This window comes from Panthera leo, unplaced genomic scaffold (genome assembly GCF_018350215.1).
Source record: "Panthera leo isolate Ple1 unplaced genomic scaffold, P.leo_Ple1_pat1.1 Un_scaffold_64, whole genome shotgun sequence".
Taxonomy (NCBI): domain Eukaryota; kingdom Metazoa; phylum Chordata; class Mammalia; order Carnivora; family Felidae; genus Panthera; species Panthera leo.
Genome location: NW_024962248.1, coordinates 16,005 through 88,093, shown reverse-complemented (window position 1 = coordinate 88,093; position 72,089 = coordinate 16,005). Strand labels below are relative to the sequence as shown.

Here is a 72,089-nt window from a genome sequence, read left to right as displayed (position 1 = left end):
CCAGTTCTATCTGTGACAAACCAAGTGACCACAGGCAGTCTTCCCCTATAAACAAGGGAGAATGACACCTGCTTCTTGGGATGCAGGCTGATAGCATCTCTTGACCCTGTTCATGCCTGAAGTTCTCTCCTTCTCTTTCTTCCATTCCATAGAACCAAAGATATGACCAATATTTCCTGCCACTTTGAAGCTGTCTTCTCCACCCCATTCCCAGAGATGTTTCTCTCCAAGGAGAGATTTCAGAGTGGGATCTAGTTTCCTTAGCATTTTTCCTCCTTGCTGTCCACAAGGATACACACTTGAGCCCTTTTATTTTTCATAAATGTACTCCTAGTCACCACTTAACAGAAATGGAGTGAAGTAAACAAAAATCGCAAGCATTTATTCAACATTTATTGATACATACCCATATGGTTTCCAGTGATGTTCCCCACAATAGAGAACAAGATGAGGCCCGTGCCTTGTTTGTAAGTTAATGGGGAACACAGACAAATACACAAGCTACAGGGTACACTGTTCTGGGATCTACCCAGAGATGGCAACTGAACTCCTAGGAAATGTGCTCTCTGCTTTTATCTTTCCATTGGCTCCAAATGGAGTTTTCCTCAATCCTGGACCCTCCTTCAGCATCTAGGCCAGCAAATACCATCAGGGAAGAACATTACATACTAGCTAATGTCTCCTCGGGAACACACACTCCCTGTTCTGAGGCCTGCTGTCCCATAAATGAGAGATGACCTCACGAAGATGCATTAATTTATGAAAAGCCTTTTGAACATGGTTACCAGCCCACAATGAAAATGTTCTAAAAGCAACTACTAGTTTCTTTTTTTAAATTGAGGTGTAAATTGGCATATAACATATTAGTTTCAGGTGTACAGCATAATTATTTGATATTTGTATGCATTGCAAAGGAATCACCACAATATGTCTTGTTGACATTCGTCACCATACATAGCCACAATTTTTTTTCTTGTGATGAGAACTTGTGAGATCTACTCTCTTAGCAACTTTCAAAGATGTAGAACAGTATTATTTTTGTTTGTTTGTTTCAGGTTTTTATTTAAATTCTAGTTAGTTAACATATAGCATAATACTGGTTTCAGGAGTAGAATTTAGTGATTCATCACTTACATAAAACACCCAGTGCTCATCACAAGTGCCTCCTTAGTGCCCATCATCCATGTAGCCCATCCCCCCAGCCACCTCCCTTTCATCAACCTTCAGTTTGCTTTCTATCATTAAGAGTCTCATATGGTTTGTAGTACAGTATTATTAACTGCATTCACCATGCTGTGCACTACATTTCCATTACTTATTTAGTTTAAAACAGAAAGCTTGTACCTTTAGACCCCCTTTACCCATCTTATCCACTCCTCACACCTCACCTTTAGCAACCACAAATCTGTTTTCTATATCTATACTCCTGATGGTTTTTTTTCCTTTTGTTTTTGTTTTAGATTCTACATATAACTGAGATCCTATGGTATTTGTCTTTCATTGTCTGACTTATTCCACAAACATAATGCCTTCAAGGTCCACCTATGTTGTCACAAATAGCAGGATTTCCCTCTTTTTAGGGCTATATTATATATATATATATATATATATATATATATATATATATAACATTTTCTTTTTTCCATGTCTTGGTTATTGTAAATAATGCTGCAGTGAACATGGTGGTGAAACCATGGTTTAGGTTTTGTTTTGTTTTGTTTTGTTTCATGGTTTAGGTTTTGTTTTGTTTTGTTTTGTTTCTGTCTCCTTGGGCACTGAAGCTTTTCTTTTTGGGCCATGGCTGGTGAAGGGGCCCCATCTCGTTTAGGAATGAAGTTACAACACTGGCTTTATGTTACTGTAGACTGCGGGAACACATTTGTTCATGGGACTTGGATGTCCCCATCTCATCTGACCCTAACCCCCCTTGGACTGCAGGTATGGCCTCTAAACTTCTTCATCAGGAAATAAACCCTTTTCGTTCCATAAGTAAATACCAGGTTTCAATTTCAGAAAACCCAAAATAAATATAAGATACCATTTTAGATTCACAACATTGCATTTAAATGATTTAGAGTAGATTTTGGGGAGAGAAAAAGGAATCACAGCCCTAGAAGTCTGAAATCCAGAGGAAATAGACACTTAGGCTAACCCCATATATTTTTCTCCCACTCTCTTTCCAAACAAATTACAGGTCTTTGAAAGACAATAATTTAAAAAATGTATCTGCATGTTTATTCTGTCTTTTCCTTAAGCCCCTACCCCTCAACCTGCCACATTATCTTCTCCTTCTCCTGCATGTATCTCTTATCTGTGCAATCTGGTACATATCAGTTACTCCAGACACATCAATGCATTTAGTGATTATCATGATGATGATTATTTATATGAATAGTCCTTTCATATCTTTTTTTACCTCTTTTTGCAATTGGTGGGGCTGACTAAATGTTATATGCAGTAAACATTTAAAGTGATGTTGCTAGAGCTTCTTTGTCCTAGCCAAATAACCAGGAAGCTTTCCAAGAATGTGGGTTATAATTGGAAATGGAGGAAGAGGAGGAGAAGAAGGAGGAAATGGAAGAGGAAGAGGAGACACTGAAACCTCTGAGCCAGTCCCTGGCTATGCTATGGTGGATAAAGGAGCGCTGGGTCAACCCAACATCACATCCATTTGGTTACAAAGTTTCAGTTTCCAGAACTGTCATCACTCTTGCTGGTCAGGAAGAACTTTTGGCCAACACCCCCACTGTCTGTGACTACACAGGGATGGCACCAGCATGACAGCACCTTGAGGCCAAGTGTCTGCAAACAGTGTCATCACCAAAAGGTTCATACAGACTATTTCAGAGGGCAAAGAGAAGAGACTTTACTCAGTAAATCACTTACTACTCCCATGGCCTCACATCACATCTAAAACATAAATCATTAGAGAAATGTCTGATTTCTGTCATCCAAAATTTGATAATTACCTGCTCAAATGGGATTGCAATGTCAGAAACCCCAGTTTTGGTCACATTTTGAGACTCTCTGAGGACACCCCTCTCATAAAGGTTGCAAACCATGCTAATGCAGGTAGCTAAGTCATAGCAGCTCCAGTACCCCCAACGTGTCAGGCAGAAGTCACTTTATAGACTGCAATAGTAAACCTGAACTCTCAGACCACCTCAAGATCACAACTACATAAAGAGTTGTCGTAAGATGAAGAATGGCACATAACAATCAAAATTCCTCCCGTGTGGACATCTGTGACCTGAGACATGGAACCAAGAATACTTCACACACACACACACACACACACACACACACACACACACACAAACATACCCCTCATGTCCTATCTCTATCTCTGTCAACTATATCTATATTTATCTCTAACTCTATATCTATAATTTATATCATCTCTCTCTCTATCTATCTATCTATTTATCATCTAGCTAGCTAGCTATCATCTATCATTTGTATCTAGCTAGCTAGCTATCATCTAGCTATCATCTATCTATTATCTATTTATCATCTATCTATCTGTCTATCTATCATCTATCTACATACCTAAAGAGCTTGGTTTTATGGACTTTAAAAGTCAGATAGCCCCAGGGTTCAGTCCTAGGATTTCCACTCCCTAATTTGTTAAGGATTTTACCATGTACCATCATTATGGGACAAATAACAGGAAAGAACAAAATTTTGCCCAGATCTTGATTCAATGTTTCATTTCACATTTTGCTACTATATGTTATACAGCATTGAACAAAATAGTCCCTGCAAATCAAGATTCTACAACAAATTAATGAAGAAATAAAGACAAATAAATAAGAATTATGGTAAAATATTCCTGATATACTTAGATACATGATAATTGCAAATCCCCTTGAATTTCTGCCTTTGGTCTTTATTTCTGAGTGAAAGGTTCAGTCTACATCATTCTTCCATAACTTTGCTGAATCGGATAAATTAGAGTAGATTCATATGGTGGAATTCTTAAGATAATTTAAAAGGATGTTTTTGCAAATGGCAAGATTTCATTCATTTTGATAGCTGAGTAATATTCCATTGTATATCTATACCACATCTTTATCCATTCAACAGCCAATGGACATTGGGATCTGTCTAAAATTTTGCTATTGCTGATAATGCTGCTACCAACATCAGGGTGCATGAACCCCTTTGAATCAGTAGTTTTGTATCCTTTGGGTCAACACTTAGTAGTGCAATTGCTGGCAACAACACAGTTGGAGCTAGAGTGTATTATGCTAAGCAAAATAAGTCAGTCAGAGAAACACGAATACCATATGATTTCACTCATATTTGGAATTTAATAAACAAAACGGATGAACATTGGAAAAAAGAGAGGCAAACCAGGAAATAGACTTTTAACTACAGAAAATAAACTTAGGGTTACCAGAGGGAAGTTGGGACGGAGGATGGGCTACATAGGTGATGGACATTAAGGAGGGCACTTGTTGTGATGAGCACTGGGTGTTATATGTAAGTGATGAATCGCTAAATTGTACACCTGAAATATCATGCTATATATTAGCTAACTGTACATTACACTGTATATTAAATAAAAACTTGGGCGGGGAGGATGTTTGGAGGATGTTTTTTAAGTTGATTTAATATTATCAAAGCATTCAAATCACAATTTTAAAAGACATATGTAGAGCATAATGAGATTTTCATATATATTCAAGAAAAGATAGAACACACACATAACCATTTGTTAAGAGCAATATTACCTCTGGATAGAGTAATTACAGAGGAGTTTTACTTTTTTGTTTTTCTTTTCAAAAGATTCTCCAAAGACTTTTACTGAATAAAGTATCTTAAAATGTTACTGTAAAAAAAGTGACAAAAAAACATGTCTCTCCATTGCTCAGGGAGAAAATACTCTTTTCCTTTTCTGCATCTGAGGTTCTGCACCAGCATTTCTGGCCTGGCACCAAATCTGAGGCTGTTGTTTTATTGTTACTCCCCCACATTTGATTGCATTCCAATTATAATCTATCCTGAAGAAAAATCCCAGTGAGATTCTCATTCCAGAATTGACATACACACAAGAGCCACAGTTCAACTAAACGTGGGGAATCATACTCACTTATTTAAAATATAAGGGAGGAGTCTGCCCAATATCCAAGAGTCAGATAAAAAGAAATGCTAAAATGGTCCAGTCTACGGTTAACCAGGAAAAAGTGAATGGTAGTGAGAGAGATAACAAGGATAATAGAACCTGGCAATAATAACAATATCCTCCCCTGGAGGTGCCTGGGTGGTCCAGTCAGTTAAGCATCTGACTCTTGATCTTGGCTCAGATCGTGATCTCATGGTTCATGATGAGTTCAAGCCCCTCATTGGGCCCTGTGCCGATGGCACAGAGCCTGCTTGGGATTCTGTCTCTCCTTCTCTCTGCCCTGCCCCCACTTGTGTGCTCTCTCTCTCTCTCTCTCTCTCTCAAAAAAAAAAAAAAAAATGAAAAAATATAAAAGTAATAATACCTTCCTGCAACTGATGAGAAAAAAAGTGCAGTGGAATAAGTCAGACACCTCTCACAAAAGTCTCTCCAAGTACATGGGTTGTTGGATCCCTCCACAAAGGTGATAAAAGAGCACCAGGAAATCTGGGTAAACACTGTGAAAACTCAGAGATAAAGCTGTGTGAACGTCAGCATGATGGACGGGGAGGAGGAGGAGGTGACGGTTGCCTGGACAGAAAGAGCTGGCAGAATTTTAAGAGGATAAGTTTGAGAAAGTTAAATGACGTATAAAACTCTTAGAAAACTCTGACCTACCAAAACTCAAGATTTTCTAGAGCTAAATATCGTATATAGTCAATTGGTTTTGACAAAGCTGTCAAGACCGTTCAGTAGGGAAACTGATGGTGTTCTCAACAATGGTGCTGGAAGAGGGGGACACCCACATGCAACAGAATGAAGTGCCCCACATCCTATATGGAAATTAACTCAAAACGCAGAGACCTAAATGGAAGAGATACAACTATAAATCTCTTAGAAGAAAGCACAGGGGGAAAGCTTCATGACACTGGGTTTGGCAATGATTATTTGGATACAATGCTAAATACACAGGCAACAAAAGAAAAAATAGATACCTTGAACTTCATTGAAATGAAAAACTTTTATGCGTCAAAGGACACTGCAGAGGAAGTGAAAAAACAACCCACGGAATGAGAGAAAATATTTGCGAAACATATGCTATAAGAGATTAATATCCAGAATATATAAAAACTTCTAAAACAAACCAAACACCCAATTAATAAATAAGCAAAGGGCTTAAACAGGTATGTCTCCAAAGAAGATGTACAAATGGCCAATAAACACATGAAAAAATGTTCATCATCACTAATCATCAGAGAAATGCCACTCAAGACCCCAGTGAGGAATCCTGGGAAGATGGCGGCGTAGGAGGACGCTGGGCTCACCGCGCGTCCTGCTGATCACTTAGATTCCACCTGCACCTGCCTAAATAACCCAGAAAACCGCCAGAAGACTAGCAGAACGGAGTCTCCGGAGCCAAGCACAGACTAGAGGCCCACGGAAGCCGGTAGGAAGGGCGGAGAGGCGATGTGCGCTCCACGGACTGGCGGGAGGGAGCCGGGGCAGAGGGGCGGCCCTCTGGCCAAGCAGAGCCCCCCGAGTCTGGCTGGCAAAAGTGGAGGGGCCAGACGGAGTGTGTTCTTGTTGCATCCACACGACTCCTGAAACAGAATGCTACAGGCACCAGTGACAGTCACAACAAAGTTTATTACAATGAGAGGCAAGGCCGACCGATCGGGACCAACACTCTTGATAAGAGTGCGGCCCCGAACAGCCGGGGTACAGAGTTTTTATAACCGATCACATCGTTTTATCATCACCTGGGAACAGAACAAAGAAACAATTTCCAGATGAGTTAGAAACAGTTGCCTAATGAGGTGTTTACTTTAGACTTTCTGCCTCTAAGTTGCAACCAGTGGATCTCCTTGACCCTGCCTCTGATGCTCTTTTCTTTGAACTTTTGCTTCCTTAATTGGTGAAGCCTAATTTACAAGAGTATGAGGCGTAATTTATAAGAGTAAAGCAAGGCTGTTATCTCTTAACCTTCAATGTCAACACAAAGCTGTTATTTTTCAAGCTAAGCATTAGCCCTACACTACAATTTAACCCTTACATTCTGACAGCAAGTGGGACTTGACATCTGGAAGGGTGTAAGCTAACAGCTCTGCTCGGAGAAAGGGAGGGCTGGAGGACAACGGGAGGGAGAGTTGTTGAGCCCCGGACGACAGAGCTCAGCTTGGCGGGGAACAAAGGCGCTCGCCAGCGCCATCTCCCTCGCCCATCCCCCAGCCAAAATCCCAAAGGGAACCAGTTCCTGCCAGGGAACTTGCTTGCACCGCACAAACACCCAACGCTGTGCTTCTGCAGATCTGTCCCTCCAGCGGGTCTGACTCCCCGCCTGGTGCTGCAGGGCCCCTCCGAAGCGGATCTCCGAAGGAAAAGCGAGCTGAGCCTGCTCCTCCCACCCCTGTGCACCTGGCCGATCCGCCCCAGCTAATACGCCAGATCCCCAGCACAACAAGCCTGGCAGTGTGCAAGTAGCCCAGACGGGCCACGCCACCCCACAGTGAATCCCACCGGCCCCTAGGAGAGGGGAAGAGAAGGCACACACCAGTCTGACTGTGGCCCCAGCGGTGGGCTGGGGGCAGACATCAGGTCTGACTGCGGCCCCACCCACCAACGCAAGTTATTCACGACAGCACAGGGGAAGTGCCACGCAGTGCCGCACCACTCCAGGGACTATCCAAAATGACGAAACGGAAGAATTCCCCTTAGAAAAATGTCCAGGAAATAACAACAGCTAACGAACTGATCAAAAATGATTTAAACAATATAACAGAAAGTGAATTTAGAATAATAGTCATAAAATTAATCGCTCGGCCTGAAAACAGTATAAAGGACAGCAGAGAATCTCTTGCTACAGAGATCAAGGGACTAAGGAACAGCCAGGAGGAGCTAAAAAATGCGATCAATGAACTGCAAAAGAAAATGGAGACAACTACGGCTCGGATTGAAGAGGCAGAGGAGAGAATAGGTGAACTAGATGATAAAATTACAGAAAAAGAAGAAGCTGAGAAAAAGAGAGATAAAATAATCCAGGAGTATGAGGGGAAAATTAGAGAACTAAGTGATGCACTAAAGAGAAATAATATACGCATATTGGTATTCCAGAGGAGGAAGAGAGAGGGAAAGGTGCTGAAGGTGTACTTGAAGAAATAATAGCTGAGAACTTCCCGGATCTGGGGAAGGAAAAAGGCATTGAAATCCAAGAGGCACAGAGAACTCCCTTCAGACAGAACTTGAATCGATCTTCTGCACGACATATCATAGTGAAACTGGCAAAATACAAGGATAAAGAGAAAATTCTGAAAGCAGCAAGGGATAAATGTGCCCTCACATATAAAGGGAGACCTATAAGACTCCTGACTGATCTCTCTACTGTAACTTGGCAGGCCAGAAAGGAATGGCAGGAGATCTTCCATGTGATGACCAGAAAAAAATATGCAGCCGAGAATCCTTTATCCAGCAAGTCTGTCATTTAGAATAGAAGGAGAGATAAAGGTCTTCCCAAACACACAAAAACTGAAGGAATTCGTCACCACTAAACCAGCCCTACAAGACATCCTAAGGGGGATCCTGTGAGACAAAGTACCAGAGACATCGCTACAAGCATGAAACCTACAGACATCACAATGACTCTAAACCCATATCTTTCTATAACACTGAATGTAAATGGACTAAATGCTCCAACCAAAAGACATAGGGTATCAGAATGGACAAAAAAACAAGACCCATCTATTTGCTGTCTACAAGAGACTCATTTTAGACCTTGAGGACACCTTCAGATTGAGAGTGAGGGGATGGAGAACTATTAATCATGCCACTGGAAGTCAAAAGAAAGCTGGAGTAGCCATACCTATATCAGACAAACTAGACTTTAAATTAAAGGCTGTAACAAGAGATGAAGAAGGTCATTATATAATAATCACAGGGTCTATCCATCAGGAAGAGCTAACAATTATAAATGTCTATGTGCCGAATACAGGAGCCCCCAAATATATAAAACAATTACTCACAAACTTAAGCAACATTACTGATAAGAATGTGGTAATTGCAGGGGACTTTAACACTCCACTTACAGAAATGGATAGATCATCTAGACACATGGTCAATAAAGAAACAAGGGCCCTGAATGATACATTGGATCAGATGGACTTGACAGATATATTTAGAACTCTGCATCCCAAAGCAACAGAATATACTTTCTTCTCGAGTGCACATGGAACATTCTCCAAGATAGATCACATACTGGGTCACAAAACAGCCCTTCATAAGTATACAAGAATTGAAATCATACCATGCATACTTTCAGACCACAATGCTATGAAGCTTGAAATCAACCACAGGAAAAAGTCTGGAAAACCTCCCAAAGCATGGAGGTTAAAGAACACCCTACTAACGAATGAATGGGTCGACCAGGCAATTAGAGAAGAAATTAAAAAAATATATGGAAACAAATGAAAATGAAAATACAACAATCCAAACGCTTTGGGATGCAGCAAAGGCAGTCCTGAGAGGAAAATACATTGCAATCCAGGCCTATCTCAAGAAACAAGAAAAATCCCAAATACAAAATCTAACAGCACACCTAAAGGAAATAGAAGCAGAACAGCAAAGGCAGCCTAAACCCAGCAGAAGAAGAGAAATAATAAAGATCAGAGCAGAAATAAACAATATAGAATCTAAAAAAACTGTAGAGCAGATCAACGAAACCAAGAGTTGGTTTTTTGAAAAAATAAACAAAATTGACAAACCTCTAGCCAGGCTTCTTAAAAAGAAAAGGGAGAAGACCCAAACAGATAAAATCATGAATGAAAATGGAATGATTACAACCAATCCCTCAGAGATACAAGCAATTATCAGGGAATACTAGGAAAAACTATATGCCAACAAACTGGGCAACCTGGAAGAAATGGACAAATTCCTAAACACCCACACTCTTCCAAAACTCAATCAGGAGGAAATAGAAAGCTTGAACAGACCCATAACCAGTGAAGAAATTGAATCAGTCATCAAAAATCTCCCAACAAATAAGAGTCCAGGACCAGATGCCTTCCCAGGGGAGTTCTACCAGACGTTTAAAGCAGAGATAATACCGATCCTTCTCAAGCTATTCCAAAAAAATAGAAAGGGAAGGAAAACTTCCAGACTCATTCTATGAAGCCAGTATTACTTTGATTCCTAAACCAGACAGAGACCCAGTAAAAAAAGAGAACTACAGGCCAATATCCCTGATGAATATGGATGCAAAAATTCTCAATAAGATACTAGCAAATCGAATTCAACAGCATACAAAAAGAATTATTCACCATGATCAAGTGGGATTCATTCCTGGGATGCAGGGCTGGTTCAACATTCGCAAATCATCAGTGTGATACATCACATTAATAAAAGAAAAGATAAGAACCATATGATCCTGTCAATCGATGCAGAAAAGGCATTTTACAAAATCGAGCACACTTTCTTAATAAAAACCCTCGAGAAAGTCGGGATAGAAGGAACATACTTAAAGATCATAAAAGCCATTTATGAAAAGCCCACAGCTAACATCATCCAAAACGGGGAAAAACTGAGAGCTATTTCCCTGAGATCAGGAACACGACAGGGATGTCCACTCTCACCGCTGTTGTTTAACATAGTGTTGGAAGTTCTAGCATCAGCAATCAGACAACAAAAGGAAATCAAAGGCATCAAAATTGGCAAAGATGAAGTCAAGCTTTCGCTTTTTGCAGATGACATGATACTATACATGGAAAATCCGATAGACTCCACCAGAAGTCTGCTAGAACTGATACATGAATTCAGCAAAGTTGCAGGATACAAAATCAATGTACAGAAATCAGTTGCATTCTTATATACTAATAAAGAAGCAACAGAAAGACAAATAAAGAAACTGATCCCATTCACAATTGCACCAAGAAGCATAACATACCTAGGAATAAATCTAACCAAAGATGTAAAAGATCTGTATGCTGAAAACTATAGAAAGCTTATGAAGGAAACTGAAGAAGACATAAAGAAATGGAAAAACATTCCGTGCTCATGGATCGGAAGAATAAATATTGTCAAAATGTCAATACTACCCAAAGCTATCTACACATTCAATGCAATCCCAATCAAAATTGCACCAGCATTCTTCTTGAAACTAGAACAAGCAATCCTAAAATTCATATGGAACCACAAAAGGCCCCGAATAGCCAAAGTAATTTTGAAGAAGAAGACCAAAGCAGGAGGCATCACAATCCCAGACTTTAGCCTCTACCACAAAGCTGTGATCATCAAGACAGCATGGTATTGGCACAAAAACAGACACATAGACCAATGGAATAGAATAGAAACCCCAGAACGAGACCCACAAACGTATGGCCAACTCATCTTTGACAAAGCAGGAAAGAACATCCAATGGAAAAAAGACAGTCTCTTTAACAAAGGGTGCTGGGAGAACTGGACAGCAACATGCAGAAGATTGAAACTAGACCACTTTCTCACACCATTCACAAAAATAAACTCAAAATGGATAAAGGACCTGAGTGTGAGACAGGAAACCATCAAAATCCTAGAGGAGAAAGCAGGAAAAGACCTCTCTGACCTCAGCCGTAGCAATCTCTTACTTGACACATCCCCAAAGGCAAGGGAATTAAAAGCAAAAATGAACTACTGGGACCTTATGAAGATAAAAAGCTTCTGCACAGCAAAGCAAACAACCAACAAAACTAAAAGGCAACCAATGGAATGGGAAAAGATATTTGCAACTGACATATCGGACAAAGGGCTAGTATCCAAAATCTATAAAGGGCTCACCAAACTCCACACCCGAAAGACAAATAACCCAGTGAAGAAATGGGCAGAAAACATGAATAGACACTTCTCTAAAGAAGACATCCAGATGGCCAACAGGCACATGAAAAGATGCTCAACGTCGCTCCTCATCAGGGAAATACAAATCAAAACCACACTCAGATATCACCTCATGCCAGTCAGAGTGGCCAAAATGAACAAATCAGGAGACTATAGATGCTGGAGAGGATGTGGAGAAACAGGAACCCTCTTGCACTGTTGGTGGGAATGCAAATTGGTGCAGCCACTCTGGAAAACAGTGTGGAGGTTCCTCAAAAAATTAAAAATAGACCTACCCTATGACCCAGCAATAGCACTGCTAGGAATTTACCCAAGGAATACAGGAGTACTGATGCATAGGGGCACTTGTACCCCAATGTTTATAGCAGCACTCTCAACAATAGCCAAATGATGGAAAGAGCGTAAATGTCCATCAACTGATGAATGGATAAAGAAATTGTGGTTTATATACACAATGGAGTACTACGTGGCAATGAGAAAGAATGAAATATGGCCCTTTGTAGCAACATGGATGGAACTGGAGAGTGTGATGCTAAGTGAAATAAGCCATACAGAGAAAGACAGATACCATATGTTTTCACTCTTATGTGGATCCTGAGAAACTTAACGGAAACCCATGGGGGAGGGGAAGAAAAAAAAAAAAAGAGGTTACAGTGGAAGAGAGCCAAAGCATAAGAGACTCTTAGAAACTGAGAACAAACTGAGGTTTGATGGGGGGTGGGAGGGCGGGGAGGGTGGGTGATGGGTATTGAGGAGGGCACCTTTTGGGATGAGCACTGGGTGTTGTATGGAAACCAATTTGATAATAAACTTCATATATAGAAAATAATTTAAAAAAATTAAAAATAAATAAATAAATAAAAAGAAGGACCCCAGTGAGACACCAATGTACACTCAATAGGATGGCAATTACCAAACCAAATAAAACAAACAGAAAGTAACAAGTGTTGGTGATGATGTGGAGAATTAAATCCATTTTGCATTCCTGGTAGAACTGTATAATAGTGCAACTACTGTGGGAAACAGTTTGGTGGTCCCTCAAAAAGTTAAGCAGAACTACCATATGATCTGGCAATTATACTTTTAGATATATAGCCAGATGAAAGCAAGGACTGAAATAGACATTTGTACACCAATGTTTATAGCATGTTATTCACAATAGCCAAATGGTGGAAACAACACAAGTGTTCACCAACAAATGAGTGGATAAACAAAATGTGATATATCCATACCATGGAATATTATTCAGCCATGAAAAGGAATGAAGTCCTGATACATGCTACGTGGATGAACCCTGGAAACATTATGCTAAGTGAAACAAGTCAGACACAAAGGGATATTGTATGGTTCCACTTATATGAGGTACCTAGAAGAGTCCAATTCATAGAGACAGGAAGCAGAGTAGAGGTTACCAAAGGCTAGAGGGAGGGAGGAATGGGGAATTATTATGTGATGGGTACAGGAGTTTCTGTTTGAGATGATGTAAAAGATCTAGAAATGGATAGTGGCAATATTTTGCATAATATTGCGAATGTACTTAATGCCACTGAATCGTACACTTAACATCATTTTCTAAAAGGGAAAATTTTATGTTATATATATTTTACCAGAATGGAAAAGCTTATTATTTTAAAAGCTGAGTAGGGAAGGAAAAGATGTCTAGAACATTAAGAATTTTCCATTAATGATTTTTATTCCAGAAGCTTACTCAGGTTTCACAGGTTTTGGTTAGCCAGAATTTTAAAATAAAAATTAATTGGTTGTTAAAAAAAAAAAATCTTCCTCTAGCAGTAATACAAATCTTGATTATCTATAATTATTAAATGAATTGAAATTATAATTTAAAATATTTTAAGTTATGTTGTCAATCAAAACAGGCCCGCAATGAAGCCCCCAATTATATTTTTATCAAGTTCTCCAAGTTTTCAATAAATGTTTTTCTCCAACAATGTCAACTTCTACACATAAATAAGAAAAAAAAAAACATTTTCTGGGGTGCCTGGGCGGCTCAGTTGATTGGCATCCAACTTCAGCTCAGGTCATGATCTCACAGTTTGTGGGTTCGAGCCCCACGTCAGGATTTGGCTGACAGCACCAAGCCTGATTCAGATTCTGTATTCCACTCTCTCTGTCCCTTCCCTTCCTCTCAAAAATAAATAAACATTAAAAGTGTTTTCTAAAAAGAGAAAAAATTTTTCTAATAAAAATTTGGTAAAAAATCATAAGTTATTGCACAGATAAAGAAACACTTATGGCTGATATATATACAGTGATGCTCAAACACATAGTAACTAGGGTAATATAAATCAAGATCACAATGAAACACTATTTTGTATTATTTGATTGGCAAAAGTTAAGAAATCCAATAGTGCCAAATATTGAAGACAATATGGATTAATTGGATCTGTTTGGATTGTTAATGGAATGTGAAATAGTACAATTACTTGGGAAAATAAGACAATAAGGCAAAATGTAATACCCGCACATATTATAACCAACAATTCTATTCCTCAGGGTATATAAAGAGAAATATTTGTATATATGTACCAGGATACATATATAGGAATGCTCATAGCAGCTTTGATTGTAAGAGCCAAAACTGGAAACAACTTAAATTTTATTGATAAGGGAATGGGTAGTAAAATGTGGTTTAGTGAAATGATGGAAATCATATAGCACAAAAAATGAATATAGGTATGTGGTATGATAAATCCTGGCAATATAGTATTCGTGAAAGAAAGCATGACCCAGAAAGCTACATATAAGAAAATACTCATTTATTTTATGTTCAAGAACCATTAACATAATAATAAAACTCTGAAATGAAAAGCTATGAAACAATAAACATAAACTTCAGGAAGAGTGGGGGATAGGCTGATACTTAGGTGAATATAACTTATTGTCAGTTCTAGTTCTTGGTGGGTACATAAGACTCGAAAATATTTTTACATAAAATATCAGTTAGTCCTATGTGGACCAACAATTGCAATGTGTCTTGAACCAAGGGTTACGGTTGATCCAGTTCTGTGGAATTGATGTCCATGTGGGGGAGTGATGAATATTTAGATACATCCAGGGACCTTACTTCAATTGCCTTTCACCCTTGTTTTCAGATTGCATACTCACCCCCCCCCCCATAAGTCCTAAAAGCAGCAGATGTAAATTGAATTGGATTGGAAGGGAAGAAGAATAATCAGGATGTGAAAGGGTAACCAAGTTTAAGAACCTTCTTTATTTTTTTATAAGGCTTTCTATGTTATTTTATTTTATATTTTATTTTATTTTTATATATTTTATTTTATATGTATATATATAATTTTATTTTGTGATTTTAAATTCCAATATAGTTAACATGCAATGTTATATTAATTTCAGGTATACAATACACTGATCCAACAATTCCACACTTCACCCAGTGCTCATCACAAGTGCACTCCTTAATCATCTATTTAACCCATCCCCTCACCCCCTTCCCACTCGCAAACATCAGTCTGTTCTCTCTAGTAAAGAGTCTGTTTCTTGGTTTCTCTCTCTCTCTTTGTCTCTCTCTCTCTCTCTGTTTTTCTTTGCTCATTTTTTTTGTTTTGTTTTGTTTCTCAAGTTTGAAATATGAATGAAATCATATGGTATTTGTCTTTCTCTGACTGACTTATTTCACTTAACATTATACTTTCTAGTTCCATCCATGTCGTTGAGAGTGACAAGATTTCATTCTTTTTTACGGCTGAATAATATTTTATTGCACACCTTCTTTGCCCATTCATCAATCAATGGACACTTGGACTGCTTCCATATCTTGGGTATTGTAAATAACGCTGCTACAAAGATAGGCGTGCATGTATTCCTTTGAATCAGTGTTTTTGTATGTTGGGGGGTAAATATCCAGTAGTGCGATTATTGGATCATAAGGTAGTTCTATTTTAAATTTTTGAGGAGCCTTCATACTGTTTTCTACAGTGACTGCATCAGTTTGCATTCCCACTAGCAGTGCAAGAGGGTTCCTTTTTCTCCACATCCTCACCAACACTTGTTGTTTCTCGTGTTTTTATTTTAGCTATTCTGACAGGTGTGAGGTGATATCTCATTTGTAGTTTTGATTTACATTTCCCTGATGATGAGTGATGTTGAGTATCTTCTCATGTCTGTTGGCCGTCTGGATGTCATCTTTGGAGAAATGTCTGTTCATGTCTTCTGCCCATTTTTTAATTAGATAATTTGTTTCTTGGATGTTGAGTTGTACACGTTCTTTACATATTTTGGATAATAACCCTTTATTAGATATGTTGTTGATATTGCAAATATCTTCTCCCATTCCGTAGGTTGTCTTTTAGTTTTATTGATTGTTTCCTTCACTGTGCAAAAGGTTTTTATTTTGATATAGTCCCAATAGTTTGTTTTTGCTTTTATTTCCCTTGCCACAGGAGATATATCTAGAAAAAATGTTCCTATGCAGATATCAGAGAAATTGCTGCCTCTGTTGTCTTCCAGGATTTTTATGGCTTCAGGTTTCACATTTAGGTTTTTAATCTATTTTGAGTTTTTGCATGTGTGTGTGTATAGTGTAAGGAAGTGGTCTAGTTTCATTCTTCTGCATGTTGCTGTCCAGTTTTCCCAACAACATTTGTTGCAGAGACTGCCTTTTTTCCACTAGATATTTTTTCCTGCTTTGCTGAAGATTAGTTGACCATATAGTTGTGTGTCCATTTCTGGGTTTTCTATTCTGTTCCGTAGACCTCTGTGTCAGTTTTTGTGTCAGTGCCATACTGTCTTGATGACTACAGCTCTGTAACATAGCTTGAAGTCTGGAATTGTGGTGCCTCCAGCTTTGCTTTCTTTTTCCAGATTGCTTTGACTATTTGGGGTCTTTTGTGGAGCCATACAAATTTTAGAATTGTTTGATCTAGCTCTGTGAAAAAATGCTGATGGTGTTTTGACACATATTGCATTGAACCTGTACTATATCAGCCTTTCTTACCTGTTTTTTTTGGCTAGAGAAAAAACATTAATGATACCAACAACAAAATTTTCTTGTTAATTCAGTTCCAGGCCCTAACTATGCTAAGAATTTTACTCACACTATCCCATCTTACTGAATAGGAAGATTGTGATGTAGGTATATATTTCTCACTTTGAAGCTGGGAAAATTGAAGTTCAGATCAAGGAAGAAACTTGCCTAGGAGTCACAATGAATGTAAGCAGTAGAACGTGGCTTTGAAGCAATGAAGAAATATTCTTTGGTGTACCGTTATATCAGATCTAATTTAAACAAGATTCATAAAACATTTATTACAAGGCCCCAAAACTCTGGATCCAATGGGAAAAGGATTAAAAGATTTTCACACACATCCATACCACTACCATTTCCACCCCCACCACAACAAAACACTGATCAGCAAAAGTTACCAAAAGCAAATTTTAAAAAAGAGAGATATAGAGAGAAAATGAATTTACATTTGACCATAAGGCATGGTCTTTATTTATTATCCTGCCAGGAAGGTATATTACTCAGGGCACAGAAATCCTGCCTATATGGTAGACAGAAGGTACACAGTAAGGTTTGATCTTGCTCTTCTATCTGAGAATTTAGAAAGCTTGGAATCAAAGGTGGTTCTTGGTCAGAGAGAAACAGTATGACCCCTACATAAAAGAAGCCACTTCTCTGTCACACTTTGTTCCAGGTAGAGCAGATATGAAAATTGGCAAGGATAAAATTTATATATATATATTTTTATTTACATATATATTATATATATATAATATTTTTAATTATAAAATATATATTTTACCATATATATATATATGATAGTAGAACTCAAATATTTTATCAGCATATATTTATATATATTTTTTGTTTATATATATATTATTTACATATAATATATTTTTAATTATAAAATATGTATTTACCATATATATATATATATATATATATATATATATATATGATAGTAGGACTCAGAACAAATATTTTATCAGCATAAAATATTTGTTCTTGTTTTATAGTCCTGAATGTGTCTGGGGACTGAAAGTGATCGTGGGTGGGCCTTTTTTTCTGTCATGATGAAGGTTTCTGCACAGAAAGGCCTTTCTGCTGGCACAGCACAGGTGGGCACTTGGAAGTGGTCATAGTTCAGGAATCTTGAGGGGAATAGAGCAGGTGGCTCTCCAGGACTGCTATGCCTCAGGAGAAGAGTGTGGAATCTAGACCATCATAAAGAAGGTGTTAAGAAATTAAAGCAGACCCTTGAAAATCAAAGGGATAATTGCATGAACTTGGGCTTCTCTGCCTGTAGGAGTATCCCTTGATGACCATCTCTTGGTTTGGGACTGTTGTCTCTTCCTCTGCAACTGGTGCAGCTTTTCTTTAAGAGTTGCCCTTGAGCACAGGTGAGAGAAGGGTCTACTGAAATGAGAGGAGCTGTCCTAAAAGAGGACAATGTCAACTCCATGTGTCTCCTTGGTACAAGAACTGTCCCAACTTTTTGAAATCACATTTCTACATACTCTTTAAATGACCATGAGAAAGGAAAGAGTCTTAATTTCCTATCAATTTATTTTCTCCTGTGAACTTTAATGCAATTATCCAAAAATGAAAAAAAAAAAAAAAAACAACAGACAAAAATAACCTATCACCATCTGCCATTTCCATCGACCGAATGATGTTAAACAGGCCAACACAGTTTGGACTTCCAGATTAAATCAAACACTTTGAAGTACCTAAAGCAAGAGATGACCCTCCCCCTGCATCCCCCGAATCAGACTCTCCAGATTCCCCAAAGTTGCTGGGGGGCTGAGATAGTGGCCATCTTGCAGAGAGCCCTAGTCTAGAACAGAACAGCCCAAGCCTGGGCAGGTTCGCATAGTGCACCATTCGAATGCAATTCACCTGAACTCTTTTTAACTAGGGCCCTGCCTTACCAGAAACGTTCAGGGCTTTATCTCAGTTTGGAGATTGCAGAGTTCTCTGACTGGAAGTCAGTGGAGTGCTTGAATGAAGGGTGTTAGCACTCCTTCAACATCCCCTCAGGTTATCTGTGTCGTAAGCCTGGCCACTGTTTTTAGATCTCATTGCCTATATAATTGGATACCTGGTCCACCCTAGATAGCTGCCCAAGTCATACTTGTAGCCCATTCCTCCTCAGGCTGCTCCCCTTTAGTCTCAGTGATCATGTTAATGATCACTAATGAGTTTATGTGTAAATATTCTCCTTCAACTTTGTTTACAATTAGAGACATATGAACACCCCCAACAGTGACTACCAGTACCATATTTTCAAATACTGCATTCCGCTAGATAGGACACAGATATGCTCTGAGCTTCACAGTGTAGTTTTAGTAAAGCTTCACCACTGTGGCTATTTGGGATTTGCCAGAATCCCAAGACCTTCTGCCTTTCAGGTCTCTAAGCCCCAACCCAGGGCTGGCACCATGAGTAAGTTGTCCTCATGATTCTCCCATCCTATTACTCACTACTTCTTCCTGTCGAATTAATCCCAAATGACCTCCTTTGATTTCTTCGACATTTGAAAGATAAACATTTTGGCCTGATATCCCATCTCTGAAAAATCAAATGTTTAAATAACCTTTTTAGTCAGCTGTTAAAGTACTAATATACTTGCTATTTTAATTAATTTACGTATTTAAATAATGACAGTGTAGTTGGCAAGGAAACCAGGAATAAGTTCAAGGAAGATTTATGTCAGGTTACTCATGAGTCAGTTGTTATTATTAACTACCATTCAATAGAGAACATTTGGCCATTAACTATTGCTAAATTATTGTCACCAATTTTTGTGACACTCAGTGTTGTTCCTAGTGTTCATACTCTTCAAGGAGACTTATTATCACCTATTTCTTGCCCTACTTTTTCATATACTCTTGGCAGTATGGCTGTAGGGTGAGATCACATGGAACCTTTCTCTGACACAGCCTCCCGGGTCTCCTTGCTTGCAATGAGACATCAGATGTAGCTTATTTTTCATGCTCTTTTAGTGATTTTGTCTCCAATCTTTTCCTAGGAAGACCATCTCTCCCCAGGACTTCCTGCAGATTGGTACCCCCACTCCTCAGCTTGCTCCATCCTTACTCTTCTCTAGAATGGCTACTAATGACAGTTTCTTTTTAGTAACTTTAATAATTTCACTATTTATACTTACTATAGAGATTTTTTTAATATTGAATAACTACTTATAGAAGCATGAGTATGTTCTTTTTTTTTTAATTTTTTTAACGTTTATTTATTTTTGAAACAGAGAGAGAGCATGAACGAGGGAGGGTCAGAAAGAGGGAGACACAGAATCTGAAACAGGCTCCAGGCTCTGAGCGGTCAGCACAGAGCCGGATGCGGGGCTCCAACTCACAGTCTGTGAGATCATGACCTGAGCCGAAGTCGGCCACTTAACCGACTGAGCCACCCAGGCGCCCCGAGTATGTTTTTTTTTTTTTTTGTTTTTTTTTTTTTTTTTTTTTTAACGTTTATTTATTTTTGAGACAGAGAGAGACAGAGAGAGACAGAGCATGAACGGGGGAGGGGCAGAGAGAGAGGGAGACACAGAATCGGAAGCAGGCTCCAGGCTCTGAGCCATCAGCCCAGAGCCCAACGCGGGGCTCGAACTCACGGACCGCAAGATCTGACCTGAGCTGAAGTCCTACGCTTAACCGACTGAGCCACCCAGGCGCCCCCCCCCCCCCCCCCCCCCCGAGTATGTTCTTTTTAAGAAGACCTTCAACAACTACAGACTACCGGAAAGGCCAAGGCTGATGACAGTGTGGGCTACCTGGTACGGTGCTCTTGGTGCAGCGTGGGTGGGGGGAGCCAGGACCCCCAACAGGTCTGTTTCATCCCTGTAGCTCCAATAGGTCCTACTACCCCTGACCCTCTTCCCATGGCCTCAGCCTGCATTTAACCTGGGAAGAATAACAAGAACCAATGCATCTCTCTTCCTGTGCTCACGTGAAATGTACACTTCCCAGACTTTCATTTCTACTCCATGCTGGGAGAGTTACCTTATAAAGAAGAATCAAAGAAGAGGATGAAAGTTTTTGGAAAGGGAAGAATCTGTCCATGGAAGGCAATGCTCCATTTATAAGCATTAATTCCTGTAGCAGTATTTCCCAACAGTTGCAATAGTGTGACTTATTACAGAAGATGAGCCTACATGGCAAACAATTTTTACATTTTAATGCTTATCTATCTCAATCTAAATTTGAAAAATTCTTTAAATTTTTTAAAATATTGATTTTTTTTTTTTTTTTTACAGAGAGAGACAGAGAGAGAGCATGAGCAGGAAAGGGCAGAGAGAGAGAGACAGAAACACAATCCGAAGCAGCTCCAGGCTCTGAGCTGTCAGCACACAGCCCAACGCAGGGCTCCAACCCACGAGCCGAGAGATCATGACCTGAGCCAAAGTTGGGCACTCAACAACTGAGTCACCCAAGTGCCCCTAAATTTGAAAAATTCTTAAGTTAAATTTAAAACTTGTCATGTAATATATAGTACAACTGAATTACTGTAAGTTTTTAAAGTGTATTGATTTGAAGGCAGTTTTAATGAAAACTATTTAAGTATGCAATAATGCTGGCAATATGCAAAAATAAGAAAAGTGATATGGAACTCAGGAAAGTTTGGGAAACCTCCCTAATATATCCTCAGGTCCTTCCAGAATAACGTAATTTCTGCCTCCTGAGAAACTTACCCACCACCAAAAGACCACTGCAGTTTTTCTCTCTTATTCTGGCCCAGAATTCACCATGGCTGCTTTTCCTCCTTATGCCTTCAGTCACCAAGGCTGTTCCATTTTTGCTGTGGATAGTTGAGGATCCTTAGCTTATTTAAGAAAGTGCAAAAGGGAGGGGGCACCTGGGTGACTCAATCAGTTCAGCATCAGACTCTTGATTTCTGCTCAGGTCATGATCTCATGGTTCATGACTTTGAGCCCCACGTCGGGCTCCACACTGACAGCATGGAGACTGCTTGGGATTCTCCCTCTCTGTCTCTCTCTGCCCCTCCCCTGCTCATGTTCTTTCTCTCTCTTTCTCAAAGTAAATAAGCTTAAAAAAACAAGTGCAAAATGAGGGCTACCCCCATCACTGAACCTCAGGACACCCTGTGCATACCTCATGTCCTGGATGATTCCTAAACTCCAGGAATAAAACAAGGTCCAACCTACACAAAACCTAAGAAAAGTGTAAGATGATATTTTACATTCACACATAGACGCATACAGGACTGAGTATGGATTTATGAGAGGAACAGGTATAGTACAGCAAAGAGGTCTAATGCCTGCAAGACTGGTGTATGCTTTCTCTTTCCAAACTTAGGTTATAAGTCCCTCAAAGGTGGGGGTTTCATGTTTAATATTACCTGCCTGTTGAATATCTGTTTTCTCTTTATATACCCCAGCAGTCAAACACAAAGACACTGTACCACCACCACCAAATGTACTCTCTAAAAGGACAGAGCTAAGAACTTCTTCATCTTTAACTGATATATCCGCATGATCTAGAATATAGTCTGGCATATAGTAAAGGTTTAGTGAATTAATTCATAAATGATGTAATCTATTTTTCTTTCCTCAAACTCAGAAGTGACCCTACTGGAATTTACTTGATCTAGTGAAATCATCAAAAATCTTTTCTAGAATGTAGTTTTCCAAAGGGAGAAGAAATATGAGCAGAACTGTGCGAGGAAGGAGCACCCATCCCCCTTGCTCTCCAGGTGAAGTCTAGGCAGGGAAGAAACACTAAACCATCTAAGCTCCCACTCAGAAAAGCAAGTACCTGACACCCATCCAATGCCAGGAAGTAGAGGGTTTTATGTGAAATCAGTATTGGTCATGAATGCCAGGATTAAAGCTGCCATGTTTAAAAGCTGAAGAACAGGAATCCGCAAACCATAGCATCACAATTGAGTCCATAATCATTGAAGCATAGACTCTAGGACATGCTGAGGGACTTTCCCTAATAGAAAATTACTCCTTGTATCCTATAACACACCCAAAATATAATTTCTTAAAAGAAGGCCTGACTCCCATTTAGAACTTGTGAATCATTCTCTTAAAGCTGGATCGGGACACACCTCCCAAAAGTGGATGCTGTGCGTGACAGTGAAGACGCTGATGTTCAAGTTTAGTGCCCAAACCCCTCAGACCAAAACGCGTACCTGGTCCTCCAGGATCTATGAACATTTCCTGGGGCACTGAGTCAACCACAAGAGCAGCTGTAGTGCAGCTCCAGCGAAGAGCCTACAGGTGGCTGATACAGCGGCCTAGTCAAGTTGGTGCCTGAAACCTGCAGTTCACCAACACCTCCTCCTTGGCTAATGGGGATTGGGGAGGGGGATGCCCATGGTGGATTCATGAATAGCCACTCAGTAAGCTAATAGAAGCCAAAAATAAACTTCTCCATCACAACAGCCCCTCCAGATTGGGCCCAAATACAAATGTGAGGAGAAACTCTTCCTAGCAGAGAGTGAGAAATACAGAGCAATGGGATCTAGATGTGGATAAATGTAAATCAATATTCACAGTATGCTAATAATAATGATGTGTGAGGTTTAAAATTTATATTAAATTGCATGACAACAATAACTCAAGAGCCTGGGGTTAAATTAACAAAAGTAAAGCATTCTAAGTTTCACAGTGTTTTCTGGGAAAGAGTATAAGCACTAATGCTTATTAGATTATAAGCCAAGGATGTTTGTTATAATTTCTAGAGCATTTTTTAAAATAATTATTTTAAAAATCCTAAAAAAAATTGAGAAGGGGGGAATAATAAAAACAATCAAAAAGGAGGCAAGAGAGAAGATATAAAGGGATATCAGAGGGAGAGAGAAGTTTCACTTTCACTGAGGGTGCAGAAAGCTGGCCCTTTCTGAGGCCCTTTCTGAGTCAGACCTCTGAGAAGGATATTAGAGGCCATACACTGAACAAGAAGAACTCAGTAAAAGTGCCTACCAAATTGCCCAAGCCTGAGCATGGGCCACATGACACTCTGGAGGCCCTAAGTGTCACAGAAACAGGGGACTTTGCACCCACTTGAACATCCTTCTCATTTGTCCACTGTGTTCTCGTGAGAAATGCTGGCAACAGGGAAGTGGATGGAGAAGAAAATGCCTCCCTCAGTGGTGCTGACTTAAGGGAGGGGAGCAGCCATGACTGTAAAGGCACGAAGCCCCACTAAAACTCTTCTCCTCCATGGGAAACAAGAGCCTTAAGCTGCTAGAAAGGCACGGCAAGTTCTGTTGCCCTCATTGCATACAGAAAGACAATCAAGGCTGGGGAAAAAGTAGAAGGAAAAAGTCCTCTACTCTTAAGGGAGACTGAGGAAAAGTCTTGGTCCCAAATTCCTATACCAATATCATTTGGAGTATCATCGTCTTTGTCATTATTATCATCACCATTATTAGAGATACTATCAGTACACTAGATGAGGGCAGAAATTCTTTCTCACATAAGAGCTACCATCAATACCAGGAAGAGTTTGGCTGCCACAGGAGGGAGGTACATGATCACTGAGAAAGCCCTATACTCAAGACACAGGTGCTGGAGGTCTACCTGAGACTGAGGATGAAGCAAGACAGTAGACAATGCCCTTGTGCCCCACCAAGCAACAGGAGTAGTTGTCTTCACTAGAGAAGATGAGAGCTAAGAAAGAGACCAACTTTGTGGCCTAGATGTACCAGGAAGACCCAAAGCTGAGCGTTGAGTAGAAAAATTAAGAAAACCCTCCAGCATGCCAGCCACCATCCTAAGCACAAGGTAAGACTAGAAGAATTTGAAATCTGTGTGCAGACATAACCATAACAATAACAAATCCCTAATTCACCTCAACTCCTTAGTCAATGGACTCAGTCTCCATACTAACAGCCTAGCAAAAGAGGCATGCCGTTTTCTAGACATAAAAACTGCTTACCTCAGACAATAAAAAAGGATATTTCAAAAATAAGAAAAGGTCAATCTCAGGAAATATAACAATTCTAAATTTGCATGAACCATATTACATAACTTAAAATATTTAAATGATAATTGACAGGAATAAAAGAAGAAATAGACAAATCCACAATCATAGTGGGAGAACCTTAACATCTTTTGCAAAAACTGATAGGATAAATAGGCTAAAGTCAGTAAAGATGGAAAGGATTTGAAACACGTAATTAGCACATGACCTAATTGACAGGTTAAGAATATCACACACACACACACACACACACACACACACACACACACACTTAAAGAAGACACATTCTTTTAAAATGCATGTAGGAGCACCTGGGTGGCTCAGTCATGATCTTACAGTTAGTGAGTTTGAGCCCTGCGTCGAGCTCTGTGCTGACAGCTCAGAGGCTGGAGCCTGCTTCGGATTCTATGTCTTCCTCTCTCTCTGCTCCTCCCTCCCTCCCTCCCTCCCTCCCTCCCTCCCTTCCTCCCTCTCTCTCTCACTCTCTCCCTCAAAAATAAATAAACATTAAAAAAAAAATTAATGCATGTAGAACTCTTTTTTTTAATGACCACATGCCTGGTATAAACCCAGTTTCAAAATGCTAAAGTTTGAATCATTCAGAATATTATATAACCACTTAGAATAAAGCTGCAAATTTAAAAATACATATATAACTAGAAAATCCTCAGTTGCTTGGAAGTACAGCAATACACTTCTGAAGAACCCTTGAGTCAAAGAAGGAATCACAGTGGAATTTATTTTTTTTAACCATAGCTGAATAATAGCAAAGTTAAAATACATCAAAATTTATGAGATACAGCTAATTATAGCCATAAATGCATAATTTAGACAGAAAAGGCAGGAAAATCAATAACCTAAGCTTGTACAGCATGTTCTGAAGCTAGTAAAGGAGCAAGCAGCAAGGTAAACCCCACCAAAGTAGAAAGAACAGAGAAAATTAACAAAGATACAAATCAGTTCTTTGAAAAGGCTTGCCTAATTGATAGACTTCTATGAAAACTAATCAGCAAAAACAGAAGAAAGCACACATTGCTACTGTTGGAAATGAAAAGGAAAACAGACAGATATTGTACAGTCTATTGGCCGAATCTAGCCTACTACCTGTTTTCTAAAACTTAAAAAATTATTTTTGTAAGTAAAATTCTATTGGAAGACAGCCACACCCAGTCATTTATATCTGGTCTATGGCTGCTTTGTTGAATAGTTGCAACAGAGACCAGATTGACTCAACACATAAAATATTTTCTAGCTGCTCCTTTATACAAAGTTTGCCAAGCCTGTTATAAGGAATTATATTACATAAATTTGAAATGTGTAGAAAATCAGGGACAGCTGGGTGGCTCAGTCTGTTAAATGTCCAACTCTTGGTTTCAGCTCGGGTGATGATCTCATAGTTCATGAGTTCGAGCCCCACATCAGGCTCTGTACTGACAGTGCAGAGCCTACTTGGGATTCTCTCTCTTTTCTCTCTCTGCCCTTCACCTGCTCTCTCTCTCTCTCTCTCTCTCTGACTCTCTCTGTCTTTCTCAAAATAAATGAACTTAAAAAACTTAAAATGTAGAGAAAATCAATAAATGCTTATAACGTAACAACTTACTAAAAGTGATCAATAAGAAATATAAAATTCTTATAGTTATATAGCTTTTAAGAAATTAAAACTCTAATTAAATTAAAATAAACTACCAGGGTCAGATAACTTCAAAAGAAAATTCTTTCAGACATTTAAGAAATAATATCAATCTCACTTTAATTACTTTACAGGAAATAGAAAAAAAACTGAAAATACTCCACAATAAATTCAAAACTGATGAGGACATTATAAGAAATAAAAATTAGAAAAGATAGAGGAAAAAAATTTAAGCAAATATTAGCAAGTAATATCCAAGAATATATAAAAAGAATAATATAACCAAATTGGGTTCTTTCAAGAATGTGAGTTTGGTTCAATGTTTAAATATCAATCAATATAATTCACCACATTAACAGAATAAAAGCAAAAAAAAAAATCATCTTATCACCTCAGTGGATTCAGAAAGACATTTGACAAAATTGAACATCATGAATGATTTTTATAAACCTCTTAGGAAACTAGGGATAGAAGGAATAACATTTAACCTGATGAAGAAGGTCTGTTTAGTAAACCCTATGCAATTGTGACATGACAAACATTTTCCCTCTGAGCTTAAGAATGAGGCAGAAATACCCAATATCACAACTTCTTCAACATTGACTAGAAATTCTGGCCAGTGCAAATAGGCAAAATAAATAGTCAAACAAACAAGCATCAAGAAGAAAAGACATAAGGACTGGAAAGGAACTGATAAAAGCATTGTTATTCACAGATCACCTAATGGGGCATGTAGAACATCCAAAATAATCTACAATGAAATAAATTAGAATTAATAAGTGAATTCATCATGATATACAAGTGGACAATGATATAAAAATAAATTCTGTCTATAAACTGTAGGGGCCAAGGGAAGACCACCCCAAAATGTGCCTCTTGGGCATACTGATTATTTTAACTAAAAGTCACTTTAGAGAGAGCCTATGTAGGAAGGACATTCAGACCCTCCCCCCTGAGAGAAGGAATACATCCCCCATGAGAAAGGTACCCTCCCTGTAGCAGGAGACAAGGAGACACCCTTATCACCAGAGGTGGGAAATTTAGGGCAGAGGAGGCTGTATAACAACCCTTGTTACTTTTTTACTAATCTACCACCCCGGCCCAAAATCTGTTTAGAATCCCTTAATGAATTGAAGCTCCCAACATTAAGTTTTCTTTGTCCTGTCAATGCCTCACAGATTTATTGTCTCTTTGTCTAAAAGGTATAAAAACTGCCTGCATCAGTCATTTGTTTGGGTCTCAATTTCCTTCCTGGGCCTCTGTGCTCCTGTAAGAAAACTGTGGCTTCTTTTTTTCCCCTAATTATTTGACTCTTCTCAATTTAATTCCCAGTCCAGCTGCAAGACCTTGAGGGTTTGATACACATGTACATTGTGAAAGGATTCTCCCAATCAAGTTAATTAACACATCTCTCCCCTCACATATTTAATTTTTGCTTACTCTCTTATCAAATTCCAATGATACAATATAGTGTTTCAGCTAGAGTCACCATGTTACACACTAGATCCTTAGGCTTTACTCAACCTTATAACTGAAATGTTGGACGCTTTTACCAGACTCTCTTTTACCAGCGTCTCTTTTACCAGACGCTTTTACCTATTCCCCCACTCCCCAGGCCCTTGCAACCACTCTTCTACTTTCTGTTACCATGGGTATAAAAAAGTCTTTTTTTTTTTAATTCCACATGTTAGTGATATCATGCAGTATTTATCTTTCTCTATTAGCTTACTTCGCTTAGCATTGCAGCAAAAATAAGTCTCATCCATGTTGTCACAGAGTGCAGGATTTCCTCCTCTTTAAAGCTGGAATAGTATTGGATTACATATACATTTTCTTTACCCAGTCCTCTGCCATAGTCAGCTTGTTTCTGTACCTCGGCTCTCGTGAATAATGAATGCTACAAGGAACATAGGAGAACACCTATCTCTTAGAAATAATGGGTTTATTTCCTTTGGATAGATAGATGTCCATGGATACACATATACCAAAATAAATAGATGTACTAATGTTTCCCAAGTGATAAGATGATAAACAATTTCTAAATATTAAACATTGCATCATTTCGACCACTATGTAATTTTTCTTACAATTTGGTAGATTTCTAAAACTCCGTGAAAGAAAGGTGTTTGGGTTGTTTGGTTTTGTTTTTTTCCCGATTTGAGGGACGACAAAGCTCAATCTCAGAGGGACTAAGTAACACAGCAGAATAGATTCCAACAGCAGAAAGCGTCTTGTCACACTCAATCCAGCTCACCTTGAGGATGAAATTTTGAATTTAAAGAGCACTTGAGAGTGGGAGAAGGGGAGAGGAGGAGACTAACTGTATTGTGATTGGATATAACCGACAAAGAGACTACAAAGAAGCAGAAGCGAGGATCTGTGTCCCACAGAAATGTGTTTTATTAATGAAACATGGCAGCCTGGGGATGGGAGTAGGGCCCAGGGTGTGCACAGCACAGGGAGACAAGACACCCGTGGCCACAGGACAGAGCTGAGCTAGATCCCGCTGCTCTGGGTTTCCGGGCTCTAAGAAGCCAGCGCACTAGGGATGCTACGTGCTCGCCGCCTCCAGGAAAGAGAAGCCGACTCCAAAAAGCAGGAGAAAAGCTGCAATCATCCAGCCTCTCTCATGCCCCGTGTCCTCCCAGGCAGAGCAAGCTGAAGCTGAAGGAAAAGCCGGTTGTTCCCCCAGGGGCATTTGGAGAAGAGAAGACAGCGCTGAGTCCGAGGAAGGCTCCCCAAAGAACCCAGGCGCCGCGACCCAGGTGGGCAGCCGAGCTGGCAGGGTTGAGGTGGCCACACGGCAGGACACTGCTGCATGGCTGAGGGGAGCACTTGGTTGGTGGGCACGTTGGTGGTGGGTAACCCTACAGGACCCTCTGCGGTGTAACCTGGAAGTGGCCCTTCCTGGGAGGGCAGGGAACGATCTAAGGGACAGGCAGGCCACTCCGGTTGGTAGGTGGCCCTTAGAACAAGTAAAAGGGACTTGCATAAGAGGCTTGTGTGCAGCCGCAGCAAGAGGGATGGATGGTCCCAGCCCCTGAAAGTTCACCTGCAGGGAGGCCTTGACCGGCTTCCGGGCGGGTGTTCTCAACACCGCGTGGCATCTCAAGGCTGAGTCCTCCGAGCAGCCTTTGGGGGCAGGAAAGGAAGGCAGGACCCGGTTCCCGGGACAGGGGATGGGGTGAGGAGCCTCCGAAAGCCCGGGTCAAGCGGCAGTCACGGCTTTTTGCTGATGTTCCTCAACAGGCACAGCGCAGGACACTCTGGTGGTGGGTGTGGCCTAGGGCGCTGTGCTAATAGACGTGGTCCTAGGCGCTTCACTGGTGAGCAAGGCTCAGGGCAGTCAGGTGGACTCACGGCCGGTGGCTGGCAGGGCTGTTTGCATTGCTGCCGCTAGTAGGACTTCTTTCCTAGGTGCCCAGGAACCTGAAGGCACCGTGTGACAACGTTTACGTGGGATTCCTTTGCTTACCTAATAATCCACGGTGCTAATGCGCTTCAACACGATCTCTCCCTCACCAAGCACGTGCTCTGAACTCCTGCCACCGAATCGGTCCTTTTCTCTACTTCCCCGCTCTTCCCCTTATCCTGGTATTGGCACCTCCGTGGGCTTCTCTGCCGAGGTCGATCATTTCACATGCCTCTTTCCAGAGAGAGAAGTGCCTCTGTCCTTTAGCATCAAAAAAAAAAAAAAAAAAAAAAAAAAAAAAAAAGGGTGAATGGACACACTGCCACGTTGAGAAGGAAAGACCAAGTTGCTGCAATCCTGGCTAAGCCCACACAAGCAATTCCTAAACAGGCTCATCATCATAAGGAACAAAATGATGGTATACCCGCCTGTGGTTCAGAGGGATAATTGCCAGGCTGGGATTCTGCCTTCAAGAGGCCTACACATACATCCAGAACCCTTGCAACTGCAGCGGGAGATTCTCCTGTTAGCATAGACACAGCCAGCAGAGAATTCCCCTTCCTCAGTTTCTCTCAATTCAACATTGCCCCGTAGGTGTTTTCCATATACATTTGAATGTAGTCCCCGAAAATGCTAAAATAAGAATGCCATTAACAGCACCTCCATGCTGGCAACTTCTGCCCCACGTTGAAGTAAAGAAATCAAGCATATATCAGTGGGTAACAACAGTTGTTTGTTTGTTTGTTTTCCCACTGTAATCCTCCAAAACAGGCACGACCTTCAGGAAATCAGACTCACCTGATATGCGACATAGGTCAAATATCATAAGAAATTAAAAAAAAAAAAAAGGACGGCGGTGGAATGGCAGGGTGCCCTTTATGGGACCTTGTTGTCCCTTCAACAAAGGCAGAGCATCACAAGACTGGCCTGTACCGGGCAGTCATTTCCCAACCACAGTGAACTTCTCCTGTAATTCCCACAGTGGTTTGTCCTACACGCTCTTTACGACTCACTTGTAGATGTACCCCATCTGAGAGTTTCAGTTCACGGTAGCCGCTGAAAAATGTGGGCAAGTCGCTAACTGGTCCAAAAGATTTTTCCTCCTGGCTGAGGATAGTATCACCTCATCCTTGTCCCCTTCCTTAGAGCCTTCCACATTACAGAACTGGTTGGCCCCCTTTGTCATTCAGTTTTGTGTAGAGCCAATAGAAAATTTGCCTCTTAGAGCCTAGCAAACTGGTCATATCTCCATGCTCATTCTCAGACATTACTCAAACATACTTCCTGCCTTAGTCATCGAAGGTTGCTGTGACAAAAATACCACAGACAGAGTGGCTTGAACAGCAAATATTTAGTTCTCACAGTTCTGGAGGTGGGGACGTCCAAGATCCAGGTGCCGGCAGAGTTGGTGTCTGGTGGGAGCCCACTTCCTAGTGCCGCTAGACTGCTGTCTTCTCTCTGTGTCCTCCCATGGTGGAAGGGGTGAGGGGACTCTCCAGGGTCTGTTGTACAAGGGCACTGATCTCATTCATGACCTAATCACTCACCTAAGGCCCCCTTCCTAATACCATCACATTGAGGGTTTGGATTCCAATATCTGAATTTGGGGTGTGTGTGGGGGGCGGGGAGGAGACACAAACATTTAATCTGTAGCACTTCCCCTCAGTGCAGACCCCACAGGCTTTTGAAAGATAATTAGGTAGTAATACAAATAAATCCATGCCCATAAGTGCAATAACGTAAATGAATGGACCAGTTCACCGAATGAAATAAATCATCTAACCTTGTCCAAGAAGACATAGATAACCTGAGTTACACTATGTCAACCAAAGAAATTGAATATGTAGCTAAAACAGCTAAAACCCTTGCAACAATGGCAGTCCAGGCACAGACAGGTTCATTGTCAGATTTTACCACACATTTAGAAAAATAAATCAATTCTACACAACATCTTTGGAAGAAAAGAAAAGGAGAGCATACCCTCCAACTCATTCTTACAAAGCCAGTACTGTCCTCATAACAAAAACAAAGACATTACAGGGAAAAACTGGCCAATATCTCTCCTGAACAAAGATGCAAAATTTCTCAACAAATATTAGCAAGTGAAAATCACCGATGTGTAAAAGTGTAATACAGCATGCCTCAGTGGGATCCATCCCGGTGGCCAAAGGCTGGCTTGACATTTACAAACCAATCCATGGAGCTCATCATAGGAGTAAACTAAAGAACAAAAACACAAAATCACCACGATATAAGGAGAAAGAGACATCTGGTGAAAGTCAACATCCATTTGTAAATTAAAAAGCATTCTCAACAAACTAGGAATCAAAGGTAACTTTCTCAACTTGATAAAAGTCATCTTTGAAATACAGCTAACATCATGTTTTAAAGGTGAAAATCGGACTGCTTCCCCCCTGGGATCAGGAACAAGGCAAAGTTTTCCTCTTTGGCCACTTGTATTAACATCATACTGGAAGTCCCAGGCAGTGCGATAAAGCAGAAAATAAAGAAAAGGAATAGGAGGGAATAAACGGAAGAGATGGGGGAGTGGGATCTCCCAAAGACTACAATGTACCCACAAAGCTGTTCTCACACCCTCCAGTAGCTTTCAGGAGGGCTTTGATCAACTCTGCACCTAGGTGACGGAGTGTTGTTAAAACAATCTGAGTAACCATGGTCAATGCTAGAAAGCAAATGCATCAGTTGGAAATAAGTAGGAATGTTAATTGTTACATCCTTTCCCTTTAACTGTACAATTTTCCCACATGTTTTCCAGGAGAGGTTTTCATTTATACTTATCGACACACATTGGGGTGCCTGGGTGACGGCTCAGTAGGTTAAGCCTCTGACTCTTGGTTTCCACTCAGGTCATGATGTCATGGTCTGAGAGACTGAGCCCTGCATCTGGCTCTGTGCTGACAGGGCAGAGCCTGCTTGGGATTCTCTCTCTCCCTTCCCCACTGGCTTTCTCTCTGTCTCAAAATACATAAATAAACATTAAAAAATTAACAAAAGAACAAAAACACTGGAAAGTCAGACAACTCAAGGTACTGATTTCAGGGGAGAACCCAAAGAAACACAGATTTCAACCTTGTGTGGACTCTCAAAAACAAATCAAGTGAGCAAACAAAGCAAAAAACAGACCCCAAAAGACAGACAACTGGTGGTTGACAGAGGGGAGGGCACTAGGGGGAAGGGAAAAGTGGGTGAGGGGAGCAGGGTGGTCCCGTTCTTCCAGTTCTGGAATGAGTAAGTCACAGGGAGGAAAAGCACAGCCAAGGGAGTCTAGTGGATGGCACTGCAGTGGGGCTGGACGCGTGGTGACAGACCACAACCACACTGGTGGCTAGCCGCTGCAGTGGGGCCACATGCGTGGTGACAGACCACAACCACACTTGTGAGCTGAGCATAACAGGTAGAGGAGTTGTTGAGTCTCCGGTATCAATGCAAATTGAACAAACCTTTTAGAATCTCCTCAAGTAAGAAAGAGTTTTATTTGAGCCCGAGTTTGTACAGCTGCCCAGGAAACACAACCTTCATAGGGAAGAAAGTGATTTGAGGAGCGAACACTTTTGCAGGGTTATATACTTTCTTACATCTTGTAAAAGGGGAAAAGATATAGATTAGCACATGGGCAGAAATCCCGAGTTCCCCAGGAAACAGGGGCATTGATTCATATCTCAAGGACAAGATGGTTTACCCTGAGGCTATGCATGAACCAAGCACGTGCACGAAGCCAGCCTAGTGGTCTTAAGTCAGGATTGCGGTTTGAACAGAGTTTATACACAGTCCTGTGGACTTGGAAGGAAATCCCTTCTCTCATCACTATGTTGTATACCTGAAAACCTATGTAACATTGTGTGTCAACTATACTTCAAATTAAAAAAAATAAAATCAAGGTTTTTTTTTGCACCTGATTGTGAGATTCAGAAGAGTACGTTGGAAAAAATGAGGCGAGAGGATCTCTGTACTTACAGGAACCCTTCCATCTTCCCCCACTGCTTCTCTGACTTGAGAAAGAATCTGTGGGGGACCCCACGGCAGCAGAGCTCAGAACAGCAGTGTCGAGGTGGCAGAGCGTGGGCAACCCACGGTATGGATGTTGAGAGCAGGTCCTGGGGGGCATGGGAGTGAGGGGTTAGGGGTAGAAATGTGAGAAACCCTGTTCCCTGTGTTAACACTGACTCCCTATCGTCCTCACTCAGGTCATAGGCTGATGCTGCCGGGTAGACTGGGGAGACTTCCAGGCCCTGAGGCCTGTCCCTGGGTATGTCACCGGAGGGTCTTAGTCTCATCCCTGAAAAGAATTCACAGACAGTGGTTGAGCTGAGCGGTGCAAGTGAAGAGCTTCTGGGAGAGAAGGTGCACTCCAGAGATGGGAGAGTGGGCAGGTCAAGGGAGACCTGTGCACCCCAGAGTTTGACAGTAGTTAACTAGGGGATGGGCTGCTCACTACCTGGGGGGGGGGGAGATTTGGGGGAGGGGGGCAAGTTTTCAAGCCTTTCCTCCCTTATGTCAGGGTCTCTGGCCTCCTTTGTCGCAGGCCTGTCTGATTTGGCCCGGTTTCTGGTGTCCTTGTATGTGGGGTGCTGCCAGGACAGGCTGCTGAGGTTCCTGATAACAGGCTCTGACTCCTGCTTTGCTGGACGGCATGCATCCTGGTAAAGCCTAACTAGGTGCTTGCTCTAACACTGACATTGATTATAAAATGGGAACTGCTCCTGGTTGAAAGTCCCGTGTGCAGGAACTATGCCGGACACATGACACACATTATCCCATTTGATGCGGTGATTAAAAGAAAGTTAGATGTGAGCCTCAACAATACAAAGTAACTATCAGCGTCCGGTGGTGGTCTCATCTACCTTCAAAACCCCACAACTTGGAGCATTTCACGTAGACTCATGTACCTCTACACTCCAGCATCCCCTGGCCATATGGTCCTCAGCAGGAACAGCTCTGTGAGCCATGAGAAACCATAGATTTAATACTGAAGATGAACTGGTTAAATTTCCTTTCAAGGTGGGACAATTGACAAACGTCTTACCTGTTAGCAGTTAGAAAGAAACTTCCATGTTTGCCAATGAACTTTAAAACTTAACTCTTTGATATTTAAATCTTTTTATCCAAACCTTTTAATAACCAAATATTGGGATGCCTCGGTGGCTCAGTCGGTGAAGCATCCAACTCTTGATATCAGCTCAGGCCATGATCTCATGGTCATGAGATCAAGCTCCGCTCAGGCTCCGTGGTGAGCATGGAGCCTGCTTGGGGTTCTCTCTCTCTCTCTCTCTCTCTCTCTCTCTCTCTCTCTCTCTCTCTGAAAATAAATAATAAACTTTATGAATAAGCTTTATAAACAAACCAACAAATAAATGACCCAATACCTTTTCAAGGCAAAATGTTGCAAGCATAATTTATTCTCTTAGGATATGCTACATAAGCAAGCTTATGTAGCACAAGCAATGGTATATGATAGAGGAGAATTTCGTAGGCATAAAATTTAGTGCGTACTATTCCCATAATACTTGAACAAAGTCCCAAATGTTTACCGAGTTCAACAAGCCCCTGCGTGATCTGGCCTGTGACTCTCTCACTATCTTCATTTCGTCCATGCTCCCTCCCACTCGTTCTAATGCAGCCACTGGCCACGTTGATGTCCTATGACCACACATCTTCCTTACTCTTCCCTCTGCTTGGATGGACCTACTCCTCCTATTCCCATGGCTCACTTATTTCACTCAGGGCTCTGAGACTAGCAGACCCCACCTCCCTTGCCCATTGTTCTTTGTCCTCCAAATCCACTTAATAACTATTCTCAAGCACATTTATTACTACCTGATATGATACACTGATTTATATTCATTTGTTCATTAACTTTTCCTTCCCACATCATTTAAGCTCCACAAAGACAAAGTGTTGGTATTTTGCCCACCACTGTATACCCCTTGCACAGCAGGAAGCCAGGCATAAAGTACACACTTTATGGGTACATGTATTTAATATGTTTTCCTGTGAAAGTACATATTTTGGATGACCGAACAAATGGGTAGATTCTTAGACAACCCTGAGCTGAAGATGTCATTTTCTAGCAAAGAAAGAACACATCACTTGTAAGTAGCAGAGCTGGCATTTGGCCTAATTAAAACAAACAAGCACACAAACAAACTTATTTCTTTACTCAACCTAAACAGACACGTTTCAAATCAAACACGATTAACTGTGACTGTATCCTTTAGAATTCAGTGGTTAATTCCTGACAGAAAAACCAAATGAAAACAATTTCCCACTAATCTGATACAGTTAACAACCAAGATTAAAGAAGAAAGACACTTGGAGAGAGGGAAGATGGCGGCGTAGGAGGACGCTGGGCTCACCGCGCGTCCTGCTGATCACTTAGATTCCACCTACACCTGCCTAAATAACCCAGAAAACCACCAGAGGATTAGCAGAACGGTGTCTCCAGAGCCAAGCGCAGAGGAGAGGCCCACGGAAGAGGGTAGGAAGGGCGGCGAGGCGGTGCGCGCTCCACGGACTGGCGGGAGGGAGCCGGGGCGGAGGGGCGGCTCGCAGGCCAAGCAGAGCCCCCGAGTCTGGCTGGCAAAAGCGGAGGGGCCGGAGGGACTGTGTTCCGACAGCAAGCGTGACTTAGCATCTGGGAGGTCAGAAGTTAACAGCTCTGCTCAGAAAGCGGGAAGGCTGGAGGACAAAGGGAGGGAGAGCTGCTGAGCCCCCAGACGGCAGACCTCAGCTTGGTGGGGAACAAAGGCGCTCGCCAGCGCCATCTCCCCCGCCCATCCCCCAGCCAAAATCCCAAAGAGAACCAGTTCCTGCCAGGGAACTTGCTCGCTCGGCGCAAACACCCAACTCTGTGCTTCTGCGGAGCCAAACCTCCGGCAGCGGATCTGACTCCCTCCCGCTGCCACAGGGCCCCTCCTGAAGTGGATCACCTAAGGAGAAGCGAGCTAAGCCTGCCCCTCCTGCCCCCGTGCACCTTGCCTACCCACCCCAGCTAATACACCAGATCCCAGCACCACAAGCCTGGCAGTGTGCAAGTAGCCCAGACGGGCCACGCCAACCCACAGGGAATCCCGCCCCTAGGAAAGGGGAAGAGAAGGCACACACCAGTCTGACTGTGGCCCCAGCGGTGGGCTGGGGGCAGACATCAGGTCAGACTGCGGCCCCGCCCACCAATTCCAGTTATACACCACAGCACAGGGGAAGTGCCCTGCAGATCCTCACCACTCCAGGGACTATCCAAAATGACCAAACGGAAGAATTCCCCTCAGAAGAATCTCCAGGAAATAACAACAGCTAATGAACTGATCAAAAAGGATTTAAATAATATAACAGAAAGTGAATTTAGAATAATAGTCATAAAATTAATCGCTGGGCTTGAAAACAGTATACAGGACAGCAGAGAATCTCTTGCCACAGAGATCAAGGGACTAAGGAACAGTCACGAGGAGCTGAAAAGCGCTTTAAACGAAATGCATAACAAAATGGAAACGACGACAGCTCGGATTGAAGAGGCAGAGGAGAGAATAGGTGAACTAGAAGATAAAGTTATGGAAAAAGAGGAAGCTGAGAGAAAGAGAGATAAAAAAATCCAGGAGTATGAGGGAAAAATTAGAGAACTAAGTGATACACTAAAAAGAAATAATATACGCATAATTGGTATCCCAGAGGAGGAAGAGAGAGGGAAAGGTGCTGAAGGGGTACTTGAAGAAATTATAGCTGAGAACTTCCCTGAACTGGGGAAGGAAAAAGGCATTGAAATCCAAGAGGCACAGAGAACTTCCTTCAGACGTAACTTGAATCGATCTTCTGCACGACATATCATAGTGAAACTGGCAAAATACAAGGATAAAGAGAAAATTCTGAAAGCAGCAAGGGATAAACGTGCCCTCACATATAAAGGGAGACCTATAAGACTCGTGACTGATCTCTCTTTTGAAACTTGGCAGGCCAGAAAGGCTTGGCACGATATCTTCAGTGTGCTAAACAGAAAAAATATGCAGCCGAGAATCCTTTATCCAGCAAGTCTGTCATTTAGAATAGAAGGAGAGATAAAGGTCTTCCCAAACAAACAAAAACTGAAGGACTTTGTCACCCCTAAACCAGCCCTACAAGAGATCCTAAGGGGGATCCTGTGAGACAAAGTATCAGAGACATCACTACAAGCATAAAACATACAGACATCACAATGACTCTAAACCCGTATCTTTCTATAATAACACTGAATGTAAATGGATTAAATGCGCCAACCAAAAGACATAGGGTATCAGAATGGATAAAAAAACAAGACCCATCTATTTGCTGTCTACAAGAGACTCATTTTAGACATGAGGACACCTTTAGATTGAGAGTGAGGGGATGGAGAACTATTTATCATGCTACTGGAAGCCAAAAGAAAGCTGGAGTAGCCATACTTATATCAGACAAACTAGACTTTAAGTTAAAGGCTGTAACAAGAGATGAAGAAGGGCATTATATAATAATTACAGGGTCTATCCATAAGGAAGAGCTAACGATTATAAATGTCTATGCGCTGAATACCGGAGCCCCCAGATATATAAAACAATTACTCATAAACATAAGCAACCTTATTGATAAGAATGTGGTCATTGCAGGGGACTTTAACACCCCACTTACAGAAATGGATAGATCATCTAGACACACAGTCAATAAAGAAACAAGGGCCCTGAATGATACGTTGGATCAGATGGACTTGACAGATATATTTGGAACTCTGCATCCCAAAGCAACAGAATATACTTTCTTCTCGAGTGCACATGGAACATTCTCCAAGATAGATCATATACTGGGTCACAAAACAGCCCTTCATAAGTTTACAAGAATTGAAATCATACCATGCATACTTTCAGACCACAATGCTATGAAGCTTGAAATCAACCACAGGAAAAAGTCTGGAAAACCTCCCAAAGCATGGAGGTTAAAGAACACCCTACTAACGAATGAGTGGGTCAACCAGGCAAGTAGAGAAGAAATTAAAAAATATATGGAAACAAACGAAAATGAAAATACAACAATCCAAACGCTTTGGGACGCAGCGAAGGCAGTCCTGAGAGGAAAATACATTGCAATCCAGGCCTATCTCAAGAAACAAGAAAAATCCCAAATACAAAATCTAACGGCACACCTAAAGGAAATAGAAGCAGAACAGCAAAGGCAGCCTAAACCCAGCAGAAGAAGAGAAATAATAAAGATCAGAGCAGAAATAAACAATATAGAATCTAAAAAAACTGTAGAGCAGATCAACGAAACCAAGAGTTGGTTTTTTGAAAAAATAAACAAAATTGACAAACCTCTAGCCAGGCTTCTCAAAAAGAAAAGGGAGAAGACCCAAATAGATAAAATCATGAATGAAAATGGAATGATTACAACCAATCCCTCAGAGATACAAGCAATTATCAGGGAATACTATAAAAAATTATATGCCAACAAATTGGACAACCTGGAAGAAATGGACAAATTCCTAAACACCCACACTCTTCCAAAACTCAATCAGGAGGAAATAGAAAGCTTGAACAGACCCATAACCAGCGAAGAAATTGAATCGGTTATCAAAAATCTCCCAACAAATAAGAGTCCAGGACCAGATGCCTTCCTAGGGGAGTTCTACCAGACGTTTAAAGCAGAGATAATACCTATCCTTCTCAAGCTATTCCAAGAAATAGAAAGGGAAGGAAAACTTCCAGACTCATTCTATGAAGCCAGTATTACTTTGATTCCTAAACCAGACAGAGACCCAGTAAAAAAAGAGAACTACAGGCCAATATCCCTGATGAATATGGATGCAAAAATTCTCAATAAGATACTAGCAAATCGAATTCAACAGCATATAAAAAGAATTATTCACCATGATCAAGTGGGATTCATTCCTGGGATGCAGGGCTGGTTCAACATTCGCAAATCGATCAACGTGATACATCACATTAACAAAAAAAAAGAGAAGAACCATATGATCCTGTCAATCAATGCAGAAAAGGCCTTTGACAAAATCCAGCACCCTTTCTTAATAAAAACCCTCGAGAAAGTCGGGATAGAAGGAACATACTTAAAGATCATAAAAGCCATTTATGAAAAGCCCACAGCTAACATCATCCTCAACGGGGAAAAACTGAGAGCTTTTTCCCTGAGATCAGGAACACGACAGGGATGCCCACTGTCACCGCTGTTGTTTAACATAGTGCTGGAAGTTCTAGCATCAGCAATCAGACAACAAAAGGAAATCAAAGGCATCAAAATTGGCAAAGATGAAGTCAAGCTTTCGCTTTTTGCAGATGACATGATATTATACATGGAAAATCCGATAGACTCCACCAAAAGTCTGCTAGAACTGATACATGAATTCAGCAAAGTTGCAGGATACAAAATCAATGTACAGAAATCAGTTGCATTCTTATACACTAACAATGAAGCAACAGAAAGACAAATAAAGAAACTGATCCCATTCACAATTGCACCAAGAAGCATAAAATACCTAGGAATAAATCTAACCAAAGATGTAAAAGATCTGTATGCTGAAAACTATAGAAAGCTTATGCAGGTAATTGAAGAAGATATAAAGAAATGGAAAGACATTCCCTGCTCATGGATTGGAAGAATAAATATTGTCAAAATGTCAATACTACCCAAAGCTATCTACACATTCAATGCAATCCCAATCAAAATTGCACCAGCATTCTTCTCAAAACTAGAACAAGCAATCCTAAAATTCATATGGAACCACAAAAGGCCCCGAATAGCCAAAGTAATTTTGAAGAAGAAGACCAAAGCAGGAGGCATCACAATCCCAGACTTTAGCCTCTACCACAAAGCTGTGATCATCAAGACAGCATGGTATTGGCACAAAAACAGACACATAGACCAATGGAATAGAATAGAAACCCCAGGACTAGACCCACAAACGTATGGCCAACTCATCTTTGACAAAGCAGGAAAGAACATCCAATGGAAAAAAGACAGTCTCTTTAACAAAGGGTGCTGGGAGAACTGGACAGCAACATGCAGAAGGTTGAAACTAGACCACTTTCTCACACCATTCACAAAAATAAACTCAAAATGGATAAAGGACCTGAATGTGAGACAGGAAACCATCAAAACCTTAGAGGAGAAAGCAGGAAAAGACCTCTCTGACCTCACCGTAGAAATCTCTTACTCGGCACATCCCCAAAGGCAAGGGAATTAAAAGCAAAAGTGAATTACTGGGACCTTATGAAGATAAAAAGCTTCTGCACAGCAAAGGAAACAACCAACAAAACTAAAAGGCAACCAACTTCGGAATGGGAAAAGATATTTGCAACTGACATATCGGACAAAGGGCTAGTATCCAAAATCTATAAAGAGCTCATCAAACTCCACACCCAAAAAACAAATAACCCAGTGAAGAAATGGGCAGAAAACATGAATAGACACTTTTCTAGAGAAGACATCCGGATGGCCAACAGGCACATGAAAAGATGTTCAACGTCGCTCCTCATCAGGGAAATACAAATCAAAACCACACTCAGATATCACCTCATGCCAGTCAGAGTGGCCAAAATGAACAAATCAGGAGACTATAGATGCTGGAGAGGATGTGGAGAAACGGGAACCCTCTTGCACTGTTGGTGGGAATGCAAATTGGTGCAGCCGCTCTGGAAAGCAGTGTGGAGGTTCCTCAGAAAATGAAAAATAGACCTACCCTATGACCCAGCAATAGCACTGCTAGGAATTTATCCAAGGGATACAGGAGTACTGATGCATAGGGGCACTTGTACCCCAATGTTTATAGCAGCACTCTCAACAATAGCCAAATTATGGAAAGAGCCTAAATGTCCATCAACTGATGAATGGATAAAGAAATTGTGGTTTATATACACAATGGAATACTACGTGGCAATGAGAAAAAATGAAATGTGGCCTTTTGTAGCAACGTGGATGGAACTGGAGAGTGTGATGCTAAGTGAAATAAGCCATACAGAGAAAGACAGATACCATATGGTTTCACTCTTATGTGGATCCTGAGAAACGTAACAGAAACCCATGGGGGAGGGGAAGGAAAAAAAAAAAAAAAAAGGAGGTTAGAGTGGGAGAGAGCCAAAGCATAAGAGACTGTTAAAAACTGAGAACAAACTGAGGGTTGATGGGGGGAGGGAGGGGAGGGAGGGTGATGGGTATTGAGGAGGGCACCTTTTGGGATGAGCACTGGGTGTTGTATGGAAACCAATTTGACAGTAAATTTCATATATTAAAAAAAAAAAGAAAAAAAAAGAAAATAGGGTATTTTCAATCTAGATGCTTGTAACAAATACAACCCAAATAATCTTTTTGATTTTTATATTTTATTAGGATTGGCAATTAAGTTTGTTTCATTGGCACACCAACTTCTGTGGCTTATACAAAGGCTGCAAGATGTAGTTAATAAAATTCAGAATAAGAAAAAAAAAAAGAAGAAAGACACTTATGTTCCATCATCAACAATGCTTTATTAGGGAAGGAGAAGTAAAGTTTTATTTATCCAAATCCCCCCACTCCCCACCCCCCAAAAAAAAAAAAAGAAGAAGAAAGGAAAAGAAAATAATCCTTTCCCAGGTCTTAGGCACAGATCGAAGAAAGGCTGTATTTTAAGAAAGGTAGACTTGTTCCTGATGCTTTTCCTGGGGCTCTGGGGGAGAGTGGTCCTAATTCAGAGAGGAGCCTGACCCTAAGAGGAAAGAGAACAACTTCAGGATTAAGTCTCTTCTATGGCAAACCTCAGCCCAGGAAGAGCAGAGTAGAGATTCAGAGAATGCCATCTGCCACCAGGGCAGGCTTCGGAGAGAAGATGTGCTGCTGGAGCATGGGGGAGACCTGTGATTTGTTTGCACGATGGTCTTGATGGCTTTTGCTCTTACTGCTTCTGGGTGGTCACTTCTGCTGGCACGGTGGTGGCTGCACAGGGGGACACTGCTGCTGGCAGAGTTGAGGTGGAAACTTTGGAGGTGGGCATGGCACTGGGCACTTCGGCGGTGGGCATGGCGTTGGGCACTTGGGAGGTGGGAGCACAAGAGGTCGTTGGCAGGGCTGCTTGCACTATTGCTGCTGCTGCTGATAGGACATCTTTCTGGATATCAGAGAACCTAAAAAAAATGCAAAGGTCAAAATGCAAGTGTCATTGTTTACAAGAGGATCACTCTTGCAGATAGAGCAAGCCAAAACCCATCAATTATTTCCAAGGACAAACTTTGGTCTCTGACTCTCTCCTTTAGACTGTGTGGCTCCCCTTTTTGTTCTTGTTAGGATCATGCCTCATCAGTATCCTGTGCATTTGGGGCCACTTTATCTCACCTTCTCTTGACCTCTTTCAATGACAAAATTGTCTTCTCTGTCTTGAGATAGCAACAGACAGTGGATGTATGCAAATACAATCTCAAGAAAAAAGATGCTGAATTCCTGGCCAATACCAAAGCAAGTCTCTACCACATCAGTTCCCATGAGGCCCTGATTAAGATTGAAGTAAGCTGCTTTGGGTGCTAAGACAAAGTCTATTCAGGGAGAATTGCCAAAGTGTAGGCCTGCCCTCAAAGGGCTCATGGAGAGCCTGGCAATACATTAGGATGCTCTCTCTTATATTAATATGTCATGACCAAAGAGAAACTCTTGCCCTCACTTGCTTTCAGCTCAATATTATTCCCTTAATTAGGTTTTGCTTAAGAATTTCAACCTTGTAATAGAAAGACACATACTTCATCAACAAAAATTAGCTCACTTACATCCTTGGCCTGACAACTTTCAATTCCCCAGGGAAGAGTATGCACGTCGTTGAGGAAAACCAGCTATTGCTGCTTATAAATTAATTCCAAACATCATCTCATATCCCCCAAGCATATAGAACCACCCACCCCACCCCCCATGAGATTCACTTGATTCTCCAGAGCTGTTGGGGAGCTGAGCACGAAAAGGGTGGCAACAATGTGGCAGGTGTCCCCTTTATATGGCTCGGTGGCGCCCACCTTCAGGAAGTGAAGAAGCCTAAGGCTGGGCTGGACCAGTTGTTTGGAAACCAAATGCAATCCACCTGAAATTCCCAAAATGTCTTGTCACTTCGATTACTGGAAACTTCCTGCTCTGGGATTGTCCCCATTGGGGCAAGAACTCAGTGATTTGCCTGAGGCTCTCTCTTGACCAGCAGTTCCAGTTTCATGTGACAGATGAAGAATTGGGACAGTTCTCAAACTGGGGGCCCAAGAGGTCATTCCTTGATTGGGCTTACCTTCACCTACCTCCCTGCCCCATGCCTGTATCAGAAGCCTGTGTGTCCATTTACTTTTCAACTGCCTGTCATTTAGCTTTGTGTTCTAGAATGACAGAAGCTTGGGTTCTCAGAGGCTAGCAACATGGCTTATGCTCTGTCTCTCTCGCAGGCACTTATAACTCACTTCCACTTACTCTAAGGCTGGCTGCTCACATTAACTGGTTCCTTTTAATATGGATGAAGAGAATGCATGGTCTCCACAGGGAGCGACAGGGCTCCCTGTGCAGGAGCTGAAGCCAGGATCCAGCACAACACAGGCTGTGCTATTCTGTAGAGAACAAGACTGTGTGGCCTCATGTCAATGGTGACATGGGGCTGGTCCATTTTCCACTTAATGTCTGCTAGAATGCCAAGGTTACTTTCTACCATATGCTCGTCCCAGGATTTTCATTCTCTTATTTGAAATCCTGTGGGAATTTTCAACTCATAGCTCACTAAGAGAAACTGAAATGTTTGTTTTTATTGAATGTCACTCAACAGACCTGCGATCACTTCTGAAACATGAGTTAGGGTGTTAGCAGAGGCTTCAAAACTCCCTGCCTTACCTTTTCTTAACATCCCTGGGAGTACTCAATCCACTGATTCCTCCTCACCTTCCAAGTGAACTCATCTGTGGTTTTGTTTAAATAAAGGCAGGGTGGTTGGCATTAAAATCTCCCAGTAAGTTCTAAATACAGCTTACATAAACCCTTTAGTACTGTAATCACTATGCTTACAGCCCCTTATTTATTTTTATTAATATTCTATCCATTAATAGATTAATTAATGTTATCAATATCTACACATCTCACGGTAACCAGCCATCACCTGCCTTGCACCTCTTCCAATATTCAGTGAAGCAGCAGAGTACACTGGAAATGTCCTAGAGGAGACATCCAAAGACAGGAGTTTAAACCTAGGGGCGTCACTAGCTAGCTTTGTGATGCGGGAAAATATTTTCTCAGCGTCCTCTGCCTTCGTACATCTGTTATTAGTTACAGCTAACATTGACAAGAATTATTCCTAATACTTAGAAGACCTAGAACCTTCCACTGGGCTTTCCATTGTTAAAGTCAATAATTACCAGCCACGCCATCAAATCTCCCTTGACCTTCTTGATTTCCTCCTGCAGAACCCCAGCACTCAGCCTATTTTCCTTGCACCTTTGAAGCCATTGTTTACTTCCATCAAGAACAAGTAGACAGGTGTTCCTTTTCATTATTAAGGGTATTACTAAGTAACCATCACTATAAGGAAACTGACAAAAATGATCAAAATTCAAAAGCATTCGAGTATTCAGGCAGTTGGCTCACCATTACTGGGTTTGGGGCTTCTATGACGTCATGAGTAATGCCTGCCCTAAGAAATGTCAAGATATTATGAAAAACAAGCAAACACTGAAAGAGTTGATCAAAACATATTTTCTTAATGCTTTCATGGGGATGGTTTCTGATTAGATCATTTATGGATCCACATGACAAAATAATAGGCAAAAATGAAAAGTGATCTTCTAAAAGAGTGTGTATTATATGAAAAGGGCAAGTAACAAACCATGTGTACAATATAACTACATTTATATTTAATGTATATGTAGTTACATGTGTGTATATATAAATACATATGTAAATGTGGATCTCTTACACCATGCAGAGGAAATCAACTGTACTACCGTTTGAGATTTTAGGCACAGCTAACTGAAGGTTTGCTATGTGCCAAGCATTGTGTGAGGAACCCTATGTGCATTAACTCATCTTTCCTTACAACAGACTTATAGGTGAAAAGTTATTTTCTCCTTCCCCACTTCAACTCTTGCCCTGTCAGTCTTTTACCGTGAAACATATATGAACTCCCTATGATTTTCTCAAAAAGAAATTCAGAGCTGGATAAGGAGAAACATTGCTGAACATTCCCAGAAAGCAAAAAGAAAACTACTACCACCCTTCCAACAATCACGTTTAGGCAGCTAAACTGGAAACTCCATTAGGACAACCTGGTTTGAAAAAGTGGTACAATCATTTTCTCTTCTCTGTCACTAGCAGGTTTGCTGTTTGGGGTCTTTAAATTTTTGGTTTCGAACCAATGTGCAAGCACTCGCAAAAGCTCCAGGATCACTGAGCAAGTACATGGTAGACAAATTTCATGAGAGATCGAGAGAGAAAAGGACTCTTACTTAGTTCAACAACTTGTTATTTGCATGAGCAAATGCTCTTGGATATTTTTAATCTTTGAGTAGATAAGAAATGCACACTTGGCAAAATTCAAATGGTGCAGAGATAATACACGATGAAAATGGCCCCTTACCCCTTTCCTTCAGCCACTCAATTTCCCACCCTGGGGAATCACTGTTAGCAGTCTCTCAGTGAGTCCTTCCATTGACTGTAGCTTTATATTACATGCATATGTAATGAATGTAATATAAATGTAATGAAAGCATGACAGTATCATGCTTTCCTCAGTGAATTTGTTCCTAGTGTTGATGATGAGATTATTAGTATTTTATGAGATTCTTTAGAGGAACCAGTGATGTCCAGATGCCTCACAATGAAGAAGTTTAACTAATACCAGCCATATAACACCTTGTGGGGAACCATTTACCAGTTGTCAGACTCAAGGATCCAAGAAGACAAAGGAAAAAAAAAAAAAAAAAAAAAAAGGAAAGAAAGATGCAATGGGCAGTGAGCCCACTTGGGGAGAAATAGCTTTCCAGTAAGCAGCATATGTTGGTTGGCAAGTGTGCAGGAAGGTGGGCCATGGGGAAAAGAGGAATACGATGGAAGAGGCAGAGCAGATGATCCACAGGAAATGATGAAGACAGAGGGGAAAGACTCTTCAAAGACAACAAAGCTGCTGGCATTTCCTCGTATATGTATTGGACCAATCATTGCAAACTGGCAAATGGACGTTAAACCACCAGAATAAATGTGATCCGTGCTGGAACACGTGTGTAATACACGAGTAAGCATGTCTGCCGTTGACACATGCTGCCTCTTTTAATTTGTATAAACTTGTACAATTTATATAAAGCATACTAAAGAAGAAAACTAAGGAAGGGAAATAGATTGTATACATGGTCAGGCAGGCAGAGAAACCAAATCCTGAGCATGTGACTGAATAGAAGCTGACGTGATACCAGAGCCAGCTGCATGTTATGTAACAGAAACCCAGGGGCTTTGGAGACACACAGGCCTCAATCTACGGCTTCCTGTATGACTGATCCTATGTGAGTCATTTAACCAGGCGATGCCTCTGCACTTCTCTGGAAAATGGAGAAAATAATGTATTTATCCTGAGAGTTACTATGATGATTAATTTAAGTGAAAAGTACCTGGGGCGCCTGGGTGGCTCAGTAGGTTGGGCGTCCAACTTCAGCTCAGCTCATGATCTCCTGGTTTGTGAGTTTCAGCCCCACATCAGACACCCTGTTGACAGCTCAGAGCCTGGAGCCTGCTTCAGATTCTGTGTCTCCTCCTCTCTCTGCCCCTCCCATGCTCATGCTCTGTCTCTCAGTAATAAATAAACGTTAAAAAAATTTTTTTTTTAAATGAGAAGTGCCTGCCTCCTAGTAGGTACTTAATAAACATTAATAACTATAATGTTTTAGTACATAAAGAGGCATGTAAATCTGACTCTATGTAGTATATACTGTGTAACCATTATGTTATTTTTTTTTATTTCAACAGGATTATGTGATTTTTTAATAGGTTGATTATATATTATATTATATATGTGAATAGATACAGAAAAAGAGGGAGTGAGGGAGATAGAGTTTGAGAAAAATGTGCTGAAATCCCTAATTCAGTTGATTATGTCCATGAACAGCCTGTTTTGTTTGTTTGCCCTGTTTTGTTTTCATCAAAAAATCCTCTATACCTAACAGCCAATGACTTGAATTAGCCATTACCTGTAAGTAACATCTTTTACAATAAACGAAGAATTTAGGAAAAATTAATTAACTAATGATAGTAACTTTAGAAATTCATCGAAAGCTTTTTAAAAATAAAATCTGTGTGTGTGTGTGTGTGTGTGTGTGTGTGTGTGTGTGAGTGTGAGTGTGTGTGTGTGTGTCTACATGGATTGGATAGATAGTGGCCCATGAAAACAAAAATAGACACAAAAATCAATACTATTTATTTTTATAGGCACATGTATATATGAAATATATAAAAATAGCATATAGTAATAAAACAAAATATTTTAACATAGAAAAGGAAGCCGTCAAGAAAACAGAAAAGACAAGCTACTGAAATGGGAGAAGAGATTTGCAAGTGATGTATCTGATAGAATGTCAATATCCAAAATCTTTAAAGCCTTCACCTGCAAAAATAATCCCATTAAAAATGGTCAGAGGACCTGAATAGACATTTTTCCAAAGAGGAACAAACGGATGAAAAGATTTTCAACATCACTATGCATCAGGGAAATACAAATCAAAACTACACCCTATACCTGTCAGAATGGCTAAAATCAAAAACACAAGAAATAACAAGTGTTGGCCAGGACGTGGAGGAAAAGGAACCCACGTGCACTGCTGGTAGGAATGCAAATTGGTGCTGCCACTGTGGAAAACAATATGGAGGTCCCTTAAAAAGGTAAAAATAGAATTACCATATGATCCAGTAAATCCACTACTGGATTTAATGGATCCATCCATTACCCAAAGAAAATGAAAACACTAGTTCAAAAAAGACATATGCACTCCTGAGGCACCTGGTTGGCTCAGTCAGTGGAGCATGCGACTCTTGAACTCAGGGTTATGAGTTGGAGCTCCACGTTGGATGTAGAGATTACTTAAAAATAAAATCTTAAAAAAAAGAGATATATGTCCTCCGATGTTTATTACAACATTCTTTACAATAACCAAGATATGGAAGCAACTCAAGTGTCCATCGATAGATGAATGGATAAAGAAGATGTGTATACAGACACACACACACACACACACACACACACACACACATGTGCGTGTGTGTGTGTGTGTGTGGGTGGGGTGTTTATTTTATATAAATTATATGTTATTCCATATATTTATATATATAACTATATCAATATAATTATTATAATCATATCAATATAATTATAATTATACACTATATATTATATAAATATATAACTATAATTAAATTTTATTATATATAAATGATTTATATATAAAATTGTACAGATTATATATATTTATATATAATTTATATACATTATGGAATATTATTCAACCATTATAAAGAATGAAATCTTGCCATTTGCAACAACATGGATGGTGCTACAGGGTATAATGCTAAGTGAAGGAAGTCAGAGAAAGACAGATACCACAGGATTTCACTCATACGCGGAATTTAAGAATCAAGACAAAAGAACAAACACAGAGAAAAGGAGAGGAAGAAAAACAAATAGACTCTTAAATACAGAGAACAAACTAGTGGTCTCCAGGGGGAAGGTGGGTGGGGGGATGGGCAAAATAGATAAAGGGGATTGAGAACACACTTATTGTGAGGAGCACTGAGTAATGTATCAAAGTGTTGAATCGTTATATTGCACACCTGAAACTAATCTAACACTCGATGCTACTTATACTTCAATAGGTACATTTTTAAATGAAATACTGTATGTGACACTCATGATTATTTGATTCTGGGAATGAGTTAGAAGAGGAGTCAAAGGTATCTTAGGCTTTTCTTTATAGTTATATTTCTCTCTCAAATGAAACAATATAAATGCATTTTGTAATTTTAAAAATTAATTACAGGTGAAAAATTCTGACCAGGTATCACATGATATCACTAGTTACTCATTTTGAGTGATGCAGATATTCAGTATTTCCATATATGTCTTAAATTTCTCAAAATCAAAAGCTTAAAGCAAAGAAAGAGTAAACTAAAGAAAAAAATGTCAAGCAGTCAACACACCAAGATGTTGATAGTGATTATTCCGGCTGATAGGATTTCATCTTGTTATTATTATTTTTTTTATCCAAGTATAATTAACATATCAAATATAAGAATCTATATACCCTGCGGGTATACTGACAAAACCCTCACATAAACACACAGGCACACATAATCCAGTTCTCAAATATTTTTGTGGAAAATCACAGGGATGGTTTCGCACAGCTTTTATCCTGGCCTTGTCATTTTCGTCACAAATGACACCCGATTTACCCCACTGTCATGCCAGAGTTAGGCAGACAGCTCAGCTTCTTTCCTCAAGCCCACCTGGGCACTCCCACACTACCATTGTCTCACAAGGCTGATCAAAGACCATGGAGCTGCCCTAGGGAGAGAGATGGTAGCTATAGGTAGCAGTAGGAAAGCTCCTAGCTCTTACATACACAGCCTATGCGGGCTTCACAAGGCTCCTGAGGAGCTGTATTTAGCAATTCTTCTACACCTGTTAGAAACATTCCAAGCTTCAGTTTGTTTGTTGGTTCATTCCAAATTGTAAAGGATCATATCCAATCTCTCATTTGAAGCATCCCTTTCTTTAATTTTGTATTTATCGACTTAAAAATGGCAGCAAAAAGCCCACACAAAACTAGTAAAATACATTAAATCTCTCAAGTGTCCTTTTGCTTCTCTTTTTTTCCAGGACACTGAGCTTCTGGAGCCCTGTGCTTGTCAGTTCCTCAGGTAACTTGGAGTCCTGCAGCTGCCTATAAGACCCTATTTCAAGATTCAAAACTACGTTCTCGCTTTAAAGCCCGATTTCTGCATCAGGCAGAAGTTTCATGGCTCGACCAGTGACAGTCCCAGCCTTGGGGGCAACTCTGACTTGGAAATGTCTTTCTTGTTCTACATTGAACCTAGCAAACCTCAGCGCCCTGAGCTGCGGGCCTGTGGCTCCACTCTTTAGTCCAGGGTGGGAGGGGGGGAATCAGGTGGGACAGCTGGTGCCCTGACTCACCCGGCCTCCTCTTCTTTCCCAGGCGCACGTCCATGGGGCCTCACATGACAAAACTTCTAGCTCCTTCCCTGCTTGGTCTCCCTGCATGGACCATGTGCTGGGAGACTGCAGATAGGGCAGACCCAGAGGGCCATTCCTGACCTGTGCTAGCAGATCCTGATTATGCATGATGCTCTAGGGTAGACATTGAGGCCCCAGACTGAATGAGACAAACTCCCTGTACTGAGGGGCTCCTAAGACTTTATGTGACATAGAAATTAAAATAAAATGTTGGCAAGCACATTGGTAAACATACATAGTTTACCCAAAAAGGCATTTGATTCAGCAGAGGTTGGCTGTGGTCAGGATCTGATCGAAGTCAGAGGTCTGGGTTGGTCAGACTGTGGAGTCTGAGGCTCCCATTCCATGGCAGGACCCTGCCATCCCTCATTTCACGTTGGTCACTAGCCGGGGCCCTGGGGCTGCATTTCAGTGGGATGACTCAGTCATGGGTCTGTCTCCTCCCACATTCCTGGCCCAGAATCGCACCGTCCATGTGGCCTTCGAGCAGAAGCGGAGGCTTCAGAGTGCTCAGCACCTCTGCAGCAGGAGGGAAAGGAATGCGGGTCACTCATTTCATGCAGCAGAAGACACTCCTTTCCTAGGACTATTGATATCTGTGGACACTGGGCAAAGTGCAGTTTCCTATTCTCTAATTTCATGAGGGAGACTGTAGGCATTGTCCATTTAGAAATGTCACTTAACACTGGGAGGATCCTGAGATTATATTTCTGATTTTTGAGTAGTCTTTACAACTTCTGTCCATTTGATGCCTAAGTATATTCACAGTGAGCATGATATTAATCTCAGTCCTCTTCTCCATACTTTAACAGCCCAGCTAATAGTAGGCAGGGGCCCCTTGCTGAGTCCAGGGTCATGATTCAGTTCAAGATTCAGATGACACTGGCACCTGAGGTTTTATTGCTCGAACCTGAGCAATAATTCACAAAATAGACCTCAAACAGGGCTGAACAATCTTGTTCTGGATTTAGCTCAGGGTTGCATTCAAAAGAAAAAAACAATACAAGTTCTCAGAAAGAAAAACAATGTTAAAATTCATTAAAATGCTTAAAGTTAATTTAAATGTGTATTTCCAAAGTGGCGAACTAGACCCAGTGTTTACAGCAGCACTCTCAACAATAGCCAAATTATGGAAAGAGCACAAATGCCCATCGCCTGATGAATGGATAAAGAAGATGTGGTGCATATACAAGGGAATATTTCTTGGTGATTAAAAAGAATGAAATCTTGGCATTTGCAGCAGCATGGATGGAATTGGAGTGTATTATGCTGAGCAAAATAAATCAGTCAGAGGAAGACAAATGTATGCTTTCACTCTTATGTGGAATTTAGAAGCAAAACAGATGAACGCAGGAGAAGGGAAGGAAAAGGAAAATAAGAGAAAAACAGAGAGGGAGGCAAACCATAAGAGACCCTTAAATAGAACAAACTGAGGGTTGCTGGAGGGGAGGTGGGGGAGGGATGGGCTAGATGGGTGATGGACATTAAGGAGGGCACTTTTTGGGATGAGCACTGGGTGTTGTATGTAAGTGATGAATGAGCCAATCAATTCTACTCCTGAAACCAATACTATGCTGTATGTTAGCTAATTTGAATTTAAATTTGAAACAAAAGTGGCAAACTGGAAACATGACAAAAAAAAAAAAAGGCTTAAATCTTCCTTACCTATTTCCCTAAATTTGTAGTCACCTTTGCATAGCCACTGCCCTTAACTTCCAGTCCTCTCCTCTCCCGCCCTGTCCTCTCCCCTCTTCTCTTCTCACATCTTGCCTGTATTTCTCCCTCACTTGCTCCTTTATGCTCCGAAGAGCAGTGTTTGCTCAGTGTTTGCTGCTTTTGTTTCTCTTGCCCATCCTTCCCCATTTCCAGCTCAGTGGTTTTCCTTTGCAAGTGTTGTCCTGTCCATCCTAGTGTTAACCTATCTGGGATTTCTGTAATTCTTTATGTCCTCCTCTTTATCCATTATGCAACTCAGTAGCACACAAGAATAGTCAGCAGCAGGCGGTGAGGGGTGGGGTGGGGGAATGAGGAAGGAGAGAGAATGCACTGCAGTTAAGTGTTATTTATTTTTTTTTTTCTTCTGTCTCAGAGGTGGTAAAATGGTCTTCCTCCCGGGAAGTCACGAGACTGTTGTGAAGCTCATGTAAGATAACGGAATTTAGGAACCTAAACCATTTATTTATTCAACAGATACTATTTCCGCATCTGATCTGTTCAGGTCTTGGCCACGTGTCCCACGTGCAGAATGGGGAAGCTACAGTCCCTGTGGCGGAAGAGCTGCAGGCTTGGGGGAGAAGCAGGTGAGTGGAAAGCCCACTGAGGGAGGATGGATATCATCAGTGAGGCTCAGCCAGTTTCAGGAGACTCTCAGGTGCGACACCTGTCCCAGTGGAAGGGATCCAGAAAGGCTTTTCACTGAAGTGATGGCTTTGTTGAGAATGGTGTCCACTGTATCCAGGTAAAAATGATGACTAAAGGCCCTGCAGGGAGAAGAAGATGATGTGTGAGAAAATTACCAGAAGACTGATACTGTAACTGCACATGGATCAAGGAATGGATGGAACAACAAGGAAGGGGTCTGGAGGGCAAGAGATGGCTGTGTGTTGGACCAGGGACTTATCCTGCTAAGCTGAAGTGTTGTAGGCAGGCAGGTGACAGGGTCAGCTCGGACTTGTTGAGAAATTTCTCTGACTGCAATGCAGAAGATGGGTTTGAATCAAACAAGAATGGGGAAGACAGCTATGTCGGGAAGGAGTGGTAATGATCCAGCGGAGATGAGGAGGCCCTGAACTAGGGCCATGGTAGTCAGCACAGAAGGGGTGAAGTGGATTCCAGAAATACTTAGTCTGTGAAGCTGGCATGACTGGGTGTGTGTGATGGGAAAACCGCACAAAACCGGAGGCGGGGCGGAGCGGGGCGGAGCGGGGCGGAGGGGGGGGGGGCGGGGGCGGGCGGGGCGGAAGTCAAGATAACTCCATTTCCTGGGAGCCTGAAAGTTTATAGAGAGGGTGGACGCTGGATGTTCACACGATGTGTGGGAAGAGGACCACCTTGCTGACACTTGGAGGACAAAATGTGTTCTCATCCCAGTGTCAACAGTGAAGTTACTTACATAAAGAACTCGGCTATAAACGTTAACTCAAGTCAAATCCAAGGGGCCCTTAGGAAATACAGTCATCTCTCTTTCCCCTCTCCTCTTCTTTCCTGTCCCTTACCCTCCACCTCTCTACCTTCCTTACTTTCTTTCTTTATCTAATACCCATTACATACCTCTGTCTTTTCCTTCAAAATCAAATTTTGCAAATGAGGAACTTTGGGACCAGGTCTCTCAGCTTTGCCATTTCCAACCTTTAAGAGTTGTGTTAAATAATCCTTTGCACGGTATAAAAAAGTCTGTCAGAGAAGTACTATTATCGCCATTGTCTTCAGAGGAAACTGAGAACTGTAGAAGTGTTAAGAAAATTGCTCAGCGTTACACACCTGATTCAGACAAAGACTCTGGATTGAAACCTAATCATTGTGTGTATACCATGCCAATTTGCTAACAATGTGTGCCAACAGATTTCTTTACTTATATGTTGTATTTCTTATTTATTTTTGAATACTTGCATGTATTATTAATAGTTATAAAATCTATTTGAGCAGAGTGGGTGGGGTACCATTATTTGTTAAAAGTAGGGTCATCTCTCTTTCACTCACCATCTCTGCAAATCAAGAAATAATCATCCCTCTCTCTGAAGACAGTAAACCTCATCAAGTCTTCTCATCTTAAGAAAGTCTGATCCTCCTCCAGTTTATCAAACATAAATGACAACCCAAGTAATTTATTGGTGAAAATAACTTTGGAATCTATTAGTAATTCATGAGTCAAAGAGAAGCAGGTCTAAAATTGGGTCGGGAGAACTGCTGTGGATCACAGGATCCTTAGGTCATTCCCTTACTCCAGCAGGTACCACCTGTAGCTTCTAGGATTTCAACATGACAAGGAATGTTCTGGAATTGCCTCAGCCATCCCAAGAGCATCCCTGTTCCTTCTGGCATCCCTGCAAGATGTCAGCCTCCAATGGCCGTCCAGGTGACTCTAATGCTAAACCTCAGGGTGCTAGGCGAGACCAACTAACCATCCTCTGGTCTGCTCCTCTGGGCTGCAGAGAGAGAGAGAGACAGAGACAGAGAGACAGAGACAGAGAGAGAGACAGAGAGAGTTAGTTCAGGAACAGGGTGCAACCCATGGAGGTTCCTACCTCCTCAAATCCCCATGTTGATCCCCCGACATTCTCCCTGTACCTTTCCCACCAATGGAGTTGGACATACTGCAGATGGTGCACAGCATTCTTCTGGGTAAAGAGCCCTAAGTGACAAGGCTCCCTTCAGGCAGAGGACACCCTTCTCAGAGGTAAGAAACAGGGAAGGTATATCCCACTAATGCCTTCTGATTAACAGTGATGTCAGCTGGAAGAGAGGGGGGAGCAGGAAAGATCTTAGCCTGAGGGACCTTATCCACACAATGCCAGTCTCTCTTAGGTATTGTGATTAGTGCCTTACCTTACCTTATTATGTTTCTACCTTTTAGGGTTCACGTCTCTTTTCTTTTGAAACAAATTCTATCGTGGTAAGAGCACCTAACATGAGGTCACCCACCTAACAGATTCTTAAGTCCACAGTACAGTATTGTGATCTACAGGCATGCTGTGGTAAGCAGACTTCTAGAACTGACTCATCTTGCATAACTGAAATTTTATACCCGTTGATAAGCACCTCGCTGTTTTCCTCACTCAGTCCCTGGCAACCATGATTCTATTCTTTACCTCCATGAGTTTGACTGTTTTAGATACCCCACTCAGGGGATTCATGCAGTATTTATCTTTCTGGACCTGGCCTATTTCTCTTGACATAACATCTTCCAGGCTTATCCACGTTGTCTCAGATGGCAGTGTTTCCTTGTTTCCTTCCTTTATAGCTGAATAATATTCCATTGTACCTATATACCATATTTCTTTATCCATTCATCTGCTGATAGACATTTAGGTGTGGTGAGTAATGCTGAAACGAATGCGAGAGTGCTGATATTTCTTCCAGATCCTGATTTAAAGTCTTTTGGGTAAATACCAGGCAAGGAACTGCTGGATCATAGGGTAGTTCTATTTTTCAAGTTTTTGAGGAAACTCCGTACTGTTTTTCATAGTTGCTTCACCATTTTGCATTTCCACGAATAGTGTACAAATGTTCCCTTTTCTCTACAACCTCACAGCCTCACCAACATTTGTTACTGTCCTTTTTTTTTTTTTTTTTCTTATGGCAGTCATCCTAACAGGCATGAAGTGATATCGCATGTGGCTTTGATTTGCATTTCCCTAATGATAAGTGATGTTGAGCATCTTTACGTGTAGCAGTTGGTCGTCTATGTCTTTGATGAAATGGCTATTCAAATAGTTTCTCCATTTAAAAATTAAGGTTATTGGGGCACCTGGGTGGCTCAGTCGGTTCATTGTTAGACATCGGCTGAGGTCATGATCTCGTGGTTCATGAGCTCCAGCACCACGTCAGGCTCTGTGCTGACAGCTCAGACCCTGGAGCCGGCTTCAGATTCTAGGTCTCACACTCTCTCTCTGCCCCTCCCCTGCTCTCTCTCTCTCTCTCAAAAATAAATAAAGATTTAAAAATAAATAAAAAATTAAGGTTATCATTTTTTTTTTGCTATGGAATTGAAGGTGTTCCTTATATATTTTGGAAATTAAACCCTTATCAGATATATGGACAGCTCCGTTTCTTGAAGACCTATCACATAATGTGCCTCATATTAGGTATTTCACTGAGTTTTTGCAGCAAATTTTTGAGGCAGGTGTAGTTCCTTTTTTATTGAAGTATAACTAACAAACAGTGTTATATTAGTTTCAGGCATACAACGTGGTGACTCAACAATTCTATACATTCCTCAGCGCTCATCACAGTAGGTGTACTCTTAAACCCCCTCACTTATTTCATGCCTGCTCCCACCTACCTCTCCTCTGACTACTACCAGTTTGTTCTCTGTACTTGAGAGTCTGCTTTCTTTTTTGTCTCTGTTTTCTTTGTTTGTTTTGTTTCTTAAATTCCACACATGCATAAAAATCACATGTATTTGTCTTTCTCGGACTTTCACTTAGCATTATACCCTCCAGGTCCATCCATGTTGTTATGAATGACAAGGTTTCGTTGTTTTTCTTCTGTTTTGTTTTTTGTTTTTGTTTTTCATTTTTCGTTTTGTTCTTTTTTTTTTATTTTGTTTTTATCGCCTGAATGATTTTCCATTGTATTTATTTGTCGCATCTCTTTTGCCCAGTCATCTAACAGTGGACACTTGGGCTGCTTCCAGATCTTGGCTATTGTAAATAATGCTGCAACAAACATAATCAATGGACACTTGGGCTGCTTCCAGATCTTAGCTATTGTAAATAACGCTGCAATAAACATAGAGGTGAATATATCTTCTCAAATTAGTGTTTTTGTTTTCTTTGGGTAAATGACCAGTGATGGATTTACTGGATCTTATGGTCATTCCATTGTTAATTTTTTGAGGAGTCACGATACTGTTTTCCACAGTGGCTATACCAACTTACATTCCCGCCAAAAATACACGAGGGTTCCTTTTTCTCCACATCCTTGCCAACAGTTGTTATTTCTTGTGTTTTTGATTTGAGCTCTTCTGACAGGTGTGAGCTGATATGTCATTATGGTTTTGATCTGCATTTCTGTAAGGATTAGTGAGTTGAGCATCTTTTCATATGTTTGTTGGCCATCTGCATGTCTTCTTTGGAAAGTGTAGGATAAATTCCTCTGCTCATTTTTAAATCAGATTATCTGTTTTGTTTTGTTTTGATGTTGTCTAGTGTAAGTTCTTCATATATTTTGGGTATTGACCCCTTATCAGATGTATCTTTTGAAAATATGTTCTCCCACTTAGTAGGTGGCCTTTTTGTTTGGTGATGATTTCCTTCCCTGTGCAAAAGGTTTTTATTTTGGTGTAGACTCAATAGTTTAATTTTTCTCTTGTTTCCCTTGCCTGAGGAGACATTTCTAGAAAGATGTCTCTACGACTGAGGTCAAAGAAATTAGGAGGCCGGTGTAGTTCTTACCTCTACTCTACAGAGATGTTAAATGATCTTTAGGGAGGTTAGGAAATATTTCAGGTCACATGGTAGTGGTGCCTACAGACGTCTGCATAGCCAAGGCACTCATGTTTTCCCCACGAGGCCTAGTGAGTAATATTAGCCGAGGTGTTACTGTGGTTCAACAAATGAATACTAAGAGGTTATCCATGGGTTTTGTGTTGGCCATGCTTTATTTATCTAGGTAACAACACCCATGAATTGAATGGTGGGGTAAATAGCTTATGGAGCTTCTTTTCTTGAATGTACTGTGTCTAGAAGTCCTTCTAAATGCCAGTTCAGAACAGAGAGCCTAATAGAGAGTAGGCAAGTTAACTTTTGCAGGAGGAAGCAACACATGCTGTTTGGGGAGCATGAAGGAAAAAGCTGCGAAATGGGAGCAGCTCAGGCACTGAGTCAGTTTTGAAGAAGTGAGAGAATATGAGTTTGGGTGTCTAGTGGACCACAAGTCCCCCTTCCCCCCCCCCCCCCACTGATGAGGGCCACAGAGAGCACATCACATCAGTGTGTAAATCTGCAAGTATGGAGACTTTGGGAGGGGCCGAGCCAGTGGTCTAGAAAACAGGGGTTGTGCTGTCCTGTTCAAGGCCATTAATGGAGCCATGTAACAACATGCCCAGCCTAGGGCTATCAGCACCTAGGAACCAAGACAAGACTGTGGTCTCTTCAAGCCAATTAATTGTCGAGAAGAACCTGGAGACCAGTAGGACATGGTCAAAAGGGTTAGTTGTAAGGGAAAACTGTGAGTGAGGGTGAAGGTCCTGGACAAGGAAGGGTCAGCTCACCCTACTGTCTACTCTACTATCAAAGGGAACAAAGCTGGATGCTGGGCAGGTGAAACTGAATGGGGCAGTAAGTTTTACAGTTAAGTTGCTCAGGGAGCCAGGGAGTAGGGCAGGCACCACCTCTAACTATGGAAGTGCATCATGGCTGTCAAAGAATATCTCATGTTCCCTAGTTGCCACATGACACTGGCATGGGGAGGGTGAGACAAGGTCCAAAGTGAATCACTGAGCCTTCCCCAATGAGGGTGAGGAAGATCCTGGACAAGGAAGTTTGGTGATATCCACATTAGTGTGTCAAGTCATTTCTGAGGTTGCATGCAGATGGTAATTTGGTTGGGAAATAAGTGCGTCATCCCAGTCCTGGACTGTCACCTGCCTGGGCCCGCCTGGCCCTTATAAAAGGACTCTCCACCACACTGGTGTTATCTTCTGGAGACACTGAGGCATACATCTCCTTTGAAGCCTCTGGTGAGTACAAGCCTTAGAGATCTTTTTTGGCATTTGAATAGTGTGAGGATTTAATCTGGGAGAACAAGTGACTGTTTATTTTAGCCAATTAAAGTCCGTGCATGGGGAAGAGACAATAATGAGGTCTGGGGGGTATTTGGAAGGTGACCGTGAAGGTCATGACAGAAATGGAGTCAGAGGTACAATTCTAAACTGACTGACAACGAGAGACGAGGTGTTGTCCTGTGGCCTATACCGTGCACGTTCCAAGTGCATCCCTCTCAGGGCTCTCGGTCCCTTTGAGTGCTGGGTGGGAGTCTGGGCAGTCCTCCTCGAAGCCCAGGGCTCAGAGCCCCAGTCAGGTCAGTGAGACCAGCAACCAGGGCTCAGAAAGCTATCGGTAGAGGTCTGTTTGGGGATTGGCTAGAAGTTTCGTATCTGGGTTCTTTGTCTCCACATGATGTTTGTATTCACACAGCACACAGGCAATCGTGTCTGTACAAAGTGATAGACAGAAACATTAACCAGAAAAGACCGAAGAGCTAGGGTAAGAGGTGCTCAAAGGGAAGGGTGAAGGAGCCACACAGAATCATACAGACAGTGTTAGGGAACAGAGGGTCCTTGCAGGCTGCAGGGTCCGTGGCTCATTGTTCTGCCAACAGGACTGCCTGTGTTAGGAATGCTGTTGTCTGTTTGCATCTCAGGCTCCTTGCTGTCCAGGAACGATGTCCTATCAACAGCAGCAGTGCAAGCAGCCCTGCCAGCCACCTCCTGTGTGCCCTGAGCCTTGCCCACCCCCAAAGTGTCCAGAGCCATGTCCCCCTCCTCCATGCCCACCTGTGAAGTGCCCACCTCCACCCTGCCAGCAGAAGTGCCCTCCTGTGCAGCCGTGCCCCCCCTGCCAGCAGAAGTGCCCACCCAAGAGCAAGTAACAGCAGCAGGATGCATCATGACCATGAAACAACAAGACACAGGGTCTCCTGTGGATGTCTCAGGACTCCATCCCCTCCCCTTCAGCCACGAGCACAGAATGCATGTTCTCTGACTTGCCACCTGGGTTGACAGCGGACAGAGAAAAGGCTGGGTTCCCGAAGCTGATACCACATTATGGGAAGATGAGCAGTGGGGTCGTGGCCTAATTGCACTTTGCCATCTGTCTGTCTGTGATCTGGGTGGTGATCTCTCCCCTGTGAGCCTTTTGGTATCTCTATTTGTTTGCTTCTCCAATAAAGCACACGTGTCATGGTCGAGACCACATTACTTTTGTTTGTGCTTTGTGTTTGTAATCTCTTCTGTCCACTACAGCACATGAATGTTCCTTTCCATTCCTATTGAAATATTTATTAGAGTCAAGCTTTCCCATCACTGAGTTCAGTTTTGCCCAAAATGTGTCTTGCGGAATGGGTACATCAAATTATTCTCTTTTACTGATTTTAAACTCACTTCTAGCTCTTTCTGATTTGTATGACCCTGAAAACGATTACTTAAACTGTCTCAGCTTCAGTTTCCTCATCTGTAAAAAGCAGGAAAGATTGTTTTCTGCTCAGTGCCCTCACAGAAATTAATTTGTTCACAAGTGTTTCCTGAGTATCTGCCATATGCCAGGCAAGCAGTCTTCCATGTGCTACAGAGATGATCATAGTGGCCCCCAAATCCTTGAGGGCATTACACACACACGTGCGCGTGCATGCGTGCGTGCACACACACACACACACGACCAAGAACAATCATTTGTGGGTAAATTTTAGAGAAAATTGTTTAGAAAGCCTCTTCCTAAGTGACTTTTGGGAAAGACCTGAGTAGAAGAGTGAGCCAGGAATGTATCAGGGGTACATCCTTCCAACGAGAAGACATGGCAAGTTCCAAGGTACAGCACAGTGACAACAGGGACACGGGGAGAACAGTGATCTAGGGGACACCTGTCTCCTTATGAGGTGAGAGAGGTAAGGTCTCAAGGATGTAGTAATGATTTTGTGATTTGCTCAAAGGTTGACCACCATATAATGCTGGTGGTCAAAGTCCTAAAATTTACATCTATGTAATTCTCAACTATCATATACATTTTTTCTTCTATAGCACATCTAAAGAAAGTACATTCAGTCTTTCAAAGACATTTCCAAAAACGGCTAAAAGCTGAGGAACAACTCAAACCCTTTTGCAAAAAGAAAACTTATTCTGAGGGGGTGACTACATGAAAAGTAGGTCTATTGGTTTTTCCATCATATGGGGAAATCTACTCCATTTAATTTTCATCAGATTTTAGGTAACAAAGTGCATAGTGACTTTTGTTCTTGCTGTGCTCCAAACCCTAAAAATGGTGAAGGGTTAAGTTTACACTCATGGAAACATCCCTGACCTGAATTTGCTGTGATAGAGTTTATTTCCTATTATGTCTTCAAAGAAACAAGAAATAAAAACCCTTCTTTTGGGGGAACATAACCAACACATTCAGAACGTTCATGAAATCTGGCTGTATAAGGTGACTAATTATAAATGAGCACTCGTGTAACCAACCCCCGACATCAAGACAATAACATTACCAATTCTTCAAAAGACCCACGTTTTCTTATTAAATTATATCTCATAATTTCAACCAGAAGTAGCCACTATCCTGACTCTTAAAACAATCACTTTCTTGTTTGTATTTGTACTTTTTACCCGTCAGTGTAGAAACGTCTCTAGAAATCCCAGGTAAGTTTTCCAGTTTTTGAAACTTCGTGTACATGAATTATACTGCATGCCATCGTTGTTGTTTCCCCTCTTACAATCAACATTATGTAGTTTTAGTTCCGCAAATAGTGTATGAATGCTCCCTTTTCAGACAACGACATACCAAAACACAAAATGAGCGAACTAAAACTACATAATGTTGATTGTAAGAGGGGAAACAACAACGATGGCATGCAGTATAATTCATGTACACGAAGTTTCAAAAACTGGAAAACTTACCTGGGATTTCTAGAGACGTTTCTACACTGACGGGTAAAAAGTACAAATACAAACAAGAAAGTGATTGTTTTAAGAGTCAGGATAGTGGCTACTTCTGGTTGAAATTATGAGATATAATTTAATAAGAAAACGTGGGTCTTTTGAAGAATTGGTAATGTTATTGTCTTGATGTCGGGGGTTGGTTACACGAGTGCTCATTTATAATTAGTCACCTTATACAGCCAGATTTCATGAACGTTCTGAATGTGTTGGTTATGTTCCCCCAAAAGAAGGGTTTTTATTTCTTGTTTCTTTGAAGACATAATAGGAAATAAACTCTATCACAGCAAATTCAGGTCAGGGATGTTTCCATGAGTGTAAACTTAACCCTTCACCATTTTTAGGGTTTGGAGCACAGCAAGAACAAAAGTCACTATGCACTTTGTTACCTAAAATCTGATGAAAATTAAATGGAGTAGATTTCCCCATATGATGGAAAAACCAATAGACCTACTTTTCATGTAGTCACCCCCTCAGAATAAGTTTTCTTTTTGCAAAAGGGTTTGAGTTGTTCCTCAGCTTTTAGCCGTTTTTGGAAATGTCTTTGAAAGACTGAATGTACTTTCTTTAGATGTGCTATAGAAGAAAAAATGTATATGATAGTTGAGAATTACATAGATGTAAATTTTAGGACTTTGACCACCAGCATTATATGGTGGTCAACCTTTGAGCAAATCACAAAATCATTACTACATCCTTGAGACCTTACCTCTCTCACCTCATAAGGAGACAGGTGTCCCCTAGATCACTGTTCTCCCCGTGTCCCTGTTGTCACTGTGCTGTACCTTGGAACTTGCCATGTCTTCTCGTTGGAAGGATGTACCCCTGATACATTCCTGGCTCACTCTTCTACTCAGGTCTTTCCCAAAAGTCACTTAGGAAGAGGCTTTCTAAACAATTTTCTCTAAAATTTACCCACAAATGATTGTTCTTGGTCGTGTGTGTGTGTGTGTGCACGCACGCATGCACGCGCACGTGTGTGTGTAATGCCCTCAAGGATTTGGGGGCCACTATGATCATCTCTGTAGCACATGGAAGACTGCTTGCCTGGCATATGGCAGATACTCAGGAAACACTTGTGAACAAATTAATTTCTGTGAGGGCACTGAGCAGAAAACAATCTTTCCTGCTTTTTACAGATGAGGAAACTGAAGCTGAGACAGTTTAAGTAATCGTTTTCAGGGTCATACAAATCAGAAAGAGCTAGAAGTGAGTTTAAAATCAGTAAAAGAGAATAATTTGATGTACCCATTCCGCAAGACACATTTTGGGCAAAACTGAACTCAGTGATGGGAAAGCTTGACTCTAATAAATATTTCAATAGGAATGGAAAGGAACATTCATGTGCTGTAGTGGACAGAAGAGATTACAAACACAAAGCACAAACAAAAGTAATGTGGTCTCGACCATGACACGTGTGCTTTATTGGAGAAGCAAACAAATAGAGATACCAAAAGGCTCACAGGGGAGAGATCACCACCCAGATCACAGACAGACAGATGGCAAAGTGCAATTAGGCCACGACCCCACTGCTCATCTTCCCATAATGTGGTATCAGCTTCGGGAACCCAGCCTTTTCTCTGTCCGCTGTCAACCCAGGTGGCAAGTCAGAGAACATGCATTCTGTGCTCGTGGCTGAAGGGGAGGGGATGGAGTCCTGAGACATCCACAGGAGACCCTGTGTCTTGTTGTTTCATGGTCATGATGCATCCTGCTGCTGTTACTTGCTCTTGGGTGGGCACTTCTGCTGGCAGGGGGGGCACGGCTGCACAGGAGGGCACTTCTGCTGGCAGGGTGGAGGTGGGCACTTCACAGGTGGGCATGGAGGAGGGGGACATGGCTCTGGACACTTTGGGGGTGGGCAAGGCTCAGGGCACACAGGAGGTGGCTGGCAGGGCTGCTTGCACTGCTGCTGTTGATAGGACATCGTTCCTGGACAGCAAGGAGCCTGAGATGCAAACAGACAACAGCATTCCTAACACAGGCAGTCCTGTTGGCAGAACAATGAGCCACGGACCCTGCAGCCTGCAAGGACCCTCTGTTCCCTAACACTGTCTGTATGATTCTGTGTGGCTCCTTCACCCTTCCCTTTGAGCACCTCTTACCCTAGCTCTTCGGTCTTTTCTGGTTAATGTTTCTGTCTATCACTTTGTACAGACACGATTGCCTGTGTGCTGTGTGAATACAAACATCATGTGGAGACAAAGAACCCAGATACGAAACTTCTAGCCAATCCCCAAACAGACCTCTACCGATAGCTTTCTGAGCCCTGGTTGCTGGTCTCACTGACCTGACTGGGGCTCTGAGCCCTGGGCTTCGAGGAGGACTGCCCAGACTCCCACCCAGCACTCAAAGGGACCGAGAGCCCTGAGAGGGATGCACTTGGAACGTGCACGGTATAGGCCACAGGACAACACCTCGTCTCTCGTTGTCAGTCAGTTTAGAATTGTACCTCTGACTCCATTTCTGTCATGACCTTCACGGTCACCTTCCAAATACCCCCCAGACCTCATTATTGTCTCTTCCCCATGCACGGACTTTAATTGGCTAAAATAAACAGTCACTTGTTCTCCCAGATTAAATCCTCACACTATTCAAATGCCAAAAAAGATCTCTAAGGCTTGTACTCACCAGAGGCTTCAAAGGAGATGTATGCCTCAGTGTCTCCAGAAGATAACACCAGTGTGGTGGAGAGTCCTTTTATAAGGGCCAGGCGGGCCCAGGCAGGTGACAGTCCAGGACTGGGATGACGCACTTATTTCCCAACCAAATTACCATCTGCATGCAACCTCAGAAATGACTTGACACACTAATGTGGATATCACCAAACTTCCTTGTCCAGGATCTTCCTCACCCTCATTGGGGAAGGCTCAGTGATTCACTTTGGACCTTGTCTCACCCTCCCCATGCCAGTGTCATGTGGCAACTAGGGAACATGAGATATTCTTTGACAGCCATGATGCACTTCCATAGTTAGAGGTGGTGCCTGCCCTACTCCCTGGCTCCCTGAGCAACTTAACTGTAAAACTTACTGCCCCATTCAGTTTCACCTGCCCAGCATCCAGCTTTGTTCCCTTTGATAGTAGAGTAGACAGTAGGGTGAGCTGACCCTTCCTTGTCCAGGACCTTCACCCTCACTCACAGTTTTCCCTTACAACTAACCCTTTTGACCATGTCCTACTGGTCTCCAGGTTCTTCTCGACAATTAATTGGCTTGAAGAGACCACAGTCTTGTCTTGGTTCCTAGGTGCTGATAGCCCTAGGCTGGGCATGTTGTTACATGGCTCCATTAATGGCCTTGAACAGGACAGCACAACCCCTGTTTTCTAGACCACTGGCTCGGCCCCTCCCAAAGTCTCCATACTTGCAGATTTACACACTGATGTGATGTGCTCTCTGTGGCCCTCATCAGTGGGGGGGGGGGGGGAAGGGGGACTTGTGGTCCACTAGACACCCAAACTCATATTCTCTCACTTCTTCAAAACTGACTCAGTGCCTGAGCTGCTCCCATTTCGCAGCTTTTTCCTTCATGCTCCCCAAACAGCATGTGTTGCTTCCTCCTGCAAAAGTTAACTTGCCTACTCTCTATTAGGCTCTCTGTTCTGAACTGGCATTTAGAAGGACTTCTAGACACAGTACATTCAAGAAAAGAAGCTCCATAAGCTATTTACCCCACCATTCAATTCATGGGTGTTGTTACCTAGATAAATAAAGCATGGCCAACACAAAACCCATGGATAACCTCTTAGTATTCATTTGTTGAACCACAGTAACACCTCGGCTAATATTACTCACTAGGCCTCGTGGGGAAAACATGAGTGCCTTGGCTATGCAGACGTCTGTAGGCACCACTACCATGTGACCTGAAATATTTCCTAACCTCCCTAAAGATCATTTAACATCTCTGTAGAGTAGAGGTAAGAACTACACCGGCCTCCTAATTTCTTTGACCTCAGTCGTAGAGACATCTTTCTAGAAATGTCTCCTCAGGCAAGGGAAACAAGAGAAAAATTAAACTATTGAGTCTACACCAAAATAAAAACCTTTTGCACAGGGAAGGAAATCATCACCAAACAAAAAGGCCACCTACTAAGTGGGAGAACATATTTTCAAAAGATACATCTGATAAGGGGTCAATACCCAAAATATATGAAGAACTTACACTAGACAACATCAAAACAAAACAAAACAGATAATCTGATTTAAAAATGAGCAGAGGAATTTATCCTACACTTTCCAAAGAAGACATGCAGATGGCCAACAAACATATGAAAAGATGCTCAACTCACTAATCCTTACAGAAATGCAGATCAAAACCATAATGACATATCAGCTCACACCTGTCAGAAGAGCTCAAATCAAAAACACAAGAAATAACAACTGTTGGCAAGGATGTGGAGAAAAAGGAACCCTCGTGTATTTTTGGCGGGAATGTAAGTTGGTATAGCCACTGTGGAAAACAGTATCGTGACTCCTCAAAAAATTAACAATGGAATGACCATAAGATCCAGTAAATCCATCACTGGTCATTTACCCAAAGAAAACAAAAACACTAATTTGAGAAGATATATTCACCTCTATGTTTATTGCAGCGTTATTTACAATAGCTAAGATCTGGAAGCAGCCCAAGTGTCCATTGATTATGTTTGTTGCAGCATTATTTACAATAGCCAAGATCTGGAAGCAGCCCAAGTGTCCACTGTTAGATGACTGGGCAAAAGAGATGCGACAAATAAATACAATGGAAAATCATTCAGGCGATAAAAACAAAATAAAAAAAAAAGAACAAAACGAAAAATGAAAAACAAAAACAAAAAACAAAACAGAAGAAAAACAACGAAACCTTGTCATTCATAACAACATGGATGGACCTGGAGGGTATAATGCTAAGTGAAAGTCCGAGAAAGACAAATACATGTGATTTTTATGCATGTGTGGAATTTAAGAAACAAAACAAACAAAGAAAACAGAGACAAAAAAGAAAGCAGACTCTCAAGTACAGAGAACAAACTGGTAGTAGTCAGAGGAGAGGTAGGTGGGAGCAGGCATGAAATAAGTGAGGGGGTTTAAGAGTACACCTACTGTGATGAGCGCTGAGGAATGTATAGAATTGTTGAGTCACCACGTTGTATGCCTGAAACTAATATAACACTGTTTGTTAGTTATACTTCAATAAAAAAGGAACTACACCTGCCTCAAAAATTTGCTGCAAAAACTCAGTGAAATACCTAATATGAGGCACATTATGTGATAGGTCTTCAAGAAACGGAGCTGTCCATATATCTGATAAGGGTTTAATTTCCAAAATATATAAGGAACACCTTCAATTCCATAGCAAAAAAAAAATGATAACCTTAATTTTTTATTTATTTTTAAATCTTTATTTATTTTTGAGAGAGAGAGAGAGAGCAGGGGAGGGGCAGAGAGAGAGTGTGAGACCTAGAATCTGAAGCCGGCTCCAGGGTCTGAGCTGTCAGCACAGAGCCTGACGTGGTGCTGGAGCTCATGAACCACGAGATCATGACCTCAGCCGATGTCTAACAATGAACCGACTGAGCCACCCAGGTGCCCCAATAACCTTAATTTTTAAATGGAGAAACTATTTGAATAGCCATTTCATCAAAGACATAGACGACCAACTGCTACACGTAAAGATGCTCAACATCACTTATCATTAGGGAAATGCAAATCAAAGCCACATGCGATATCACTTCATGCCTGTTAGGATGACTGCCATAAGAAAAAAAAAAAAAAAAAGGACAGTAACAAATGTTGGTGAGGCTGTGAGGTTGTAGAGAAAAGGGAACATTTGTACACTATTCGTGGAAATGCAAAATGGTGAAGCAACTATGAAAAACAGTACGGAGTTTCCTCAAAAACTTGAAAAATAGAACTACCCTATGATCCAGCAGTTCCTTGCCTGGTATTTACCCAAAAGACTTTAAATCAGGATCTGGAAGAAATATCAGCACTCTCGCATTCGTTTCAGCATTACTCACCACACCTAAATGTCTATCAGCAGATGAATGGATAAAGAAATATGGTATATAGGTACAATGGAATATTATTCAGCTATAAAGGAAGGAAACAAGGAAACACTGCCATCTGAGACAACGTGGATAAGCCTGGAAGATGTTATGTCAAGAGAAATAGGCCAGGTCCAGAAAGATAAATACTGCATGAATCCCCTGAGTGGGGTATCTAAAACAGTCAAACTCATGGAGGTAAAGAATAGAATCATGGTTGCCAGGGACTGAGTGAGGAAAACAGCGAGGTGCTTATCAACGGGTATAAAATTTCAGTTATGCAAGATGAGTCAGTTCTAGAAGTCTGCTTACCACAGCATGCCTGTAGATCACAATACTGTACTGTGGACTTAAGAATCTGTTAGGTGGGTGACCTCATGTTAGGTGCTCTTACCACGATAGAATTTGTTTCAAAAGAAAAGAGACGTGAACCCTAAAAGGTAGAAACATAATAAGGTAAGGTAAGGCACTAATCACAATACCTAAGAGAGACTGGCATTGTGTGGATAAGGTCCCTCAGGCTAAGATCTTTCCTGCTCCCCCCTCTCTTCCAGCTGACATCACTGTTAATCAGAAGGCATTAGTGGGATATACCTTCCCTGTTTCTTACCTCTGAGAAGGGTGTCCTCTGCCTGAAGGGAGCCTTGTCACTTAGGGCTCTTTACCCAGAAGAATGCTGTGCACCATCTGCAGTATGTCCAACTCCATTGGTGGGAAAGGTACAGGGAGAATGTCGGGGGATCAACATGGGGATTTGAGGAGGTAGGAACCTCCATGGGTTGCACCCTGTTCCTGAACTAACTCTCTCTGTCTCTCTCTCTGTCTCTGTCTCTCTGTCTCTGTCTCTCTCTCTCTCTGCAGCCCAGAGGAGCAGACCAGAGGATGGTTAGTTGGTCTCGCCTAGCACCCTGAGGTTTAGCATTAGAGTCACCTGGACGGCCATTGGAGGCTGACATCTTGCAGGGATGCCAGAAGGAACAGGGATGCTCTTGGGATGGCTGAGGCAATTCCAGAACATTCCTTGTCATGTTGAAATCCTAGAAGCTACAGGTGGTACCTGCTGGAGTAAGGGAATGACCTAAGGATCCTGTGATCCACAGCAGTTCTCCCGACCCAATTTTAGACCTGCTTCTCTTTGACTCATGAATTACTAATAGATTCCAAAGTTATTTTCACCAATAAATTACTTGGGTTGTCATTTATGTTTGATAAACTGGAGGAGGATCAGACTTTCTTAAGATGAGAAGACTTGATGAGGTTTACTGTCTTCAGAGAGAGGGATGATTATTTCTTGATTTGCAGAGATGGTGAGTGAAAGAGAGATGACCCTACTTTTAACAAATAATGGTACCCCACCCACTCTGCTCAAATAGATTTTATAACTATTAATAATACATGCAAGTATTCAAAAATAAATAAGAAATACAACATATAAGTAAAGAAATCTGTTGGCACACATTGTTAGCAAATTGGCATGGTATACACACAATGATTAGGTTTCAATCCAGAGTCTTTGTCTGAATCAGGTGTGTAACGCTGAGCAATTTTCTTAACACTTCTACAGTTCTCAGTTTCCTCTGAAGACAATGGCGATAATAGTACTTCTCTGACAGACTTTTTTATACCGTGCAAAGGATTATTTAACACAACTCTTAAAGGTTGGAAATGGCAAAGCTGAGAGACCTGGTCCCAAAGTTCCTCATTTGCAAAATTTGATTTTGAAGGAAAAGACAGAGGTATGTAATGGGTATTAGATAAAGAAAGAAAGTAAGGAAGGTAGAGAGGTGGAGGGTAAGGGACAGGAAAGAAGAGGAGAGGGGAAAGAGAGATGACTGTATTTCCTAAGGGCCCCTTGGATTTGACTTGAGTTAACGTTTATAGCCGAGTTCTTTATGTAAGTAACTTCACTGTTGACACTGGGATGAGAACACATTTTGTCCTCCAAGTGTCAGCAAGGTGGTCCTCTTCCCACACATCGTGTGAACATCCAGCGTCCACCCTCTCTATAAACTTTCAGGCTCCCAGGAAATGGAGTTATCTTGACTTCCGCCCCGCCCGCCCCCGCCCCCCCCCCCTCCGCCCCGCTCCGCCCCGCTCCGCCCCGCCTCCGGTTTTGTGCGGTTTTCCCATCACACACACCCAGTCATGCCAGCTTCACAGACTAAGTATTTCTGGAATCCACTTCACCCCTTCTGTGCTGACTACCATGGCCCTAGTTCAGGGCCTCCTCATCTCCGCTGGATCATTACCACTCCTTCCCGACATAGCTGTCTTCCCCATTCTTGTTTGATTCAAACCCATCTTCTGCATTGCAGTCAGAGAAATTTCTCAACAAGTCCGAGCTGACCCTGTCACCTGCCTGCCTACAACACTTCAGCTTAGCAGGATAAGTCCCTGGTCCAACACACAGCCATCTCTTGCCCTCCAGACCCCTTCCTTGTTGTTCCATCCATTCCTTGATCCATGTGCAGTTACAGTATCAGTCTTCTGGTAATTTTCTCACACATCATCTTCTTCTCCCTGCAGGGCCTTTAGTCATCATTTTTACCTGGATACAGTGGACACCATTCTCAACAAAGCCATCACTTCAGTGAAAAGCCTTTCTGGATCCCTTCCACTGGGACAGGTGTCGCACCTGAGAGTCTCCTGAAACTGGCTGAGCCTCACTGATGATATCCATCCTCCCTCAGTGGGCTTTCCACTCACCTGCTTCTCCCCCAAGCCTGCAGCTCTTCCGCCACAGGGACTGTAGCTTCCCCATTCTGCACGTGGGACACGTGGCCAAGACCTGAACAGATCAGATGCGGAAATAGTATCTGTTGAATAAATAAATGGTTTAGGTTCCTAAATTCCGTTATCTTACATGAGCTTCACAACAGTCTCGTGACTTCCCGGGAGGAAGACCATTTTACCACCTCTGAGACAGAAGAAAAAAAAAAATAAATAACACTTAACTGCAGTGCATTCTCTCTCCTTCCTCATTCCCCCACCCCACCCCTCACCGCCTGCTGCTGACTATTCTTGTGTGCTACTGAGTTGCATAATGGATAAAGAGGAGGACATAAAGAATTACAGAAATCCCAGATAGGTTAACACTAGGATGGACAGGACAACACTTGCAAAGGAAAACCACTGAGCTGGAAATGGGGAAGGATGGGCAAGAGAAACAAAAGCAGCAAACACTGAGCAAACACTGCTCTTCGGAGCATAAAGGAGCAAGTGAGGGAGAAATACAGGCAAGATGTGAGAAGAGAAGAGGGGAGAGGACAGGGCGGGAGAGGAGAGGACTGGAAGTTAAGGGCAGTGGCTATGCAAAGGTGACTACAAATTTAGGGAAATAGGTAAGGAAGATTTAAGCCTTTTTTTTTTTTTGTCATGTTTCCAGTTTGCCACTTTTGTTTCAAATTTAAATTCAAATTAGCTAACATACAGCATAGTATTGGTTTCAGGAGTAGAATTGATTGGCTCATTCATCACTTACATACAACACCCAGTGCTC

At 41.6% G+C, this 72,089-nt stretch overlaps 2 protein-coding genes and 1 long non-coding RNA gene across 3 annotated transcripts; 1 reads left to right on the top strand and 2 right to left on the bottom strand.

Moving 5' to 3' along the window:
• Positions 1-42,524: 42,524 nt before the first annotated feature.
• LOC122212900 lies at positions 42,525-44,875 on the bottom strand. The gene is made up of 3 exons (XR_006199360.1): positions 44,809-44,875; positions 43,962-44,026; positions 42,525-43,088 (listed from the first exon to the last, which is right to left on the bottom strand). It is a non-coding gene; the product is annotated as an uncharacterized LOC122212900 (long non-coding RNA).
• A 14,698-nt stretch (positions 44,876-59,573) lies between these two features.
• On the top strand, positions 59,574-60,525 carry LOC122212898 (small proline-rich protein 2G-like). Its single transcript, XM_042926881.1, has 2 exons — positions 59,574-59,597; positions 60,281-60,525. The coding sequence occupies exon 2, from the start codon at positions 60,302-60,304 to the stop codon at positions 60,506-60,508; it is 207 nt and encodes a 68-aa protein (XP_042782815.1). The 5' UTR covers positions 59,574-59,597; positions 60,281-60,301; the 3' UTR covers positions 60,509-60,525.
• Positions 60,526-64,267: 3,742 nt separating this feature from the next.
• Positions 64,268-65,219, bottom strand: LOC122212899 (small proline-rich protein 2G-like). Its single transcript, XM_042926882.1, has 2 exons — positions 65,196-65,219; positions 64,268-64,512 (listed from the first exon to the last, which is right to left on the bottom strand). Exon 2 carries the CDS (start codon positions 64,489-64,491, stop codon positions 64,285-64,287), a length of 207 nt encoding a protein of 68 aa, XP_042782816.1. The 5' UTR covers positions 64,492-64,512; positions 65,196-65,219; the 3' UTR covers positions 64,268-64,284.
• Between the last annotated feature and the right edge of the window lie 6,870 nt (positions 65,220-72,089).

Excerpts from the sequence above, each read along its gene's own strand:
- LOC122212898 (XM_042926881.1), top strand. The coding sequence starts at position 60,302 with ATGTCCTATCAACAGCAGCAGTGCAAGCAGCCCTGCCAGCCACCTCCT.
- LOC122212899 (XM_042926882.1), bottom strand. The coding sequence starts at position 64,491 with ATGTCCTATCAACAGCAGCAGTGCAAGCAGCCCTGCCAGCCACCTCCT.